Source organism: Myotis yumanensis, unplaced genomic scaffold (assembly GCF_028538775.1).
Source record: "Myotis yumanensis isolate MYYU_CA2020_CCGP unplaced genomic scaffold, mMyoYum1.0.hap1 SCAF_7, whole genome shotgun sequence".
In the NCBI taxonomy this organism is placed as follows: domain Eukaryota; kingdom Metazoa; phylum Chordata; class Mammalia; order Chiroptera; family Vespertilionidae; genus Myotis; species Myotis yumanensis.
Window position 1 is genome coordinate 47,619,692 of NW_027223758.1, and position 72,089 is coordinate 47,691,780.

Below are 72,089 nucleotides of genomic sequence, written 5' to 3' on the forward strand. Positions count from 1 at the left end.
CATCGAAAAGAAGGAAGTGCATGAAGCCATGCCAGGAGAATCAGAAATTCTCCACATTCTGAGATCTTAACTTCACAAATGATTTTCTGAAATCTGTGGCACAATACTCCTAATGTTTGTGTAATTGCATCATATTGGTAAGGGGTTTTCTCTCCAGGAATGTAATGTTCAGACTTACATAACTTTAAACATGTCCTAGTTTTGAACTCACAATGCTAATGGAACATGGCCTCAGTAAGGCAATGGTTTTTCTGCCTGTCAAGAAGCCTTTATTAATCCTGTCAGGAAAGGCAGTAATTAATGGAGCACCCAAGGGATGCAATCTGTATTTTGGGGTAATCTGTATTTGCTTTGCCTTTGAAAGGCTCACCAAATGAAACATGCTCATCGATAATGTTAAATGTATTCTTCCTCCTCACAGCATTTCCTCTCAAATGTACCCTCTGAGAAGTCTATCCATGTTGCCCCACTACATAAAATATTTTAATAACTTCTTGACCATAACTGAAAAGGTTTGAAGGACACTTCATCTGGCCCCTTTATTCCCCAGGGTCTGCTCAGTCTCTGTCTAGTTTCTGCTTTGCACTCCAACAACATTTAACTTTAGGTTGTTCTTTTTTATTATTATTATTTTGTTTTTCACATTCTTTTTGTTTCTCTTTTCGGTCATGAGCAGCCTTCTACCATATTTCAGGCCTCCAAAGTCTTCATTTGACCTAACTCCTATTTATTCCAGCTATAAGCTATAATTTGCCTCTCCGCGGAAGCTTTTCCTTATTCTACCCAGTAGTTGTGGGAAGGATATACCTTCCCTCATGTATCTGGGTACAGGACTCTTCCCTTGTGTTCACCATGATGTTTAGTAATTATCAAAATCACCAAACGGGCTGTGTCACTGAATTAGCTTTAGAATGACTTGATCAAGTTACAAAATGTTATGACTCGGTATTCTCTTCTTCAAATAGATATGGTAAAAAATATCACTGAACATGGTTATTTTAAGGATGAAATAAGCTAATATATGTGAGGTATCACAAAGTCTGGCTTACATTAATGAATCAATAAAGGCTTTGTCATGAATATGTGGTAAAGGAATGAATTCCGAGTGAGTGTATTCACCATTCTTTATAATTGGGCTAAATTCCTGCCTACTCCCATTGTGGTGATTAAGAAACCTATTCAGTTCCTGCCCCAGAGAATCAGTTCTGCTTTTCATTGAGCACAGTCTGAGTCCCAGAACAGTATTTCCAAATTAGCTCCACATGCTTTACTGGTGACACACAATGCACAGAAAATTCCTCTTCCCAACATTCATTAGCTATTTTTAACCAGAAATGATCACCATGGGACCATGGCTTGAATTCTTCAATTATTTGGCGTTTCTGTGTTTCGGGTACTGTTGATGTATTTTATAAACATCATCTCATTCAGTCCTCACAACAATCATATGGTATGTATTTATGGACAAAATATTAAAATGAATTGAGGCTTAGAGAGATATAATGATTTTTCTCAATTAGAGGCAGAGTGGCAATTTGAAGCCAGTTTGCATGCTGAAGCCCACTAAACACACATTTCACTCTCCTCTGTGTGCTTCCTTTTCTACTTTCCCACTCAGGGAGGTTTGAAAAGACTGTGGGGAATATGGGCTGGGCACTTTGAAAAAAACTCACTAGATGATTGAAATAGTGCTTGGAAACATCCTCCCAACCCACTGAGACCATAGTGAGCAATGTTAGAGGGGGTTATTTATTTTTAATTAGAAAAATAAGATTTTGTTAATCATGTTGGAATTTGTGTGAATAGAGCATTCAGTTTGTTTCTCTCCTATACAGATAATTGTCAATATATTATTTAAGAAAGGCTCAAAATGAGCAAACCTGAAGCGTTTTCTCTTCCTACTGCTAGGGCTTACGTATATAAATGACAGGACTGGTCAACCAGTCTCTTCAAGCCAAATACACAATGCTTAGTGACGTCTATGTCACCGTGACTTCTTTACTACACACCTTTTTGTTTGCCATAAATTGTAGACAAACTTACAATTTCTGTGAAGCATGCATTTCTATATGTAAAACTATCTTTGTTGATAATGCTCAATCAGCATGTGTTATGTATCAACCTCTCAGGTATAAAAGGCCTAGATAGATAGATAGATAGATAGATAGATAGATAGATAGATAGATACTTCTATCTGTCTACCTATCTACCTACCCACCTTTCTATCATCTGCCTATTTATCCATCTATCTTAGATGCATTTCTATATATCTGGAAAATTTATATATATAGAAATATTTATATATATATTCAAAATGCTTTTAAAATTTATTCCACTTTAGAAATCTATAAATAATGACAAAGAAATTATTACCCCTCCATCAGATATACTTTATAGATGGGCATAAGGACAAAATCATCATGACTGTATTCCTGAAGTAATATAGCTATGGGTGAAGTGATAAGTAGCTGATGACAAGCAAAATTTACAAGAAATAGGATTAGATATTCATTTACAGGACTCTCATTTCCTTTTCTCATTCATTATGGGATATTCAGGGAAGCTTGTTCCATTTACAAAGAATGTATTGGCATGGAATATACAGACCCAATCACATTAAAAGTAATGGAATGGGATTCCTTATACCATTATTTTCAATGGGATCATTCAATTTTACTTGGTAAATAGTTATACCATTTTTATAGTTTCTGCTACATATTTAAAAAAATAATTTACTGTACACAGAGCAGAAATATATGCTGTGTATGGTAAGATACATGCTTTTTCATCCCTATTTTACAAGTTTAGATCTACAGCTTTTATTTATGTCTTCCTTGCCGCTTTAAATGGGAGGGTAGCAACTCTGTTTACCTCAGATAAAGTTTTTAAAATTACTATTTGAAGATATTTCTTACTGTATGATTGAGCTACGACATTTTATTCTCCTTATACTCTGCAGTGATTTCTTATGATAGGCTCTGTTCTCCTTCTAGCTGACCTTTGAAGGCAAGCTGTCAAACAGCGATAGTCTTGCCTGTGCTTTGAAGCTCTCCTTGAGTATGCAGAAGAGTCAAGCCTTAGAGTTGCACATTGACTGCCATCTAGTGATTAAATAATATATATATTCCATGTACTTGAAATGGCTATTATTATGTTTCATTTTTACCACAGTGACACTGAATGATAACAAATGTGAACTTAGATGTCATGTCCGCTAATACAAGAAAAAGCATGGGACCCTGGAGGATAATATCCCATCTACACTATAGGCTTGAATCAAGCTTATCATGGCTCTTATTATTTATCCTTATCCTTTTTTAATTTTCCTACTTATCTCATCTTCTAGCTTGAATAACTGTCATTTTTCTTAACCATTTAATTTCTAAGGATTTAGCATGAAAATATCATATTCTATATTGCTGTTCTATATAGTATCCTGGAAATTATGAGAAAATTTCAATAATCAAGCAACAACCCAAACCAAAAGATTTTATTAAGTTTATATATTGAAAATAACCTCAGCAAATATTTCAATATCTGTTTTATTAAAAATATATATTACAGTGACAGAATTATTCCATGTTGACCCTCATCACTACTTAAAAATCTTCAGCTACTAGTCCAATATGATTTTATTTGATTCATATGCTATTTTTGTAATTTTTTACTGCCACCTGAAAAATTATGATTGAAATGTACAGTTTGCAGCAGACAACCTTAATAAACATATAAAAAATAAGCATGTGTAAAATATGTTTAACTCATCTATAAAAGGATATTGACTATAGGTGCAAAATCAAATCATATTGTTTAGAAAGATAAATGTAGAACTTTAATATTTCATTGTCTTTCAGAATTTTATAAACATGTCTACTCCTGTTTATAAGTTCTCAAGTGTCTTAATTTTCTTCATCCCTTTCCATATACTTGAAGATACATCTAATAAAATAATATGTGATACATCTAATAAAAAATGTCTACTCATACATTTTATCTAATTGTTCATGCCCAGCCTTTATCATCTAATAACTGTACTCAGTTTGAAAGTGCTTACAAGGGCAAGTATTGCAAGTTATATTAAACTGATTCTCCTTAAATATATTTGATAATTTACTTTAAAAATGACTAGGTGAGTGCGAATATTTGGAAGTTATGTTTTTATTCATCTAAGTTGTGTGTGTGTGTGTGTGTGTGTGTGTGTGTATATATATATATATATATATATATATATATATATATATATAAAGTATGCATGTAACATATGCCTATATATAAAGGAAAATAATGACTTTAAGAGGCTTACCCAAATATTCTGGATAATTCAAGATCACAAAGACATCCAATTACTTTAAGCTCGAACGTCATGCATTACCAAGGTAATCAGAGCATATTCCTTGACTTTAGTTCTGAACACTCAGCCTTAGTCAAAGCCATATCCAAACAATTGGGATGTTTTGCCAATAATCCATTTGTTTTAAAGAGTGTAAACTTTATGTTACAAGTGCAAAATTCAATATGCTCCTGTATCTGTTTTGCTATTTTGAAAACAAGTTTTTTCTTCAGAAAAGCACCATGCTATGTAGGCCATATAATCTATGAAAGCACCAGTAACTCATGTCTGTCAGTCACTAATGAACATTAGATTGAAGTTTAAACACGTATTTTAAAAAACATACAAGGGACTACTAGACATAGTACTGTGATTTTACAAATATTAAATACAATACATATTTATGACATAAATATAAATGAATATATATTATGCATAATATCAAATATGTATATTTCATATGTATGCTGTATATAATATTTATAAAATATATATTGATAATATTCATTATATATATATATATATATATATATATATTTACCAAATGTGCATTACTTAATCCTATGGGATTAACATAAGATTTGATCAGTCTTAAGGGTCAGATTTTGATAAATTAAATGCTACAACTCCAAATTTTGAATTTAGTTATTTGATTGTGCTCAGAGCAAATAATCTGAAAACTAGTATTTGTCACTACCTTTACCCAATTCTTTTCTTTTCCCCCCAATTATTTTCTATTTCAGAGGATCACTTTTATTTAAACTTCATAATAGCTGATTGGCATTTATTTTGGGGGCATAAAAAAAAAGAGCCATGAGGATTACTTTAGTTGGTACTGTAATGGAAAACATGAAAACTCATCACAATCAAACATTCCCATGTAGTAGGAAAAATCGGACACCCCAAAGATGTCCACGTTTTAACCTCCAGGGGAATATGTTAGGTTACAGGGGAAAAGAGAACTAAGGTAGTTGATGGAGTTAAGATTATAAACAGCTGACCTTAAAATGAAACATTGTCTGGATGATCTGGTGAACCTATTGTAGTCACAAGGTTCCTTATAAGTGAAAAAGGGGGCAGAAGAGGAAGAGATGACAGTGTGAAAAGGACTGACTTTGGAGAGATGGACGTAGGTAGCCAGCAGCCAAGGAAAGCAGGCAGCCTCCAGAACTGGAAAAGGCAAGGAAATGGTTTCTCCTCTGAACACTTGAGAAGAAATATAGCCCACCAGCACCTTGATTTTAACCCAGTGAGGTCTGTCCTGAACTTCTGACCTCCAGAACTATAAGATAATGTGTTTATATTGTTTAAGCCAATACATTAGTAGTCACTTATTTATACATGTGACTCAGTCAAATCTGCACCTATTTGGTGCGGAAATTATTATGGTAGTAGCCATGATGTTTATAAGATACCTTTTCAAAATTTTAGTATATAATATATCTCAATGATTTGAAAGATTGAAATTATACACCAAATCGTGAAAGCAGAAGCTGTTTTATAAAAAAAAAGAAATTAGAGAAAGTAACTTTGACACCACAATAGATTTAAAAAAAAAGTAAATAGGAAATAATTGCTTATGATGGTAATATATGCAGTATAATTAATTTGTAATAGTGTTCTTATAAAGATTCTCTTCTTCAAAAGTACCTAGAATCACCAATATTTCAATTGTTAGTTTTATTTTGTATAAAAAATAGTTTTTCTTATGCTATTTTTTCATATATGTAATTTTGTAAGTACTTTAAAAAAACATATGTCTACCGTGTAGTTTTCTCAATATAGAATGTAAATCATTTCATTTAAAAAAAAACACACACACTCTGTCATAATAGTTGTTGATAGCCTTTTTCTTGGGTAAGATACTAGAATTCTCTGTTAGTAATCAATAAATATGTCTATTAACATGCATACTTCCCCCAAATATTCACATTGTAATTAGTGTTCAGCTTGTGTAGAAAATAAGTCATTTCATTTCTGTGACTATTAAGCATGAAAACATTGATAAGATAATATTTACAGCTATAAATCATATGAATAATTTTCTTTAGAAGAATAGAGAAAAACAAAACACATTTAAAGTGTAGCTTGTATAATTTTAAAAATAGCTCTTGAATTCCATTTATGAAATTGAAAATACTGACCCCTATAATAAGTTAATCACTATGCATTAATCTTTTCTGTCCTGTTGGTTGCTGAAAGTAATCTTGAATATATAAAATCTTCACTAGTTTGCCAAATCTGACAAATGTTTTAACAGTTTTAGCATTCCTGACCTTAATGGTACAAGGGCAATCTCATTAAGATTAGCAATATGTTTGTGATTAGCAACATTCAGTGACCATTGCCATTCTTTTCTCTGAGAAGCTATAGAGATTAATCGTCTACTTGATGGCTGGTAAGTAATGATAGATATGAAGTCGTTTGGAAAGAATTTAGGGGAAAATTTTAGGGAATCTCAGGTCTACTCAATGTGTACAAGATCATTCATTATTGTTTCCTAGCTCTGCCCCATGTAATTAAGAATCCATTGATATCTCTCCTATTGAATGAGTGCATTTAAAAGCTCAACTGCGGATTTCATATTATTTAATTAATTTGCCATAAAATTAATTTGACATCTTTAAAGAACACACTACAGTCCTAACCAAACATAAACCTGGGTTAAGTAAGCAAGGAAAATAGTTAATAAAAACTAATAAAGAGTTTGGATATTATTAGAGGAATAACAATACAACCTCCAGTTGATTTAGAAACCTCGAGCTAGTTGGAAGGTGATACAGGTAAAGAAGAGCATCAGGTTTATATCTTGTGCACAGATATCACAGGTACTCATCTTTAGACTCCTGGTCCACAACATGGAGATAATTCAAACATGATGAAATAAACTAAAGTTTATTAAAATGAATACTGTACTTTTGCCAATAAGTATCCTTCTTTAAGGATAATAGTGTTGTGTTTCTTCAACTAGATTTTTAATCACTGCTCCTCCAGGCAGTTTCCTATTTTAACCAATGGATATCATGGCAAAATTGAAGAAATAAAGCCATTTATCCATACTACAACTTATATAGGAGTTTCAACCCTTGACTCCAAAACGAATGTTCTCAATTTTTTTCCTCAAAGTATAATTTTTCAACCATTATTCATAAGTCATTCAGTAACTTTAGTGAAGCAAATACCTTTCTTGAAATTTTAAAATAGTATCAGGTTAATAAGCTTATTATATTATGCCAGAAATTAATAAGAATTTTAATATAAACTGGATTACAGTTAGCTTTTATGAATATATATTTATCGCTTTATTTGTCTGTTTCCAAAATAAGAACAAAATCCCTTGCATTATGCATTTTCTGTAAGTGCTTTTGTTTTAAACGTGTAATTTTGGCATTTTTGTAAGAAACCTGATTTCTGTTCTGATTAGTTAAAAATTTTGTTGCAAGCCTTTCTGCCCTGGCATTGCAGATGAAGCATATATCTTCACCGTCTCACTGATTTTAAATGATACGCTGTCACTGAGATAGTTGATGGTTGCCTCTGCTCTGTAATCTACTACACATGGCATTCAACATTATCGCATACTTTGTAAGAAAATAAAAGAGTTGTCACAGACATTTTAAAATGAAAATATGTATGCAGATTTATTTTTATTTTTGTGTGAGATAAAGAAAATAAATGTTGCCAAGAGTTACTCACAATAGGGATCTGGCCCAGCCTAATGTCTGCCTTACAAGTATGGTATTTTCATTGATCTTTGATTCTTCCCTTTTGACCTAAGCTCCCATTTCTGTCCCATCATTTTCTTGATGCATTCACTTTGTAGTCTAAACAGGAGGTTATCTAACTTGCACAAGACATGAGCTCTCACCAGTGAGAGCAGACATAGTCTCAAACAGCCTCAGTGGTCATACAATTGCTCAGCAGCCTTGGAGGTGTAGCAGTTCCTTCCTGTGTGTACTGGGCAGTGTGCATGCCCTGCCCAGGTCCACTCCACAGGCTGGTGTCCATACCCTACCTGCTGTCAGTGGTGACTGACAGTGACTCGCACGGCTATCCACTTCTCTAGACAACTGAAAGGGTTGCATTATTATTTATACTTCTCTGATACACATAAAGGAGAAATAGATAATATGAAAGATGGCTTTTGGTCGTTATTATCTTTTAAGAAATTGGCCCATTTCACCTAAATAGCAAATGTGTAAGGCATAGAGGTTTTGTTATTCTATTTCAGTCATCTTTTAATGTTCATGGGATTTGTCCTGATGGTTCCTCTTTCCGATTTTGGTAATAAAAAAAATTCTTGGTTGGTCTGGTTAGAGTTTAATCAATTTTATTGATACTTTTAATGAATCAGTTTTGATTTCAGTCATTTTTCTCTATTGCTTCTTTGTGGGGTTTTTTTTAAAGTAAAGAAATGATAACTTTATTTTAGGCTCTATAGAATCATGATTGACAATTAAAGTTGTAATACTTTAAAAGTGTGGTGTGTACAACATGATGATTTGATATGCAGCTACATCGTGAAATGATTCCCACCAGCAGGTTAATTAGCACATCCATCCCCTCACATAGTCACCTTGGTGCACGTGTGTGAGAATGTTTAAAATCGAGTCTCTTGGCAAATTTCAAGTAGAGTAACTGTGCTGTGCATTAGGTTCTCAGAACTTACCTATGGTATAACTGAAAGTTTGCATCCTTCGACCATCATCTCCCCGTTTTCCCCACTGCTCAGGCCCCTGGCAATCACCTGCTTCTATAAGTTTGATCCCTTTTCCCCCAATTCCGCATATAAGTGACACTCTCCATTATATGCCTTTCCCTGCCTGCCTTATTTCTGATATCTGCTCTAATGTTTATTGCTTCCTGTTTTCTGCTTCCTTTATGTCTAATTGTTCTTTAGTTTCATAAGATGGGAGCTTGGATTGTGGCTTTTACTTCATTCTTTTTTTTTCTTATAATGCACTTAATGCTCTTTTCTCTCTAAGCACTGCTTTATCAGCATCCCGCACATCTTGCTAAGTTGTACTTTTTATTTAATTAAGTTTCTTTTGGTAAACTGCCATTGGAGACCATGTGTTTTTAAAAGTGCATTGTTTAATTTCCAAATATATAAGGTTTCTTTTTTCCAAATACATGAGGTTTCTAATTTCCAAAGACATGAGCTATCTTTTTGTTATTGGTTTCTAGCATAATTCCACTGTGGTATAAGAATATATTTCTTACGTTTAAAAAATGTTAAGATGTGTTTTCTGAGCCAGAATATGTTCTATCCCCTTGAATGTTCCATGTATGCCTGATAATAATGTGTTTTATGCAATCGTTGGATTATTATATAAATGTCTATTTCTGTGTATATGTTTGTGTGTGTGGGGGGGGTGAGTGGGTGGTGAGTGTGTGACATTTGTTCTGCTTAATGTTCTCAGAGATTTCTAAATGCATATTTCAGTAAATTTTGCAGTGTTCTTGGCATTAGATACCTTAAATATTGATTCTGCTCCATTATCTCTCTCTTATCCTTTTACTACTCCTTCTTTGTATGTTATGACTTTTGTAATTTCCCAGAATTTGAACACTCTGCTCTTTTTTTTTTCCTTTCGAATCTCAGTTTAGAACATTGACACATCTTCAAGCTCATTGCTTCTTTGCTCGGTCATGTCCTATCTACTAATAAGCCCACTGAAAGCAGCCTTCATTTTAGTTACCAGGTCTTTGATGCCTTGTAGATCCTTCTGATTTTTTCCTGAGTTTCCATCTTTCTGCAGATATTACCTATACCAGAGGCCCGGTGCGTGAATTTGTGCACAGGGGGAGAGGGGAGCAGGGGGAGGGACCATGGGAAGTTGGCCAGCAGGCCCCGATCTAGTTGTGTAGTTGTGCTGAGGTAGCAGCAAGCAAAAACCACAGACAGAGTGCCCCAAAATGGCCTGAACACCAGCTACACTCTGAGGTGGAAATATAGCTCTACTTCGCTACCCATGCTCAGGCCGCCTCACTCTCCCTGGGGCGGAGTTGCTGACAGACAGACAGGTCATCTCTCCTACCTCAGCCACACATTTTCTTGGGGCTCCACCCCCAAGCATGATAGGTAGCTGACTTTGGCCGATGGTGGTTGGAAGCCCAGAAAGGCAGGGTGCTGAGCTAGAAGTGGCTGATGGGGGCAGAAGGCAAGAGGCCTGCGCAGTGCGGTGGCAGAGGTAAGATGGCGGTGGTGCTTACTTTACATCTTTGCAGTTAGGTTGCTGTCTTGTCCCTTCTGCCCCCTCTGAGCAGCTACTCTTTCTCAATCAGCATCAGGGTCACTCTCCTCCTACAGGCTTCCCAGACCCAGATTCTCTGGTGCCGCCTTAGCCAGGGAGAGGGACCAGCCAGGGAAGGTAACCCCAGGCGGTTGGCCGGCCCCGCTGCCAGCCATGGGAGGTTGGCTGTGGGAGCACACTGACCAGCAGGGGGCAGCTCCTGCAATGAGCATTAGCTCCCTGGTGGTCAGTGCATGTCATAGTGACTGGTCGTTCTGGTTGTTCAGTCATAACAGTCACTTAGGCTTTTATATCTATAGATTTTCTTGTATGTTTCTTACTTTTTTCTTTAGAATACTTAACATATTAAAAATAGTTATTTTAAATTCCCTGACCATTCTAGGATCTGTGTCATATGTGGGTCTAGCTCTGAGGTTTACTTTGTATCCTCATACAAATTTTTTCCTTGTCTTCTGTTATGCCTTGTAAGATGTTGCATCAACTAATAGAAACTGAGTAAATAGAGCTTTAGTGTCAGGATTTAGGAGTTGGTTTGTGTTTAATGTCTGCCCTAGGCTCCAAATTCCTCTGATGTCCTGTGTCCTGGCCTCTCTTGACTTGGGACCTTCTTCTGTGCTGCTTCTAGACAGGAGTATGTATGTTCCTGCTCTTTTCTCTGTAATCTGCTGTTATTAAACTGGAGTTTGGTGAGAGGTAGTAAGGAAAGGGAGTTAAATTATTCTATAATATTCTGATTGACTCTTACTCTTTTAGTGGGTGAATGTCTCGGTACAAGGGACTGGATGTTTTTCTGTCCTTTCTTCCCTCATACAGGGTTGTGTCACTGCCTTGCACTTTTAGCTGATTGCAGCATTCCTCATTTATTTTTTTAGTCTCATTCCCTGTTGATTATGTTGCTATTGTTGCCCTTTTACTTAGAGGAAACAGGAAGCCTGGAAGAGGCTGAAGTGGGGAGACATACCCTTCAGGCACCTCGAATGAGGTTTCAGAAATACACTTTGGTGAATTTGGGGAATTCCTTTTCCCTAGAGTATACATTTTTGCTTTGGAGAAGGGTCTGGGCATGATTCATAATTATTTTTCCCTCTTCCTCTGAAGGCCACTAAAAGAACTTTCTCATATCATCACCATAGAACCTGGCAGGAGTTCCCCTAAGACTGACCTACGGGAGTGTCTTACTTCCCTACCCATTTATTGCTTCTAGTTCAGGTAAACAGAGTTCAGTTACTGGGTCTCTATGGCTACACCTGCCTCTCTGGGTTTCAGAGTGGCAGTTCGCCTTGCAAACTCATTTCTCTGGTGGGTATAAGAAAAGTCATGATTTTTCAGTTTGTCCAGCTGTTTCTTGTTGTAATAATGGGAAGGACAACTTTCCAGAGCTTCACATGTTGCTGAAACTCAAAGTGTCAAACTTTCAAGCAGACCAGTTCTCTCTTTGGAAGACAAAAAGCAGTATGCCAGTTGTCTAAAGTCAGACTTATCTGCTCTGATCAGCATAAAACATCCAGGACAGCAAACTGTGATTGAGATATGACCCATTTATAGGAGTCATTGCCCACAACCATTGACCATGACCCCTCTGTTTCTGCTGTGTCCAGAGAGGTAAATAAAAGCAGGCTCTGAGAGAAATCTCTATCACTGCATTTTGTAGATACTGGAAGGTGCACTAATTTCTTGACATTATTTTTGATTTGCCGTCACTGGTGTTCATGTGTGTGTTTGGGGTTGAGGGGCACAATTTCATGGGCCTTCACTTGATGTTTTGTAAGATAAGGGTCCTTATTTCACAGGCCAGACCCTGTGAGGGTTTTGCAGCTGCTGAGTATATATGTATCCCATTATACCTTAAAAACAGAAGGCCTGCAAGGTTGTTCCATTAGTTTCTTATTGCTGCTGTAATGTATTAGGTGGTTTAATGTAACAACAAAAATTATCTTACCTTACCTTTCTGGAGGTTAGAAATTCAAAATGGATCTTATGGGACTCGAATGAAGGTGTTGACATCAAGGTGTATTACCTTTTGAGGCATTAGGGGGAAAATCTCTTTCTTTGCCTTTGCACTTCTAGAAGCTTCCTTCATTCCTTGACATTCCTATGGTCCTGTCTCAGTTTACCTCTGCTTTCCTGGTCACATCTGTTTCTCTAATGCTGACTCTCTTCCTTCTTCTTTCACTTATAAAACCCTTGGGCCTGCACTGATGATCAGGATAATCTCCCATGTCAAACTCTTTATTCACATTTGATGAATCCCATTTGCTACATATTGTAACATATACACAGGTCTGAGAGGTTAGGACATGAATTTGGGGAAGGAAGACATGGAATTGGGAGTCAGGATTATTCTGCCTACCACTGTAGTCATTAAATCCATCAGATTCACAGGTATGTGCCAAAACTGCACTTCTCACCTGGCTCCTTCACTTCTATTCATTATAAAACTACCTGGGATTCCAGGTCTCCTGTTATCTGCTCCACATTCATCTTTTAGTCAACAGACCTTGAAAATATGCACATTCTCCTTCCCTCAGGGATATTTACCTTGGTGAGTAGCTTCAGAATATCTATGTAAAGAATGTATACTGATACATTTGTGATGGATTTGCAACATCTTACTTCAAAGTGATCTGGCCTTTTCTTTATTCTGGGTCAGTGAACTGACTTCAATCTGGAACGTGGGTAAGAGGTCGTAATTTTTCCTGGTAGTGACTGACTCATTAACCTTCTGTCTGCCAACCTTCATTTTTGTTTTCTTATATAAATCAAGTGACACTGTTATTAGCTATTTATGTATCTCAACACTAGTGACTTCAAGATCTATTAGCTCCAACCATAAATCGTTGCAGGTCAAGAGATCCTGCTTCCCACTAATCCCTGCTGGTCATTTTGAAATTATGTACACCTTGTCCCTCATATTAAATGCTGCCACTTCCCCGTTATTTTGGGACAATGGTGGATGGCATCGTTATTTGAGAGCTTACTTTTGTGACAGAATATCTCGCCTACAGATCACAGTCATTCCTGATCTCAAGAATCCCAGTGCATCTTCAACAGTGTGTTGTTTTCTGCCTTAATAAAGACAGAATCCTTTGAATGAATATGTCAGATGGTGGGTTCTCAGGCCACCTGTAATAAATCAGCCCTGACATTCCTACTTCCTGGAATCGTATGTTGTATTCAACACTGATAAAAGGAAGTTCTGCTTTCTCTGTTGAGTTTAAAAAGGATCTTCATTGAGCCCATGTTTTAAGTAGCCATCCAGCAAATTTTGGTGCCAGCTGCAGGTATCTTTGCCAAAACACTAGGGAGTGGCTTATTTTTTCAAGAGTGTATTCCTTTGCAGTCCCTATTTGGATTCTAAACTTCCTCTCCCACTTGTGTTTCTCCAGACCCTGCCTATTATGCTAGCTAGGTCTGGAAATTTCTTGGTTGACTAGGTCATTTCTTCCCAGAGCAGGATTAATATTTCTCTGCTCTGGCTAAAGTGAGGTACAAATGTGGGCTTATAGCAGCAAGGGAAGAAAGTGATGAATTTTGATGAACAAAGATCACTTACAGGGTACCTACTTCAAGTGAGATTATTATGTGGTCCATAGGAAAGGAGTGACTATTCTCCACTGACAAGAGTAAAGGGACTATTTCAGGGAAATTCAGGGATTCAATATTTTCAGGCATCAAAGTATTCTGTAGGCTGTAGACTTGGGCGAACACTATATAAGCTTCCAAGTAGACTGTGTATAGAAGCAAGAGAAAACCAGAAGCTTAGTCTTCTATAAAATAGATTTTGTATAACTATACATATTTAAGAATTAATATAAGTAGTATTAAATAAATAGCATTTTGAGAAACAGTACTCTAAAGAAAAAAATATTCCAGTGATTAAGAAGATGTATACTTTTGATTGTTAGTAATGACCAAATAATTTAGAGTAATTTAGAATCATTTCTTCAGTCTTAACAATGAACTTGAACACTCCAGCAACTACTTACTAAAAATAGAAATTATTTTTTACATAAATCACAACATGAAAGATATCCTGTGTCTAAGGAAAATGAGAGACATTAGTGAGATGAAAAACATAATGAGGTATTAAGGCAAAACTAAAGAAGTTCAGATAAAATAAATTTAAAATGAGAAAATTGTAACAGTAAATTTGTCCAACATATTGGGTAGCATAAAGAACAAAATTGACAATGGGAGAATTCAGAAGAGTGAAATAAAGAAAAAGTTGAAAATCTCTCACAGAATAAAGAGAAAGGGGTAAGAGAACAAAAAGTGAAAAAAGAAATTGAGAGAGGTAGAGAAAACTGATAGGTAGCAAGCATAATTCTAAATGTTCCACAATGAAGACAAGATGAATTGGACCTGATATTTAAAGGTTGTAACTGACATCATGGAAGAACACCTCTTTGGAATGGAAATAAGAGGACTATATTGACTGGAAGAATCACCCTTCTCTTTAAAAAATGTTATTTAGAAATATTTCAATTTAAAATACTTTGTGTGGTTAGTTCAGCCACCACAGAGAGAAACACAGAATGCACAAGATCCTCCGCCCATTAAGCCAGAAAAATACACCAGTTCTCTTGTGAGCTATGTGTTACTTTTCTGTTATTCTGACTGTTGTTATGCAAATTAACTACATATGTTAAGATTTCTCACTTTACCAAATATTTAAAATTAAAACTTTATTGCTTTTTTCACAAATTTTACATTTTAATCTCTCCATTCATTATAAATTGGAAGTCGTATTATTCAGGTCTCTGTATTTTGAATTATATTCTAAATTAGTGACATAGAAAATTATTCTAAAGCAGTAGAATAAATAGCTACCGTTTCTGCATTATTTTTTTTATTTATAGATTATGTGGTTACAATTTAAAATTACTTGTTTGCATTATGGTAAGTCATTTCTAAAATTTTCTGATGTATGTATTTATCAATCTACACACCTTCATAGTTTCCTCTACTTTTTGAAGTATAAACCAAATAAAACAAAAATCTATTCTTAAAGTATACAATGTGATAAATTTGGGCATACATATTTACTTGTGAAAGCTGGTTTTGAAATCTTTAGCATGTGTGTGAGTGTGAGCACTAAATGGTTATTGTTGTGAAAAGCAGAAGCGGGGCCAAACACCAAATACATCAGCACTTGTCCACTGCAGGGAGGAAGAGCACAGGGTGTGCCAATTAGGTTCCTTGCTGTTCTTGAACATCTTTTCTGTTTGCTCACAGCCAACCTTTTCTTTATCCTGTTCCCCCTGTCAGAATCCTATGACTACACTATCCAATTATTAAAAGGTTCTCTATTTGTCAGTGTCTACATCAAATCCCAGCTAGTCCTTGGAGTTCTTTTTAATGTACTTATCAAAAAGTTCTAACAGCCTTCTTGAAACTTCCGTAGTGTGTTAGCTCATGTTGTTTGTTTGTTTGTTTGTTTATTTATTTATTTATTTATTTATGTTTAAATCTTCACCCAATGAGTGAAAATGTTTTTTTCAGGGCTTGTTATTATTCTTGAAGAGTGACCAAATACTATTTTCCAAGGCAACAGTGAACCCATGGCATCCTTTTCAACAGAACACATTTAGTAATTCGTTAAAAAGAGCAATGAATTATATTTACGTGTAATATTATTTATGTAAATAAATGCATGGACCAATGTATCAGTCAACTTGGGTTTCCATAACAAAATACCAATGGCTGGTTGGTTTAAGCAGCAAACATCTATTTTCTCAAAGTTCTGGAGGCTAGAAGTTCATGACAAAGTTGCCAGCAAATTTGGTTTCTTGCAGTTGCTCTCTTTCTGGTTTGTAGACGGCTACCTTCTTGCTGTGACCTCATAAGGCCTCTTCTCTGTGCCCAGAGGGAAGAGAACTCTGATGTCTCTTCCTCTTCTTAAAAGGAGCCCAGTTCTATAGGATTAGGGATTCACACCAATGACCTCACTTGACTTTTGTTAGGTCCATAGAGGCCCTATTTCCAAATATAGTCATATTGGGCATTGGAGGGTCAACATTTGAGTTTTGGGTAGAGATACAATTCAGTCTATAATAAGCAGGGAAAGATTTACCTCACCATGGACTTTATTTTTGCTTCATGGACACATATTTTTAACAAGCCAACCCTTTCCAGATTATCATCAAATCAGAACAGTCTACCCTTTGCTTATTTCATGGTCTATCACTTAATGTAGCACATATTGGTTAATATACTTTGCCGTAGATTCTGCTGAACCACATGTCACCTCTCTTTAATATTGTAACTGAGATCACCAGTGATTACATGTCCTATGGAATCTGGAAAAGCAGAGATAGTAGGTAATACTTGTATTCAGGAAATAATAAAGGAAATTAGTAAATCTTAATTCCCATAGTTTGACGTATAAGAACCCAAGAATGACACTATGATAGCCTGAAGGAAGCTGATGTTTCTCTTTTATTTCCACTAAGTATACTTGCTACTTATTTAATTTGATTAGGTTTTTCTGAGGTTCTTTGCATATTCACACACACACACACACACACACACACACACACACACCACAAAAAACAAACAAACAAAAACACCTAGTTTTTGTTTTTTTAATTTTAACAAAAATTTTGGGAAATGGGAAATTTCTGCCTCAAATAATTACCTGGAATAAATGTTATAAATACAGATACATCCTAAGGAGTCAGTGATTATTTGCAAATGAAAAACATCAATCAATAACTGGATTTCTGTAATCAGTTTAAAAACAGATACAGACTGGTCTAATGATTTTCATACTATTTTGAGTCAATTCTAAATAGTGTATAGGATTGAAAAACTAGAATTTTTGCCTGAATCATGAGAACAGCTTTTATAAAGCAAACCCCAGGTCAGAAAACAACTGTCTATTTCTTTGATTCTGGATATAATAAAACACTGAACAAAAGGATGAATAAAGCATGCATTCAAATGAGCAATAAACATAATATTATAAAAGTATACCTATTATGAAGGTAATTGATATAACTTTAAAAAACACATTCATTTTTAAAAAGCAGTGGCAAGTAAAAGTTAAAAATCAAGAGTTGGATAATAAAGAATATATAGCCAAAGTGGATGTATTTATATTTAAATATGCATAAGAGCTGAGATAAAAGTAGTCATCAAATGCACAAGTCCAGTAAGATATCATAAAGTATTATGTGAGAATAATGATCTGTAAAAATCATGCTCTTAAGAATATTTTTATGCGTTTCACTTATAATAATACATCTAGGACACAATAATCAGTTCTATTATTAAACATAATGACTATTCATCCATGAAGTTTATAATAGGAACTAAAAGCCTTGTGTCTGACAATATTCCAAAACTTGAAGGCAAAGTCAACTAGTTGTTATAATTAAATGTTTTATTAAAAAAAAAACAAAAAAAAAAAAACTGTGCTCAATAATATCGATACACTAGCAAAAATGCCAGTAAATAAATGATTAGGGCTGGTGTAGTAGTAATAGCTTAATGTATGCAGGGTGTATGTGGAAAGGGGTTGCATTTTGGTTTTACAAAACCTATATATATATAAAAGGCTAATATGCTAAATGTCTGTCCAGGTAATGACATCACATAGCAACACCTGGCTTCCTCTTCCTAGCGACTAGCCTCCTTGCAGTTTCTTCAGCCCAGGAACAAGACTTGCTTTATAGCCAGGTGCAAATATTTACACTTTAACCAATGTCTGTGAAGTGTTTTCCCATGCCTCATCTCATTTGATCCTCACAAAAGTCCTGAAGTAGGTAGATAGGAGATTCGGTGGAATCCTATTTTCTTTTCATTAGCCGGAAAATGGAGATTTAGAAACCTTAGAAACTTGACTTGACTGAAAAGAAGTAAGAAATGGTGGACCTTGAAAATGACTTCAGGTTTTTTGTCACTGCGCAGAATATAGTTAAACACTGCTGCAGTTAATATTTTACCCTTTGTTCTCCCTGCATGATCTACAATAATGTGCTTCATGTTGATATTTACTGCTGTGTTGCTGACAATTATCTGAAAGAGAAGTTGGAGTGCTTCACTGGGCTGGAAAAAGTTTAGCTACATCAGAAAGCAGGTCTAATTAAGCAAGTTCATACTATCTACACTAATAAAAGAGAAACATGGTAATTAGCGTACAACCGCTACCCTTTTCATTGGCTAATCAGTGAGTATATGCAAATTAACTGTCAGCCAAGATGGCGGCCGGCTGCCAGGCACTGAAGCGAACATGAGGCTTGCTTGCTTCTGACTCCAATGTTCCCTGCCTCACTTGCCGGCCTCTTAGCTGCAAGTCTAAGCAACTATGTACTATGTTGCAAATAAGAAGATAAACAAAACCCCAGAAACCAGCCGGACTGAAACCCAGCCGGACCGCAACATTGTATCAATGTTTTCAGCAGCGAGGCCTCAGAGCTAAAGCTGGCCCAGAATAAAAAAAAAAAAAGAAAAGAAACCAAGGAGCGGTTGGGAGCTTCAGTCACTCGCCACCCTGAAAACAGCCCTCAGCCCCTCACCCAGACTGTCCAGGCACCCCAGTGGGGACCCCCACCCTGATCCAGGACACCCTTCAGGGCAAACCATCCGGCCCCCACCCATGCACCAGGCCTCTATTCTATATAGTAAAAGGGTAATATGCCTCCCGGCACTGGGATCAGCGGAGCAGCAAGGCTCCCGGCACCGGGATCAGCGTGACCCCCTGATCACCTTGCGGCTCTGTGTGTGACAGGGCCGGGCGGGGCCACAACCTCCCTATCTGCCCTGCTCTGTTCATGACAGGGGAAGGCACCCCAACCCCCTGATCAGCCCTGCTCTGTGCCTGATAGGGGGGAGCTCCCCAATCCCCTGATCGGCCCTGCTCTGTATGTGACAGGTTAGAGCCATAACCTCTCCATCAGCCCTGCCCCGAGTGTGACAGTGGTGGTGCCCCATCCCCCTGATCGGCCCTACTCTGTGGGTGATAGAGGATGGCGCCCCAACCCCCCTCCATGGGCCACCCGGAAAACAGCCCTCAGCCCCTCACCCAGACTGGCCAGGCACCCCAGTGGGGGGGTTGTGACAGGGTAGAGCCATTACCTCCCCATTGGCCCTGCCCTGAGTGTGACAGGGTGCAGCGCCCCAACCCCCTGATCCGCCCTGCTCTGTGTGTGACAGGGGGCGGTGCCCCAACTCCCCTATCGGCCCTACTCTGTGAGTGACAGGGGGGAGCTCCTCAACCCCCTGATGGGCCCTGCTCTGTGTGTGACAGGGTATGGAGCCCCAACCCCCCTGATGGGCCCTGCTCTGTGAGTGACAGGGGGCAGCACCCCAACCCCCTGATCAGCCCTGCTCTGTGCGTGACAGGGGGTGGCGCCGCAACCTCCCCATCTACCCTGCCTTGAGTGTGACGGGCCGGTGCCCCAACCCCCCAATCAGCCCTACCCTGAGCGTGACTGAGGGTGGCATTGCAACCTCCTGATCCGCCCTGCTCTGTGCATGATGGGGCGGCGCCCCAACTCCCCAATCAGCCCTGCTCTGAGCCTGACCAGGGGCTGCACTTAGGGATTGGGCCTGCCCTCTGCCACCCGGGAGCAGGCCTAAGCCAGCAGGTCGTTGTCTCCTGAGCAGTCCCAGACTTCGAGAGGGCACAGGCCGGGCTGGGGGACCCTCCTCTCCCCACCCCCCGAGTGCACTAATTTTTGTGCACTGGGCCTCTAGTATGTATATAAAAGCTAAGTTGATTCGCACATGCTCTTTACATATAAAGCTCTCACTGGAGACAGTCGCAGGCATGTGTTTTGATCTGTCATTGTCGATCATGAATTTGGTTAATACTTCTATTATAGAGAAAGGGCAAATAGTGATATTAAAATATTTCTTCTAATTAATTTCCTTTCAGTGTGCATGAATTCGTGCACCAGGCCACTAGTATATTATAAATGTCCATTTCTGAATCTTTCTTATTGGTCATATGAAGAAAACACTCAGTTTCTCCTGTGATGCCAGAGATCATCATAAACTTCCATCTGCATCACCCACCAATTCTTAAGAAAGTGACTCCTGGTACAACCATCCAGAGTTTCTCTTAAGTATCCTTTAGAGATATGGTCCTGTAATCATTTTAATGTAGTGTATATGGCATACAACTAGAGAAACAAGCATCTTGTCTCTTTCCCTTTGATCTCCCAGACTTCTTATCTCACATCCTTTGAAAAAGAACCAAAAATTAGACGCTCACATGACCACTACATTTTACACAACTAGAATGCAATTTAGTCTTATTATTCATTAAAAATTAATGTGGGACTAATATTTATACAACTGCACACAATCCCAGATAAATGACATTCTTTATTAAAATTTTGTGTATCAATCAAAATCCTTTTGGTGAAGTTTTCAGCTTTCATTGCTTCTTCATGTTATAGTCAATAATGCACTGATGCTAGTGTAAATATTTTATGATGCTATAGAAAGAACTCTATTTTGTTAGATTGCTTTGACATTGAGTGTTGAATTTTACTGAAAGCTTTCTCCACATTTATTGAAGTGGCCATGCCATTTTTTCTTTATCCAATAATGCAGAATGTTGAATTAGTAAGTATGTTCATGTTTAATCTCTTTGAATTTCCTCAGTTGAAATATTTGTCCAATATATTTATTTCATAAAAAGTAAGGGTAGACTGTGTGGATTTTATTTAAAGAACTTTATGTAGGTTTATAAGTGAAATGAGTACATACACATGCACACACACACTACATATATATAAACACACACACACACACTATACACACACACACATATTTCTTAAATGCATATCATATATATGTGTATATATGCATGGGAATGAGATCTCTGCTTTTTCTACAGGGGCAAGAGCTCTGTTTCAATAAGGCATGTTTTCTAATAATTTAATTATTGATCATCAGTACTATTTTAAACCCTTTTACCTGAAACTCTCACAAGCCAATACCCTGATTTGATGTATTTAGTAAAATGAAACATTGTGCCTCTATAATCAATAAATAAATTTCTCTGGAGTAAAAGAATCAGGTAAATTGCTAAGCTTAAAGGCTATAAAAGACCACAGGTTTTTATGCTCTTATAAGGACAGAACAGAAAGTCTCAGGCAAAAGCAATAATAGTTAAAAAGCAATATTCAGAAAATAAATTTTAGAGAATAATTATGATTGCATGTAAGAAAATACAAATATCTTACTTCCTAACCTTTAATATATTTTAAAGCAAAAAATACAGACTGCTGTTTTGATAGCATTGTATAAACACAAATAGTCATTTTGGATTTTTTTCTACCCAATGTAAAATTAAAATTCTATGATGTAGTAACGTGCCAGATAATATATGTTTATTCGGGTGTTTTTTTACATTTTGTCAAACAATTTTCCAAGGTGATACCAGTTTACAGTCTCATCAGCTGTATAATCATGCCAAGCCTTGGCATTTTTTAATGTCGTTAGGAAAAAAAGAAAAGAATAGTCATTGTGATGGGTGTGAAATATAGCACTATCTACCACACTGTGGTTCTGATTATAATTTCCCTGATCACTAATGACGTTGAGCACATTTTCATATGTTCATAGTAAAGGCAATGAGTCTCGACCTCCCAAACAAATCTGTGCTTATCCTGAAACTAGGAAATACTTCTTATTTATGTTTTATGACCAGTGCCTGCTAAAGTGCTGGCTCAGAATCCATACTTAATAAGAGTTATATGACTCAATACTCATAGAGGATGAAAAATAATTGGTGTCAGAGTAAGCAATATGTATGGACACTAGGTAAGTGGGATGTCTAGATATCTGTTAAGAGGTGCTTCTGAAATGTGAGAGAGTGTTTGTCTTATATCAAAGATGCCTTATTCAGCCACATCTTGTTAAGATAATTGCCTTTCACCGGTATTGGTAGCCCTACGTTTTTAACTACAATGTCTTCATGCATCATTTCTTGGCAAGAAAATTGCTTTTCTGAAGATTTCCTGTTAATAATACCAATATCTTCTCTTATTTTTTATTATAGGTGAATATGCTAAATTTGGAAGTTTCTATCCATAATACAAAATACTGTTATTCATCCCTTAGTCTGCTTCTTGATTTTGTTTAACAAAATTTTCCATCAACTTCATGAAAAATGTCACTTAATATTACAGTCACCTCTGTAGTGTGAATATCAAAGCTACCACTTTGATTCTCAGATAAAACTTAGGACTTCGGCTAGTCCTCAAAGTCTCTATTCTATCCCTGTACATGGTTACCTAGAATATTTATGAATAATTTTTATCTATCTGTTATCTATCCATACATTAGTCATCTATCTCATCCTTGTTTAATAAAGTTAATACATGTTAATTACTATTTTTAAATCTTTTTGTACCAACATTTTTAGAATTTGGACATTATTTAGAATTTGCATATTATCCTTTCTGTTTCTTTGTGGCATCTACATTTTTTATTATTTTTTAAAGCTGAGATGTCATTAAAGTAACATGAGACTATCAGGAATGAGTGGAAAGGTAGCTGAGGGCATATTTTCTGATTATATCTGGAACAATACACTTAAAATAGAACTATTAATTTATATCTAATAATGTATAAAACAATGTTAGCTATATTATATATTCCATCTTTGTTTTTCTGAAAATGGCCTTCAATATTCCCTAATAACATTCCTGAATAGTTAGTTAGAGGACACATTACCAAATGTACTGCACTTTGCCATGCACCATAGACACAGATCTGAAAAATACCACTACATTCCTCTTTACGGTAAATTTGTGTTGACTTTGTAATATGAACAAAAGAACATCAAAAAATCATGTGTGACAATATCTCCTCTTCGTAATAGAATGACTTAATATTAAGATGTCAGTACTTCCCAATTTAACAATAGATTTACTATAATCCTAATTTTTTAAAAACCCCAGCATGTTTGTCAATATTAAAAAATGGATTCTCAAGTTTAAATGAAGAGGCAAAAGACCCAGAGTAGCCAATGTAACATAGAAGAAGAATGAGATGGGAGGACTGATGCTACCCAACTTCAGGAATCACTATAAAGATACAGTAATCAAGGCAGAGATGTTTGGGACCGAAAATAGACAAACAGATCAGTGGAACAGAACAGAGAGCATAGAAAAGCCTAAGTCATTTATTAAAAATTAGGAAATTGTATATATACTGTAATTCAATATTCTTTTCATTAAGAAAAGTGCTGATGCACATTCAAATATCCAGAGTTGGGCAGGCTTAAAAGTTTTCTAATCTAGTGACTAGCCAGTGGTTCTCAGCCTTCTGGCCCTTTAAATACAGTTCCTCATATTGTGACCCAACCATAAAATTATTTTCTTTGCTATTTCACGACTGTAATGTTGCTACTGTTATGAATCGTAATGTAAATATCTGATATGCAGGATGGTCTTAGGCGACCCCTGTGAAAGGGTCGTTCGACCGCCAAAAAGGTCGCGACCCACAGGTTGAGAACCGCTGGATCACTAAACTCATGTTGTGGTCCTTTTAGAAATCCTTTTTGTTTATTTTAGCTTCATTTTAAGATCCTTGCTATATCTAGTCTTTCATACTCAGACCTCATATCCAAACGTGATGATAACTGAGGGAAAGAAGACTTTTATTTCTATAGCCTTATTAAGAGAAGCAAAGAAAAATTTTCCACAAACCCTCATCTAAACCCTCCCTTGATCTAAATAGAGTCATGTCTATTCCTGAGATAATAGTGCAAATAACCAAAAATTAAGCATGACATTCTGATCCAATCAAGTGTAGAGAATATATTAGTATGATGATAAGCTTATGACAAATAGGCCCACAATTGGAAAGGGGATGGATGGATGCATATGTGTATAAACTAGAGGCCCGCTGCATGGATTCATGCACTTGGGGCGAGGGGGGTCCCCAGTCTGGATTGCAAGAGGGTGCAGGCCAGGCCAAGGGACCCCACCCCCCACCGGTGCATGATTGGGGCCGAGGAGGGATGCGGAAGGCTCCAGGATGTGTCCAGCCCATCTTGCTCAGTCCCGATCGGCCAGACCCCAGAAGCAAGCTAACCTACCAGTCAAAGCATCTGCCCCCTGGTGGTCAGTGTACGTCATAGTGAGCGGTTGAGCGGCCTTAGCATACTATTAGCATATTACGCTTTGATTGGTTGAATGGCCAACTGGACGACCAGACACTTAGCATATTAGGCTTTTATTATATAGGATATCTATATGTACATACACATACTTATATATTTGTAAATATAATTGCATATATATACATATGTAGATATATATATATATATATATATATATATATATATATATACTACTCTCATACATTTTTCTAGTTTTTTCTTTATTTGCAATGAGGGAGATATAGTAAGATATTTGAAATATGTTTTCAAAATTGTTAGGAGGTAGAATGATACTTAATTATCTTCTGCTGCTTCTACCATAAAACCAGAAGAAAACAATAACATTTAAATAAAACATGGGAAACATTTTTCAATAGTAAGGTTGACATATTCATATAGATTTTTAAAAAACGTTAGCCTACTTGTATCCTTAATTACTTGAATACATGATAGAGAACCAGAAACCACTATTGTCCGAGTTAAATAAATGAAACTTTTGACCTATATTTGTCATCATCAGAACCACTCCTAATGTTAACAAGTGTTAAAAGCTTCCTGAATGTTGGACTGCCATATACTACCAAAGAAAATAAATATTTCATCTTAGGTCTCCTCTGGACATATTTAAATATGATCAACAAAAAGAGACTCATGTTAAAACCTGTAACCTTTCAAATTTCAAAAGATTTTTATCTCAAGTAGCAACCACGCAAAAAAAAAAGTAATGTAATGTGAGTTGTAAAGGCATCCTCTTCTACCCACTAGAGAATAAAGAATCAAGAACTAGAACTTCATAGATAGGTTGTCCATATAATATAACAAACTGCTATATCTTTTATTTTTCAGTTTTATTTTTTTAAATATATTTTATTGATTTTTTACAGAGAGGAAGGGAGAGAGATAGAGAGTTAGAAACATCGATGAGAGAGAAACATCGATCAGCTGCCTCCTGCACATCTCCTACCGGGGATGTGCCCGCAACCCAGGTACATGCCCTTGACCGGAATCGAACCTGGGACCTTTCAGTCCGAAGGCCGACGCTCTATCCACTGAGCCAAACCAGTTTCGGCTATTTTTCAGTTTTAGATTACATCAAAACCAAACTGGAATGGAGTGAAGGACTGTATATTGATGATAATGTTCTCTTTAATAAAAGAATAGCAATAAATTTGAACCAGTAATCAGAAGCTAGGGAAGAGTATAAAAAACATGTTACATTTGCATATTCATGACCATTTTAGAAATTCAAACAATCTAAGTTAGAAGATAGCCTTTAATATCAACAGCAAGAAAACAATTAGCTCTGGCTGGGTGGCTCAGTTGGTTCATCCCATGAACCAAAAGGCATGGGCTCAATTCCCCCTTAGGGCAGAGACCTAGGTCTCAGGTTCCATCCCCAGTTGGGGTGCAAATGGGAGGCAACCAATTGATGTTTGTCTCTCACATCGATGTTTCTCTCACTCTCTCTCTCTCCCCTTCCTTCCTCTTAAATAAATAATAATAATTATAAAAACATATCCTTGGGTGAGGATTTTTAAAGAAAGAAGAAAAAAATAAGTAAACTGACATATATCTTTTTCTGAAGTTTACCCTGGTTTTCCTGAGACTACAGCTTAATTTTGCTCTTGAACTTAGAGCTGTTTCTATGTAAATGCATTTGCGCTGGCTCTAATTTATGAGTCACTGAGGAGAGCTATGCACTGTAACATACAACATCAAGGTGATATATTTTGCCCATTTAATCCATGCAGGAATTTTGATACATAACCTGTGAACTTCAGATCCAAGAGCAGGACAGGCAGTGAGGTCAAACAGGAGCCCTGTGGACTCATTTTCTAGTTTCTGTTTCATCCTGGACACCACTATTTCTCCCTAGGAAGAATTTATGCATAATTGAATTCTTTTTCATTTTCATTATCATAATAGTTACTTCATTTCTTCCTTACTTCTAATAATAACTAAAATGTTCAGCAGATTTTTATGTTTCTCACTCCTTGCTAATATTCCAGTGTTCGCTTTAGAATGGCTATACACTCTCTGTAAGTCTCATTCTTTTTTTCTTTTTAATGGTATTGATTATTTTTAGTAATTAGAAATACAATCTTGATTCAAAGAGCTTTTCATGGATCCAAAATTTCTAACTACATTAGGATCAGCACTTTAGGCTTTAGCAAATACCAAAAAAAAAATCTCACTATGATTACATATACGATGAATATATGTACTTATAAATATGAATTCAATTTGCAGAGTTATCTTTTATCACTATTTTGCCAATTTAAAAGTAATGGAACTTTTCTATTAACCTTGGTATTATGGTTTTTTATTTGATTTTTAGGAGGCAATGTTCAGAGCCTGGTTTTAGTACAATGAAAGGTCATATATTTCTCTGGGCTCTGCTAAGATTTGTTTGGGTTCTAAAAACAATGTGATGTCTTGTGGGTAACCCTTGAGAAGAATAAATATCCCTTTGAGTGTCAACTCCTTAAAGTAATCTTAAAGTAATCAAAATATGTTTGTCTTTTTCTTTTTCTTTTTTCTCCCCCCGCCCCTCCCCCCGCATGAACATGATAGCTTCCTAAGTTTGGAGGAAGGCTTGCTTTGGCAGACACTAAATGAACATTTTATTGCTGGTTTTGGTTTGTATTCTTTTTTTCCTTTGCTCGTTGCTTACTCTCTTCTGCCTTCCTGTGAGCTACTGAACATTTTTAGAATGCCATGTTGAAGTGCGTGGAGAGGTTTCTTGTTTTGGTTGGTTGTGGGTGTCAGACTCCTTAAATGCTCTTCATTGACAAGGTCTGTGGAGGGGGAGAGGGGGACCTTGATACCACTGGGCAGGCGATAAATTTCCAGCTGTCATTTGGACTTGTCTGACACCACACCAGTGAGGTATGCCTCATTAGGCCTGGGAGATGGCGGAAGTCTAGGTTCCCCACCCAGCCTTTGCTGGCAGGGGTAGAGGTGTGGCACATATTGTCATGGTTTGGCTAAAGTAAGGTGGTTGTTGTCTACAGGTTTCCTGCCTTATTAGACTTCCTCTTTCCTGGTCCATTGCCTAGAGAGAGCAGGTTTTTGTTATTTTTAAATTTTAATTATTTTTGTCTGTGCTCACTGGCATTTCTGGGTTGCTGGCTTCTTTAGCTCTAACTCGGGGATGTATGAAGCACACAGAGAGCCCAGAGGACTGCCCTGCTGTTTTTTGGTTGCCAATTTTCCAATTCAGGGTGGCTTTATTTTTTTCCAATTTATAGAGTGTTTTATGTTTCTATGTTATAGAGTGTATATATATATAATATAATGATACAATACAATACAACACAATACAATATAATATAATTTAATATAATCTATAATAATAAAAGCATAATATGCTAATTAGACTGGACATCCGAATGACCTTCCGGACATCAATCCTGACATCTGGACGAAGCCGCGGCGGTGGGGACTGAGGCAGAGGCGGTTAGGGGTGATCAGGCAGGCAGGCGAGCAGTTAGGGGCAATCAGGCAGGCAGGCAAAGTGGTTAGGGGCGAGCTGGCAGACAGAGGGGTTAAGGGCAATCAGGCAGGCAGGCAGGCAGAGTGGTTAGGGGCTATCAGGCAGGAGAGCGGTTAGGAGCCAGCTATCCCGGATTGCGAGAGGGATGTCCGATGCTGATTTAGGCCCAGTTCCACAGGGATCCTGCAAGATCGGGCCTAAACCAGTAGTCGGATATCCCCCGAGGGGTGCCAGATTGCGAGAGGGTGCAGCCGGGCTGAGGCACCCCCCCATACAAAATTTCGTGCACCAGACCTCTAGTATAATATAATATAATGTAACGTAATAATATAATATAATACATATAATTAACATAATTAATATAATATAATATAATGTAATATATAATATGCAGGTCATTTAGCTGTACTTAGCAGGAAGAATAGGAAGAAATATATCTAATGTCTACTTTCTTGCATTGCACTAGAAACAGCAATTTAATTTTGCTATTTCAAAGGCTTAATCCTTCTGATTGGTATTAATTGAATCTCTTGTAACTATGGATTCTAGTTTATATCCAACTGGAATAAGTTTGTAATGGTTTTAAAAAATATTTTCCCTTCTTTTGTCCCATTCTGGAATTCTAAATACACATATGTTAAATTGATATTGCTTACAAATCCTGAGGTGCTAGTTCTTTTTTAAAAAATTTATCTCTTATTAATAGAACAGTGAACATTTTTCTCTTTTGTGCATTTTTGTATTTTTTATTTCTCACATGGATATTTATATCTAGAAATGGTAATGGGCTGAAATGACCATGTTCTATATACAAAATTTTGAGAAATAAATAGTTAGAAAAATGGGGAGAAAAAAGGGTGCCTTCTATCCAATAATATGGTAAACTATATTGGCCTATTTCTGTGAGATTAAATAGTAAATAAACAACAAAACATAATAGATAGCTCAGAAAAAATTGTCTTTACTTTTAAAATACATAAATTTAATAGTAGGTAATTGGATAAAAATCAGTGTTCAGTTAATTGTGTTAAATCACTTTATTGCGTCTTTAGAAAAAGTATGTAAACATTAGCTTTTGCTTCAGAGCTAAATACTTTTGATGTAAATAATTTAAATCACGAATGTGAAAAACTAGTAAACAATTATGGAAAGACCTATAAGATCTTGAGGATAATTGGTAATTTTTCCAAAAAAATAAAATGTTCTTATGTGAAAAACATACCAAAATAAATTGTATATTTAAAGGACATACTGAGATTAAATGCCTACAAGTATTGTAGGAAAACAATAAGAATATCTTTATTATGTAAGTAACTTCTAAAAGTCAAGAAAGATCTACACATGTAGTGTATAGTAATTCAATAAGTAGTAAGTAATTTTTTTCCTCTAAAGCAAGTATAAAAACAGCTGGTTGAACTAAAAAGTATTAAACTCCTTCAAATATTTAAAAATATTTTTTAACTTTCTTTCTATTGGTTACACAAAATGTACAGTTATACAATCTCTTTGGAAACTAGTTCAGCAGTTTTATATTGCTTGACCTAGTTACTCAACTTTATTCAAGGTATATTGTAGGATAGTTATTGAGAAAATTAGCTCTGAATAGAGACTCCCACCATCTTGCTATGTGACATTGTGTAAGTTATTTTTCTGGTTTTGTCGCCTAAAAGTACAGATAATAATTTTAGGATATTACAATGCTGTACTACCAAAAATATAATATTTAACTATTAAATTACATTTTCAAACACTATGTGATATGATTTAGCAAAAATTTACAGTATAAAACTCTATATTCTTTAAATTTTAAATTTATGATAAATATGTACAAATGAGTACAGAACCACACACAAACACAGACACATGCAAACTCTCCCAATACATTCTATATGGTATGGTTAGAGGTCATTTTTATTTTCTCTTTTGTGTCAACTATATTTCCAAGAACTCCAAATATTTTCATTTTCTAAAATATTTCACATGAGCATGTGTTACTTATTGAGTCAGGAGCAATCACTAAGAGCAATCAATTAACTTTCCAAAAATGTCTCCTTGTTCTCATCTGTGTTTGCTGTTTAGCAATTATGTAGTATGCCAAAACTAAAATTGCCCAGTGTTGTTTTTTTTATCATGGGGAGTCCATATTTACTTCTGCCATCTGGAAATGTGGTTTACCTACACCATAGAGAGCAGCAGATCATGATACAATGAACTACCATATGTGACAGAATTCAATTTTGTTTCAAAATGTTGTATAGTAAAAATCTGATTGTGTGCAGTATTATGCCATCTGCATTGTCACAAAGAGGTATTTCCTTAGGTTTTTCAACAATGAGACTGTTCATTCTTTACTTTTTCTTTCCCCAGGGATACCAACGCTGTCATTCATATGTCCTCTGGCTAATCAAACCAACATGCACTAAAATTAGTCTAAGATAATTACTCCTCCCACCTCTTACACAAAGAAACAATGTCATTACATGCCATAGAAATTGCATTCCTTAAAGCAATGCAATCCATTTCAGATTTGACTTTCTAGTAATTGCCCAATCACCAGAGGAAATAGAAACATTTAGGGGTGTGTGCATATTTTCAGATATCTGATTAGAATGTTTATTGGGAAAAATTATCAGACTCTGTCAACGTTTTTAAGTTATATTGAATTCAGAAAACCTTAATGTCTACTTTCTCTTTTGCTCCAACTATTAAAATATATTTCTTTATTTTAAGGTGGGTGGTAAATTAAGATAAAAAGCTCTCTTTTCTGACAATATAGATTGAATGATCCCTGCCCTTCCACGGCAGAATTAAGTTCCTGTCTGCACCACTTCTGTCTCTCCTGATGTGCGTGTCAGCTTCCCATCATCTCCACCAGGCTAGTGGAAGGCATGCTCAAAGAATACCTTAAGCAGACAAAAATGAAAACCTCTTTGACCCTACATCACAGGTGTAAATAAGGGGAACTTGCCACAGTGCTGACAACAACAAAAAACTTTAATAGAGTAGGTGCTGGAACTGCAGGAAGAGAATAGTTATTTCTCCTACTTTAGTTTAGGTGCACTGTGTTGGCCCTCTGGTAAAAAAAGAAAATTTGGGAAGCCTATCTTCTAAACACCTGCATTTTCACATTACATATATCTTGCATTGATTATTAACAGTTTTTTTTTTGGGGGGGGAGTGAAAGCAATCTCAAAGCTAGACCAAATTCTGGCCCTGAGATGTCAATAACTACAGTCATTGCTATTCATAACCAATCTTCACTTGCATTTGGGGTATTTTGTGGTTTGTTTATTTGCTCTGTTTCCATCTCTTGATTAGGTCACATTTATCAGGTTACATAATGTGATTGTTTCAAAGGTGTTTCATGGAGTAATTAAATCTGTTGAGTAAGTATTAATTCTTCAGGTAGGACAATAAAATCATCATAACTACATACACATTTTGGCTTTATGGGTCTTCTCAGATCCATGTCTTTTCTAGAGGATATTTAGCTTGACTTTTTATTACTTTTAACAAACAGTGCTCTCTTTATATTTACTAACTCGTTTGTAATTCTTTTTAAGCCCCAAAGAGCAGGCTAGGAAAGAGTCTAATAATTAACATAAAGGCAGAACCCTATTCCAGATTTTAAAAAAAATTGGTACTCAATTGTGTCACTTTTTGTGTGTGTAATATAGTTAGTTGCTTATGTTATCTGTTACCTTTGCATGATATTTTAAGTCAATGTGAAAAACACAACTTCATTAATTTTTCTCTCTGTGTAAAGAATAAATTCTAAGCTCTAGCACATTGTAGTGTTTCATACTTTGAATTACAGTTTCAGAGCCATATTCCTTCCTTGGCATTCCCATGAGAGACTTAATGAATTACTGGTAACTCTGAAATCCACACGATACATCATTTCCAATGTATTGTGACTGATTTCCAGTGAGGCTGGCCTTTTAGATAGAGCAAATGAGAATTTTCTTTGGGACAACTATGTTGACCTATGCATGAGGCCCAGAAATAGAGACAGACATATGTGGCCAATTGATTTTTTACCACAGTGTCAAAAAATTCAATGGGAGAAGTGTACTTTTCTTCAACAAATGGTTCTGGAGTATTTTGGCAATGTTTTTTGGGGGAATAAACTAAACCTTCACAGATACTTTGCAACATAAACTATTGCCCTAAATATACAACTGAAATCTATAATAGCAAGTATAGGCTACATCCCTTATGAATTTGGGTTATGCAACAATTATTTAGGGAATAAAAATTATGATATGGAAACATTTTGATAAATTAAACTGCCTACAAATTAAAAACTTATGTTCTTTGAAATAAAAATGTTAATTTAAAAAATGCTAGTCACAGCCTAGAAGACAGTATGAACAAAACACAAAGGTGATATGAACTTTTAAAACTCAACAATTAGACAAAAATTGGGCAACTTCACTAAAGATGATATATCGGAGAAAAATAACCATGAGAAAAATTGCTCCATATAATTAGTCATTTGGGGAAATCAATTTAAAGCAACACTGAGATACCACTATGTAACCTCGTAAAATGTCCAAATATTTTAAAACACACAAAAAGGAATGCAAAATTAAAAGTTATGGTAAGTGTGTATAAAAAAAAACTCATACTTTACTCATCAGATTGCAAAATGTAATTGTAAATTCAATTAAAATTGACCACATTTTATAAAGTTAAACATATACTTACCATAAAAATAGCTATTCCATTCCTAAGTATTTATATAAAAATAACTCAAACATGTTTGTCAGAAAACCCTTTATCTGAAAAGTTCATAGTAACTTTACTCATTAGAGCCAAAACATTGAAAAAAAAAAAATGCCCATCAACTGATGAATAGATAACTAGATTGAGTACATTCATACTAGACATACTGGCATGTGTGACAATGTGTGTGTGTGTGTGTGTGTGTGTGTGTGTACCGTCCCTTCATATATTGATTATAGTCACTCTGTAAACTCATATTCTCAATGGAGGGATATTTGGCATTTTTCTATTTAAAAATGATTTGCACATTGATTATAATCTGAGAATGACTAGGTCCTATTTGAGAGGTCAGAGAAATAATAACCTACCATTATATAACTTTTACTATACAACTCATATTATTCTAAATACCTAATATAATATATAATATTAAATATTAAATAAAATATTTATATATGCAGCTACATTTACATTGGTAATCATATTGCAATAAATAAACTGTCATGTCAGCACATGAGGTACCTTAAACATACACAATGTTACATATTGATGATATCTAAATAAAATTAAATTTTTAAAATGCTAATATAATACTGAAAATAGCCTGTAGTGTGCACCTCTGGGGTGCTCCAGGATTTCCTCATTTGTTTAGTCATGAGGATCATGAACACTCTGTCCTGCAGCCTTCCCTTGGCCTAGACCAGGGGTCCTCAACCTTTTTGAACAGGGGGCCAGTTCACTGTCCCTCAGACCGTTGGAGGGCCGGACTATAGTTTTAAAAAAAAACTATGAACAAATTCCTATGCACGCTGCACATATCTTATTTTGAAGTAAAAAAACAAAACGGGAACAAATACAATATTTGTATTTGCATGTGGCCCGCGGGCCGTAGTTTGAGGACCCCTGTTCTAGACTTTTTACTTATTTCCTTTTTTCCATGAAAATAGAAACATTAAGCTGAAGAGGTATCATGCTAAATATATTATGGATGAAGAATGAAGCATTATGATAGAAATTTTTCTCCCCAGTGAAAAGTTGGCCTTAAATATGACCCTACCCAACTCAGAAAGACACTTTTTCTTCTAAAGGGAATGGAGTATAAAATATTCCTGCCATCACCACTACATAATTTAACACCAAGTCAGTTGGCCAAGAACATGGAGTCCACTGCTTATTGGACCAAGAACACCTGTGAGGTGAGGTGCAGCTCTATGCAAATGGTGAACCATTTCAGCAACTTAAATGTTCAATGACAAACATTTTACAGAGCAAATAAGAGGCAAATTTTAGGTATCTATAATAATAAAAAGGTAAAATACTAATTAGACTGGATGTCTTCTGGACATCATTCCGCATGTCTTTCCTGACGAAGCCAGGGCTGGAGGGAAGCCAGCTGGGTCCCGGGTGCCTGCCGGCGACTGGAGGAGTGAAGCTCGGGTCCCGGGTGCCGGAGGGAAGCCGGTGCCAGCAGCCGGGGGAAGGAAGGCCTACTCTTGTATGTATTTTGGTGCATTGGGCCTCTAGAATAGTTAATAAAGATTTGGCACTTAAAGTGAATATGAACCAACTCAAGGGAAAATAGTGAGGGTCACCCTGTGGTATATAGACACAGAACAAAAACAGTTCAGGATGTGTAAGAGTGAATTAGTATCTAATGTTCTGGTAACGCATATGAAGTCATACTAGACAAAAACAAAGACCATTAAAAAACACACAAACACACACACACACAAAAACCAACAACACAAAGACTATTAGCCACATATTGCTAAGTATTTCTGCCAATTGCTCAGCATTGAATGGATGTGACTATTATGTATTTGCCAAAATTCAGCAACAGAATCTACTTCATCTAGTTTAAGCAGAAAAGGTCGCCCTATAGGCTATTTGTTGGCTGACAGTTTTTGGAAGGGCCAGGAAATCAAACTTCGTGATACACAGCCAGGATTTATTTGTGTCCAAACTTAGCACAGTCTTTTAACAGAAATAATTTGATCCACTGCATACCCCTAGATACTCATAAAGCCAGGGGCCAGAAACCAGACAGCCAACATCTCTGCCAAGGACGCTAGAAAGAGCCATGCCCTCCAATGAGCATGGCCAAGAAAGCCAAGAGAAATCTTTCTTCACTCCAACTTTTAAATTTTTGGAAGTGGATGCTGATGTTAAGTCTTTTCTTGTGGCAATACATATCGCTCTTTGATTCTACTTAGGGAATCCATGATTAAAATGTTGAGAAATATCAAAATGAGGTTTTGGGCAGGCACATTTAACAGATGGTGATTATAATACAATTTCTCATTTGTTGCATTTGATTATGCCTAACCTTGTGTTAGAGATAAATATATATTGTTTTCATTCTAGATGGCAAATCTTTCTTTCTTAATTTAAATGTAATCTTCATGAAATTCAAATTTTTTGGCATATATCATGCAGATAAATAGACTTGGTATACATGACCTTAATTGTGCCTTCAAATTTAACCATACTGACTGGGAAAAACAAAATAAACAATGCCTATCAGAGAAGGTACAGTTAACTAGGCCATTTCTCTCTAGGTGAGCTAAGTTTCATGGTAGCAGAATTTCATCTTATGGAATTTCGAAAGGAGGACTTCTATTTGAAAGTGGAAACAAGCAAGTCTTAAGAAGTAGATTTAATTTATATGACATGGAAATTAAATTTTGGCATCAATAGTACTTAAATGAAGAATTATGAATGACAATATTAATGTGCTTCATTGTTCTCTATTGTTTGAGCTTCCCTGTTATTTTTTTTTAAGACTCACAGAATTAGAGTCTAACTATTCTTTGAGGTTTCTGGCTATTTCTTTTTAAGGACCCACATAATTAGAATCTCAGATATCCAGGGTATGTGAGAAGCAAGTAAAGAAAATTAGTAGCAGAGTTTTTATTGCTTGATATTGTTTTGTCATCTCATCCACCAAAAAATAAAATAAATAAAAATATATATAATTTTTTCTTTCCTTTCTACTCACCTTGCAAATCCCCAAGTCCTGTTGAATCCAATGCTTTCTGCACTGTGCACCTGGATACGAGTAGCTGAAAGTGAATACTATCTCACATCCTTTCTTGTTCTGGTAGGAAACATTACGGAGTCCATCCAATGCCATTGCTTCAAATATCATCTGCATACTGATGACTCCAGGGAGGAAAGAGTTAGCAACAGGTCTCCTGGGTGTGCAAGAGGCCATGCTGATCTCAATGAAATCTACTTGTAAACATCCCAGTGGGATTTACAGCAGCAAGATATCTGAGGCAGTTCTTACCTAAGAATGCTTATTTTAAAAAGCAGGATATAGCTTTTGTTCACTTTGCTTATAAAAATAAACATATAATACATAGATTTATAGTATGCAACAAAGCTAATGGGAGAATGAAAGTTAGTTGCATAGACCACCTATGGGACTGATGAAGTATAATAACCAAGAAACCTCAGACTAAACGAGCTTCCTCTGAGCTGGACTGTCCCATACACATAGGTAGTATCTGTCTTTATCCCCAAAATCAAAACTCATGCCAAGATGGGAAACATGTTTGGTTTGGTTTGTTTTTGTTATTTGCTTTGTGTTTTGTTTTGTTTTGTTTTGTCTTGGAAGTTGCATCTGCTGGGTTTGTGATGATCTGAGAGACTAATAATATGGTGAGGCTGCAATTGTCACTACCTTTTTACTTATGTCTCTCACTAATCTTTGGGGAAGTTTGACGCTGAGTTAGACCTATTCTCCATGTGCACCTGCTTTGACAATCTAGCCATCTGTGATAACACAGCTACCAATTAACCCTATCCCAGACCTCGTCCCTAGATTCTAGCCTTCATATCCAATTTATCACCTCTATGCGATGTTTTAGAAGCCTCTGAAACTCACACTCCTAACATCTAACATGTTTCCACACATTTCAGCATGTCCCTTCTCTAAACTTTTCTGTGTCTAGAGCTGTCAACACTCAGGCCAGCTGTCCAAGGCAAAACCCTGGAGACATTCTTGACACTTCTCTCTCCAGACCCAAATTATTTGCAAGGGGTTGACTGTACTATAGAAATAAACAGGGTATCTATTGTGTTTGCTCCATTTCCTCCAATACAATCCTGGTCCAAGCCATCATTATTTTTTAACACATTATAGTAATTGCCTCTTAAGGGGCCTCCTATTTTAAATGACAGCCATAAAATCTATTTTAAGAAAATCAGAGTATAACAGATTTTTATTCATTAATTCAGTCAAACTTGAAAGAAACTGAAGAGTACACTACTTTTCTGCTTATTTACAAAAGGAAAAGTATTTTAAAATTAGTTAAAATCTCCATATTGCATGAAAATAATGTTTACAAGTTTAGTATTACAAAGTTTCAGTAATACAAAACTAAAGACTAAGACATATGTTGGGGGTATTATGTTAGGCTCAAAGTTTTATCACTTCTAAGATATATTTTAAATAGAGAGCTTTTCCATTTTTTTTTATTTTTGAGGTGCCTTTGGTGATGTTCAGTAAGATGAAAGAATTTAAATAGGTCCTTAGAGTTTTACTGTGCTGTCTGGGCTTATTATAGCATAAAGAATAGACATGTTTTTTAAGTCTGAATGACAAATGTAGTCACTAAACTACTTGATATATTTTATTATACATTTTAAAACACCCACTAAGATTTTAAGAAATCCTCTGATAACTAGTGAAATTCAAATTGGCTGAATAATTTATTTAGCCACTACATTAAAATGAATATTTAACAATAAAATAGTGAGTTCTTGGAGTTTGGTAGTGATGCGATTTTTAAACAAACACACAAAAGTGAATTTTTCTATTTTCTACAAGCTTTTGCATTAATTTCTAATAAAATTTATGAGACTTTAAAGAAGCAATTATCAGCTTTTCCTATTTTCAAATATTTATATGAATAAATTCTTATGTTGTGATACTTCTTAACTGAAAGGAAACCAAGAAATAAATTAATTATGATATAAGTCAAGTCATTCATCAGGCCTTATTTCAAATAATACATTTGCTGCAATGCTCTTGTGGTTTTTCAAATATATGATTTACAGCAGACAAATACTATCCTCTTACACTTATAAACTTATAAAGCATTTAAGAAAATGTCATTCATATACAGAATGCAAGTTTTGAATTTTTAAAAAGTAATTCTGCTAAATAGTTTTGATAACTAGTGCCTATCAGGGGTGGGCAAACTTTTTGACTTGAGGGCCACAATGGGTTCTTAAACTGGACCGGAGGGCCGGAACAAAAGCATGGATGGAGTGCTTGTGTGAACTAATATAAGTTCAAAGTAAACATCATTACATAAAAGGGTATGGTCTTTTTTTTTTTTTTTAGTTTTATTCATTTCAAACGGGCCGGATCCGGCCCGCGGGCCGTAGTTTGCCCACGGCTGGCCTAGATGGAAGATAGCTTTCATATTTTATAAGCATATGATAAGCTGAGGGTAGTGATTAAAACATTAACATTTTCAGAATTACAAAAGAAATATGAGGTGAGTAAATATTAGAATGAAAAATAAAAAAACTCTCTGTATCATGACAGGTGGTAAAGGCCACCTGTTAGCAAACATCGACAAAATTATATATGTAGATACTATGCTAATGTTGTGTAGATACATATATAAAACACATTGTTTTTGGCGTAAAAACCTTAACTTGTTAGTAAGTGTGTTTAAGTGAGTTTCAGAACTATATGACTGATTTATACAGACCAATAAGAAATTAAAGCATACATCTAATTATTATTTGTGTTTTTGTTGTTTTTCTATCACCATTTATCCCCTCTTCTCAGGGAAGAGAACCATGTAACATGATGAGTTAATTGAATATGAAGATTGAGGACAGAAAGCTTGGGTTTAACCTGACTTTGGCTTTCCTCCATATTCCTTTGGATCTTAGATTCATTATCTGAATAACGGAGATGACTGGAATACTTAAGAAAGCATTCAGTCCATTAAGTTCATTTGTCCTTGGTCACTTTCTGGTAACAGAACACAAACTTGAATGAATTAGAAGTCAAACAAAGAATAGTAATTTTTATGTTATGAGATACTAAAAAAAAAAATAATCGATTATACAGTGCTTTTCAAATTGAGACACACAATTAAGATTATTGACAAAAATCAATAAGGAAAAAACATCTATTTCTAAAATGAGCTATGTCATCACTACTAACTGTATGATTAATAAGAAATGCTGTACTTTACCTAACTATCTAATTTTTAAGGAAATACAATATAACTTGGGTATGGCTTTTGGCTTAAAATCTGAATGGCAGGTATCACTTTTATTTCCCTGTCCATGTTAATTGTCTGTATTTGTCAATAGGAAATTTAGTTTGATCAATTTATGAGTTGACAGTAGAACTTTACCTGGTTTTAGAATAACTGGAAAATGCCTGCTTCATACTTTAGAAAATTACATATTTCAGGAGGCCCTGGCTGGTATAGGTGAGGAATACATTTGAAGCTTTGAATACAGTGAACTCAAAACTTTTGAAGGGAAACACTTACATCACTCTTCTGTGTGATGTGCTTCCAGTATTTACAGCCAACTCCAGTTATTGATGTTGCAAATTGGTTCTTTAAGTGTCTCTTCACTCTTTCAAATTGATGAAGCACTCAAGCCCCAGGTTCTTGAAAATTATTTGAAGGAAAACTCAGCTCTCATCCATTTTGTCTGCAGGATGAATTAAGGCAATGTTTCCCTGGTGTCATGATTGAAAATCCCATTTGTAGGCTTGTGCTATTATGTCTTTGTGCAAAGACTTCATAGGGGAGAGTTAGGAATTTGCTTTACTTTTCTAGAATAACTTCTAAAAAGTAATTTCAAAAAATTATAATGTACACTATCTCTTTGCTTACTCCAAAAGCAGTGAGCAGATTATATGGATCATTATCTCTTTAATTCCATCTACAAACAATGATAGAGCTCATTTCTCCATTTTTAACACTTCCCAAAGCTAGGGGCTCAGTTGTATCTGATTTTCTACATTGTTGTATTGACCAGCTGACAACAGACAGCCTGTCATGAAGATTGATATCTAATGGCCAAAGCAAACACATGGTAATCATTAAATGTATTTAAACTTACAAGTATTTTTTAATGTTGCTGAATTTTCATAGAGGTATTTAATTTGTTCAAAAATTTAAATGGCATAAAGGAAACAAGATAACAGAGGAAACATTATTCATTTAGTTTTTAAACAGGGAAGGACTCAGTTACAAAATTCATATTAGTAATGACATTTTGTCCTCGAATTATTGAGAGGACACTCTTAGCCATCTTTTTTGTCTAAATTGATATTACATCTCTCATTCTTGGCTCAATTCTTGCTGCTTGCCTTTTCTCTAATTATCCACTTTCCTTTCCTTACATTTTGATTTCTCTTCAGTTCCATTTCTCTTTAATTTCCTCTATAGTCACCTAACATTTTATATTATCCTTCACATTCATTCAATAGCCCTTTAATTGCCACTCATTATATAAGCCTATCAGGAAGTTGAGGAAACTAGTAATTTTATGACCTACGGAAGCTTTTGGACTTACTGAGTTACATCTGAGATAAATTTTCTCTTGTTATGTGAATGAAGATAACTTGTATCTCTTGCTGAAAGTACATTTCTATAAAAGAGATTAATTTTACCTCAGTGCAAGCTAACATTTTAACATGAATTATTTTTCCATCTGATTTGAAACTGGGATATGTAAAAATGTAGTCTATGACTAGAGGATATACATTTTTGTGTAGATGTATATGAGAAATATTTTATTTGCACATTTTTGTGGGTATATAAACAAAGTATTCACAAAAACATGGGCTTTCTTTACACATCATACGACTTAGTATGCTTATTATTAGTTTGTCACCTCTGTATTGTGATCTGTCGAGAAAGATGAGAAATATTTATGAATAACTGATGAAACAGTGAAGTTTAAATTTAAACATTGCTATTTAAGGAAGTTCCAAAAATGGGTGTTGTTTTCAATATTTTCTTTACTGTCAATATATGTAAAGGAAGACATTTCAATTAATGTGGTCTTTTACGTACAATAGACACAAATCCTTTAGCAGGTGGATTATGAGCATTGTTCAATTCAGTTGACTTTGGCTCCAACCAACTGGCAGGGATTGGTTTTAATACAATGCAGGTGACTCACCAATCCCAAATACAAGAAACAGTAAACAGTTAAGTCTGGCCAGCGTGGCTCTGGGGTTGAGTGTCAACCTATGAACCAGGGGATCATGGTTCAATTCCTGACCTGAGCATGCCCAGGTTTCAGGCTCTATCCCAGGAGAGGCCTGCAGGAGGAAGCTGATCGATGATTCACTCTCATCATTGATGTTTCTAGCTCTCTCTTCCTTTCCCTTCCACTCTGAAATCAATAAGAAAAACCCCAAACATATTATTTAAAAAAGAAACAGTTAATATTGGATTTTTTATATTCTTGAATTGAATATAAACTACATGTAAAAAGATATCCTTGCAAATAATCTCTGACATTATTACTTGAAGGCTATCCATGACTATAAGTGAAATAAAAAGTCCACTGAGAAAACAGGTCATATATTCTGTACCTGTCAACACCCTTCCTTGCTGAAGTGTGCAAAAGCTGAGAAACTAACAACGCAACTTTGGAAAGCTTCAGGAATTATTTGAGGCTCTACTCAAATCATCTCCCTAAGAGCTCTATCCTGTCACTTATTTTGACCCTTTCTTATGTAGAATCTCTATTTTCTGACTTTTAAAAATGTGCATTTTGGCCCATTTCTCACTAACCTCATGTGGGCTTAATAATCTAACATAAGGTCACATATTTTTGTCTTGTAGAAACTTATATTGGCCTGCCCCTGGTAAATCACCATCAGATCCTGGCAGAGCATTAATGGCCACAAGTATGCTGGCTAGGTCTAAGGTATTCTGGCCTGGTATCACATTTCACAAAGCGTAGTCACTTATGGAGTAAGTGATAGTAAATGCATACATGAAAATAAAGTGTATTTCATGGTTGACACTATTCAAAATATATAATTTTTCTAATTGCTAAGTTTAAAATTTGATTTCTAGTCAGAACACAGTATATATTTTTATATATATACTACATTTCTTTTCTTACAATTTTAACATTCACTTTCTTCAGTCGCACAGTTTTCATGAAACACATGTAACATTGAAAATAGAACACAAATAAAGATTTTTGAAGCACTGTAAATGTTATATATGTGCATATGAAATTACATAGATAAAGGCCTCTAAGGGGCCTATATGAACCACTTTTGTCACCTATATTCATTAAAACTCTAAAATCTAGACATTTCATTAAAACTCACAAATATGACATAAATTTTAAAGCTACCATTCTGCTTAATTGTATTTTTTAGCTATTTTTTCCAAAACAGTAGAGTCAGTTATGTGTCAGTCCTTTGCTCATGTACATAATCTTTTCATATTGAGTGCATTTATCACAAAATATAAAAATACCAAATTAAAAATATATATTCTTCACAATGTATTCTCAATAATGAAAAGTTCTAAACAGTTTAGAAATATTAAATGTACTTTTATAAGTATAATTTCTACTAGTTTGTACTTAATATCTGTCAAGGACGTTTGAAAATAAAGAAGAGATATTCTTTCTAATACTGTTTCATAGTCTGTAAAAGTAGGTAAGATGCCCTAGCCGGTTTGGCTCAGTGGATAGAGCGTTGACCTGATGATTGAAGGGTCCCAGGATTCATTCCTTTCAGGGGCACATGCCAGGTTGTGGGCTTGATCCCTGGTTGGGGCGTGCAGAAAGCAGCCAATCTATGATTCTCTCTCATCGTTGATGTTTCTTCTCTCTTTCCTTCTACTTTCCTCTCTGAAATCAATAAAAATATATATATTTTTCAAATGTGAGTAAGTCATCCCTTGAACTTACTGAAAAGTGAGAAGATAGGAAGAACTCAATATATGAGAGAAACATATATTTGGAAATGTATATTGATATCTACACAAATATATATTTTTATATGTAAATATATATACATTTAGACATACATATGTATATATAGTTGTATATGTCTATATATCCATATATTCATATCTCTGTATCAGTTCCTCTATATGTAGATCTAATTTTGCATTTATGTTTCTGGATCTGTTTTTTTGACCTGTGGCAAATTTTCAGGCCTCTGAAAATGGCAAAATCTTCAAATAATAAGAGCATCTTCTTAATAGCATGATAATGGAGACTATGTGAATAATTTCTAAATAGCGAAATAGAGTGGATGGAATCCAGTAATTGGAATTACTCCATTGAAATAGTTATTTTAAGACTTCATTTTTGAGCTTAGATGTTTTGTCTTATTGAATGATTTTAATAAACGTAAAAATTATATTTCCATTTTTTCATTATTTTAGCATTGTAATTTCCAAGTACAAACTTGGCATTATATTTAATCTTATTACTAAAATTTTTAAAGATATATTTAATAAGAAAACACAGCTGAGTCACAGTACTATTTCTACTAATAAATCTGTTTCAAGAATGAGAAATAAAATATTAGTAAAATATGCTCTCCCTAAAATCTTTAGGGAAAACAAATAATTTCTGAATGGCAGTTTTCAAAAAAAGTATTTTCCCCCCAAAAAATCAAATATTAATAAATCATATTTTGTCATGTTTTGTTTAGTGGAATGTGTTTTTGGGACATAAGCTCTTATTTAAGGGGATGATATTTTTTTTTCAGAGAAGCTAATTGTACCTATCCTTGTTCAACTTGGATATATTGCTGTATATCGGTGATTTTCAACCTTTTTCATCTCATGGCACACATAAACTCATTGCTAAAATTCTGCGGCACAACAAAAAATATATTTTTGCTGATCTGACAAAAAGTACATACAATTCTGATTCATTCACATCAACACCTATTGTGTTAGCTGTTGTCATTTTTTTTAATTTGGCAAAATAAGAGAAAACAGGCCAGTGCCCCTGACTAAATAGTCAGGTATTGCATGTTTTAAAAATTATTGCTGCATACTGGTCGAAAATTCCTGCTATATATTGTAGTGTCAACTTCAGATTTTTCCAACTCTAATCTCTGAAATCAATGCTCACTTCTACTGAGGTGAGACCAGTAACAACAGTCAGGAAATCAGTGTCTGTCACAGCAAGAATCATTGTTTATCAAATATGAGTTCAAATAACACCAAAAAAAGATTTAAAATTTGTCTTGGAGATTGTTATGGGATTAAAAACTCCTAGGCAGGGAAGATTGTATTTACACAAGTATGCCTCCCTCTACAACCTATATTTATTGTATAGTTCCTTTCCTCCTGCAGTGATTCACAAATTGATTTACGAATTCTGTGGACTGCAATCATTCTCGTTTTTGAAATGCACTTCATCCATTATGCATACGTATATTGCATTTTATGAATTTCAGAATATGGCACAGTAATCCCAAAATATCACTTTGAGTCTGAAACACTATTTTATGGCTCCATGAAAACAACATGACAAATTGTTTACTCTGGTTTCTGTGACAAATCTGTCTTTTCTGTAAGTGGAGCTCTAATTGAAATGTACACTTCAACTCAAGTCAGCAAAAGATAAAAAATATCAACAGGGCCCGTGAATGGGTGATGCATTAATTAGCGTGAAATGTATTGTGTTACCACAGTATATGTGGGTGAAATAAAAAGTGCATCCTCTGGCCTTGATGGTCATACAAGTTAATTTGCACAGACAGAACGTATCCGCATCTAGATTTCAGCATCTTCTTTAAGTAGCAAACCAGCAGATGTGCACAGGTTTAAGCTCAATTCATAAGTGCAATGAGAATGGAATCAGGGCAGGACTGACTGAGATTCCTTGAGGAAGTATATTTAAACCAGGTCTTAATTGGTAGAAAGATTAAACTACTCCTAACACTTATCAGAACTCTAAATTATTGTCACAAAGTCTACCAACATCTGAGCTCAACAAGAAAAAACTGGAAAAGCAAAAGAATGCAAACAAGAAATATAAAATCCTAGTCCCCGTTTTTAATCTTCCTGAATATGCATATGATTATCTTACGGACAAGATTAATGTGATGATGCATAGATGAAGAAGGTATGTGAAATGCCTTATGATTATCTAAAGGGAGTCATTACTTCTATCTGAAGTGATACTGAAATATCAAGAATGAGGTGGCATTTAAAATAGCTCATGGAAAATTAGTAAATATGCTATAAATAGAAATGAAAGTGAGGAAAATCATCACCAGAAAAAGAAACAATAACTAGGACTATGATATTAAAGTAGAGGAAGACATGGATTTTGTGCAGTAAATATTCCATTCTGAGCGTAACCTGTTTAAGAAGGTGTACAAGAAAAAGTATCCTAGCCCTAACTGGTCTGGCTCAGTGGATAGAGTGTTGGCCTTTGGACTGAAGGGTCCCAGGTCCAATTCTGCTTAAGGGCATATACCTTGGTTGCAGGCACATCCCCAGTAGGAGGTGTGCAGGAGGCAGCTGATCGATGTTTCTCTCTCATTAATGTTTCTAACTCTCTATTCCTCTCCCTTCCTCTTGGAAAAATCAATAAAATATATTTTTTAAAAAAGAAAAAGTATCCTATATAATAAAACCCTAATATGCAAATTGACTGAACAGCAGAACAACCAGTTGCTATGAGGCTCAATGCAGGAGCTGCCCCCTGGTGGTCAATGTGCTCCCACAGAGGGAGCGCTGGTCAGCCAGAAGCTGGGCTCATGGCTGGCAAGCACAGAGGTGGTGATGGGAGCCTCTCCTGCCTCCACTGCAGGTGGGCGTTAAGGAGTGAGGGGTCCCAGACTGCAAGAGCCTCGGACTATGAGAGGGATATCTGACTGCCAGCTTAGGCCTGATCCCCCTGATGGGCCAGTAGGTGGACATCCCCCAAGGGGTCCTGGACTGCAAGAGGATGCAGGCCAGGCTGAGGGACCCCCCGCCCCCAGTGCACGAATGCCATGCACCGGGCCTCTAGTATAATATAATCATGCCTGAGTACACACTGGGCTGAAGAGGTGTGGCTATTGTGCCTGAATGTAATTGGTCTGGAAAACACTTATCATAGCTGCCTGACTAGAAAATTGTGTATACTCTCTGAGTCTGTGATCTAAGGATTATTCTTATTCTTAGAGATAATGCACACAACACACCTAATATAGAAGATAGTCAATAAGCAGTATCTATAATCTGTTGAAATTGGTTATGGTATAGCATCACATTCATTCATTCAGTAGCCTGGCTAGTGTGTGGGAGCAAAGAATCCTGCTAGGAATGTAAACACACTTCTCTGAACAATAATATAGCCTTTAGAAATCTGAAATGGGTCTAAGGGGAAAAGAAATCTATTGTTTCCCTGAAGATTTGGTTTATTTGATTTTTAAAAAACAAAGATTAGCATTCTCCTCTTTCATATTCACTTTTCAAGTAAATTATGGAAATTAAATGAAGCAAAGTATAATAACTGTTTTCTCCACTCCAGTTGATATCAGTGTCCAGGGTGGGTAACACTTCATGAATAACACATTGGATCATTAGCATATCAAAGCGGGTTTCCTTTCACTGCTTTTCACCAAATGGCTGAGGTCTTTGATTTGCACTAAAGGACAGTTGGGCATGCTGTGACTTCACAAAGGATTAGTTAATATAGAGAACCTAACCTCCTATCAGGCGGGATGTTTAGTGTTAATTCGAATGTTTAGAAAACAAGTCCACTAGTGACTGCTATGCAGGAAATGCTGCACCTCCCCTCTGCCCCTTTCCTCCTTAAAATACTGAGTTTTATGATGACCCACTTTGGAAAGGGGATTTTTTGTCACAATTTCATGGTTAGATATACTTTTTTCCTCAAAATTACATAGAAAATCAAGAAAGAAACACACATTCCAGGTAGAAAATTCTGCCAGAAAACTCAGTCTAATTCACTAATACCCAGGAAAGTTTCACATGCTGCATTCCAACAACCCCCAGGCTTGTGTAGATCGTAGGACACCATACCTCCCCTTCATTATCTCATTGTCTCTTAGAAAGAAAAGTAGAAAAGGTAAGAATACAGAAAACAGCACTTACTCAATGAGAGTATAGTTAGGAATTATACAAAATTGCACAAAGCAAGTGTGTGGGGTCAGAGGGAGGCAGTAGAGGAGAAGGAGTGGGGAGGGATGAGAAGAAAGGCAAGGAGGGAGGGGAACACGTCATTCAGTAATAAGAGGGTTTCATATAACTATGCTGACAAGCAGAATATATGATGCTATTCAAACTTAATGAGACTAATTCAATATAGGTGATGGCACAGCCAATAAGAAGTGGTCATACATTTTTTTATGACCATTAGCAAGGAGATGAGAAAGTGATATAAACTATATCCATTCCTTCCAAACCTGCACAGTCTATATGTGAGATAAGTTATAAACTAGCAGATTAAAATCTTTTATTTTATTTTTTTTAAAGGAGGGAAAGCATATTTATTTTTATTATTACTTTTTAATATTTTTATTGATTTCAGAGAGGAAAGGAGAGGGAGAGAGAGATAGAAACATCAATGATGAGAGAGAATCACCGATCGGCCACCTCCTGCATGCCCCCCACTGAGGATCAAGCCCACAACCCAGACATGTGCCCTTGACTGGAATCAAACCTGGGACCCCTCAGTCCGCAGGCCGATGCTCTATCCACTGAGCCAAACCAGCAAGGGCTAAAATCTTTTATTTTCAACTTATGTGAGAGAATGAGTAGAGATGAACTGTCTCAAACTAAAAAATTCATCACAGAATAATAAAAATTAGCATCTTACATTAACAATAATGAAAGTGACCACTATGGTGGTCTGTCCCTAAGAGCTCAGATACATTCTGACAGTTTTTACCATCTACACTAATAAAAGAGAAACATGCAAATTGGTGGCACTCCTGTATGCCCACCAGACAATCAGAGCAACTGTGCAAATTAACCCAGCAAAGATGGTGGTTAATTTGCATACGTAGGCATGGAGCGAAGACTGAAGGCTCCGACCTGAGTGAAGACTGAAGACTGAAGACTAAAGAGGCTTGGCTTCTCCACTGCAGCCGGACCAAAGGCCTGGGTTCCGGGTGCCGGAGGAAAACCGGTGCCAGCAGCCAGGGGAAGGAAGGCCTATTGCACGAATCTTTGTGTAATGGGCTTCTAGTCAGTATATAAGTGTCTCTGAGTTTCAGTGGGATTTAATTAATGAGGGGAGCAAATCTAGTAGGTAAATTCTCAGCTTCCAATTCCACAGGTAGGCAATTCTAGGAGGCACTCAAGTTTCTCAGAAGTCTCGTGGAGTAACTCCCTTTGCGTATGACATTTTCTATTGGTTGTTTATCATCCTTCTTTCATTCTCCTTAATCCCTCATTCTTGTTTCTTCCTAAATAAAATTCTTTCAGCAAAATCTTCTTTAATATTTTTTTCTTGGAGGGGGACCCAAATTAAGATGCAATTTTTATCCAATTTTACATGTAGAAAGCAAAAGTTTCAGATAGATTAAGTAATTTACCAAAGTTTGCCCAGTGGCCAACCCAATATACTCTTTTTTTTCCTTTTTGTTGAATTTATTGGGGTAATGCCACTTGTTAACAAAATTTTACAGGTATTAGGTGCACAATTCTGCAACATCATCTGTGCACTGTACTGTGTGTCCACCACCCCAAGTAAAGTCTTCATCCATCACCATTTATCCCTCCTATGCTGTCCTCCACCACTTCTCCAACAATCACCACACTGTTGTCTGTGAGCAAAAAATAAAAAAAAAGAGACTACAAGAACTCATGGATACAGATAATATACTCTTGACTAACAGCATATATAATCACAACTCTGGAAGACCAATAAGAAGCGTAGGAAAACAGAGCCAGCGTATTCAAAAGGAGAGCCCTCTATTTCCATTTGCTTCCAGTGAGAAATGACTAGTGCAAACATTTTTGGATCTGATTGAAGGTGTAGGCCACTATAGACAGGAATATATGCCATCTAGAAAACACACTGGGGCATTGTTTATAAATGCCCATTTCCAATAGGGCCTCAGCAGAAAAAGTAGCAGAGCCAATATTTAAATCCCAGATATTTTTTACAATAACCCATGGTCTCAATCAATAAGCATCCTCATTCTCTCTAATGAGATGACTATGATGTAATCTGTTCCATAAACTCTGTAAACTTTAATCTATACAACTCTATAATTTTCCCTCAATGTACTGCTGTTATCAAAGAGCTACAGTTAAACACGGTATTTTGGATTACAATGAAAGAATTGTTTGAATGGGAGTTTAATGGGGGGATGAGGACACATTTGTAATACCTTAACTAATAAAGAATTTTTAAAAAAAGAAAGACAATTGTTTGGGAAACTATTTATTAAATATTCAAGAACCTCAAAATGATTTTCACAAATGTACTTCTGCCTTGATATTGATGAACATGGCTTATTTGTGTGTGTGTGTGTGTGTGTGTGTGTGTGTGTATTAGATGTTTTCTAGTAAGTTTTCTATAGTACTTGCCATTATGTAAGTAAATATTAACAAAGTAACTTTTATTGTAGTGTTTATTCAATACCAATTCAGTGCATGGTGTCTGTTTAAGAGGGCCTTTAATCACTTTATGAAATACTATTCAAGAGAAAGCTGCTGAAACCAACAGTTCCTGTTCATTTAATTACAGTTCTGTTAATTTAATCACCTCAGTAGGGGCTATGTTACTTGGTAGGTGATCTTTTCTTCACACCATGAGATGCACATTCACTGTGCTTGTCTCTATTCACTTAATTAAGAAATTACAATTAGAAAAAGAGCTATGCATGGGACATTTATTTGAACACACCGAAAGTCACGGGAAGCAAGCATGTGTGATGAGACCCTATTGTCTATGTAAACCTTTCTGGATTATGAAATCAGTAGCTGGTATTTTAGTTACTGTTCAAGGGCTTTCTTACTGCCTTTTGCATTATGTGCACATAAGCAAAAACCAATGCCTGAAATATTAAAAAAAAAAAAAGCTTTGCATAAATGCTCTGTCGCTTTAAGAATTTAAAAGGCATGTGAAATATGTATTAAAAAACAACAACTTTCAACATTCTTTTGCTCTTAGAGGAAGTGGTTGAGACTATTTAATGAATGAGTGACATCTCCTTAATTCCACTGTGCCCTGATTTTTTCTCTATTTGAGGGAAAAAAACAAATATAGTGTGTTCTTTTAAACGAGAACAGTTATGTTTATTCTCATATCAGCCCTTCTGAAATACATCCCGGAAGGCAAATTTGCAATAATATCTAGATGTTAGTCAAACTCTATCCTAAAATGTTCATGTTTCAGAAATGCATCAAATCAGATCAGGGAAAAATACATATTCTGATTTTTATGACAACTTTAGAATAAAAGTAATTTGTAATTGGGGACAGGAAAAATTTATTCACACACTTAAAGAGCAGATCAATTTGAATGCAGAGGTAAAATGCAAGTTATTTGACACAACAGTAGAGCCTCTCATAGACCAACTCCTCCATAAAGCCATCATGGATCTGATAGACCCCTCACCACCAGGGCTTCTAGCTGCCATCGTGTGTGTGTGTGTGTGTGTGTGTGTGTGTGTGTGTGTGTGTGTGTTTTCTGGAATGCCTTTTCTTCTATTCTTAGTCTAAAAAATTACTATATGTTTTCAAGGTTCAAATCAGGAACCATGTCCTGAAGAAAGCTCCTCTGACCCCCGGAAGCTGGGCTCAGTTTCCATTCTCTGCTTCTAATCTTAGCACAACTCCTACCACGAGTCTGAAAGTTTTAATGAAAAATTTTAAGTATATTATTTTTCTATAGCATGTGTTCCTGGAAGGCAAGGGTAGAGACTTTGTCAGCATTTTATACACTAAGTCAAATAAACTATGCTGAGCCTCAGGTATATGAAAGGTAGGCCTCATTTGTAATTCAATAGAAAGCATTTTCTATGAGGAAATTAATCTAACTTTGCATTGATTTCAGGAAATTGCCCAACCCACAATCATACTTACAGCATGTACTTGAAAATTTTCAATATTGGGAAACTTTAGAGTACAGAGGGTATATATATATATATATATATATATATATATATATATATATATATATATATTATTTTGGAACCGTTGTAGATTTACAGAAAAATTGTGAAGCTAGTACCTAGACTTCCCTGTGTACCCTATACTCAGCTTTCTCATTTGTTAATATCACTCACTAGTATGGGACGATCATTACAATTTATGAAGCAACAACGGTACAATATTATCCAATATAGTCCCTGGTTTACTCAAACCTCCTTTGTTTACATCCCAATGTCCTTTTACTATTCCAGGATCCTATGTAGAATACTACACCACACTTAATTTTCATGTATCCTTAGGCTCCTCTTGGCTAGGACAGTTTCTCAGATTTGACAGTTTTGAGGTACTGGTGAGATATTTTGTATGATGCCCCTTCATTTGGATTTGCTTTACATTTCTCTTATGATTAGAAAGGGATTATGAGTTTTTTGAGGGACGATTATAGAGGCAAATGTAATTTTTGTCACATCATATCATGGATGGAGTTCATCATCATGAAACATCACTGTTGATGCAATGTTCATTACCGGCCCAAAGCTATTTGTCAGGCTCTGCACTGTAAGTTATTCTTTCCTTCGCTTTCCATGAAGTAAATTGTTATATCCAGGCCATAATAAAGGAGAAGATGCAGTGGTTCTCAACCTTCCTAATGCCGCGACCCTTTAATACAGTTCCTCATGTTGTGGTGACCCCCAATTTCATTGTTACAAATTGAACATAATTAAAGCATAGTGATTAATCACAAAAACAATATGTAATTATATATGTGTTTTCCGATAGTCTTAGGCGACCCCTGTGAAAGGGTCATTCGACCCCCAAAGGGGTCGCGACCCACAGGTTGAGAACCACTGGGTAGAGAGTTATTTTCCGACCCTTTCGAGATAGATTATCCATAAACCAGGAGGATCTCTCCAATTATTTAGATAATTTTAAAATATTGTGTGTTTTTTAAAATCAGGATTTTGTCTATTGCATCTATATAGTTTGTACAAATTTTGTAGATTTTTACATAAATATTTCATTTTTCTTGGTGCTCTTGGAAATAGCATTGTTTTTTGACATCTGTATTCATTTTTTCTTTTCATATTACTCCTTATTATAAATAATTAAACAATATCTGTGTCATTACCACACTCATTTGTCAGTTGCAACTCTTGCTTGGACTTGGGCAGGAAAGTTCAGCAAATATCAATGAAAGTATTATTGGGAATCAAATGACTTATGAGTCTATCATAAGCTTAACAAATGTTTTATAATCATTTGTAAAGGCAATGGTACACTCCCCTTACATTAGTAAAATTTATAATACAATTTTGTATATAGACATACACATACATACTCTTCTCATCAGAGAGCCAGTTGTTAATTATTTATTTGCACACTTCTAATTCTATGCCTGTACTTTGCATGCACTTAAGTTAATAGTGTCGTGATTTACATGAGATCTAACCATGAATAGTGAAACAATTAGCACACCTTTTATTGCTAAATAAATAAGTTATTATCCTATATAATAAAAGCCTAATATGCAAATTGTCCCCTCGGGCGGTCATTCCACCAGGAGACCAGGAATTTGACTGCTCGCTATGATGTGTGCTGACACCGGGGGGCAGCACAGAACATGGCGGGCATCAGCAATGCAGCGCTGGCAGTGGGTGGCAGTGGAGGCACTGCCAGGCCCTGATGGACCCTGATGAGAGCGGGACTGTGGTGGGATGGTGGAGCAGGTGAGCAGGCAGCACCAGGCCAAGATGGGTGCAAGCGGGGGCCTGATCGCCCCAGAGATGGTGACCAGCAGTGGCGGCAGGGGGCGGGGCTACTGCCCGGCTCCCAGCACTGAGGGAGCCTGGTGGGGGTCCTGGCCCTGATCGGTTGCCCCACAGACCGGATGGTGGAGCAGGTGAGGGGGTGGCACCAGGCCAATGTGGGGTGCCATGCAGGTCTGTGGGGTTGCCAGGCTGGGGGCACGAGCTGGGGCCTGATCTCTGCAGGCCACCCTGAAGAACCCCATCCATGCATGAATTCGTGCACCAGGCCTCTAGTAATTTTTATAAACGTAAACTCTCTTAAGAAAGGCTTAAAGTAAATTCATTGGAGGTGGAATCCTATCAGACTTATTTCTCAGAAAACTTTATTTGGATATGATCTCTGTCTGTCTCTAATCCTTGTCTCTCTCATACATGATACATTGTTGGCCTAATACATTCAGGGTGACTCTCTCTAACTGTAGATGAGCAAAATACACTATTAATATTCTTGATAATATGGAAAAATTATTTCCTCGAAGTTCAATATTCAGTCTTTTATACATGCTAAAATATAGTGATTAGACCTCTAAAGTTAACTGATAACTTCTTGGAAGATTGGTAATGAAAAGTGAGACATAATTAATGTTAGATGTCTTTTAATTATTAAATATTTTTGGACCTAATTGATTTCCCTAAGGTAAAATTTCTGTTAAACATCAAAACATTTTAAAATTCCATTTACAATTTTTTATAATTTTTAATTTATTATTTACTTCCCCTAACATAACCTCAGGCTAACCAGGTACACATAACCTCCTGGGTGACAACTTGTCCACAAATCGCATAGGGAATTGGTCATAGCCTGTCTGTGCTGCTGTAACAAAATACCTAAGACTGGGTGGCATTCCATTCACCGAAGAATCCTATAAAATATGAATCGTTAGCTTTACTTCATGAATGGAGGAAAAGTTGCACAGCCTGACAAAGGCTCACGATTTGCACTTTGGTCTGCTTTTTTACAAAGCCTCTATCCCTTCCACTAGACCACCACGTGTTCCTTGATTTGTATGGATGGTGCACAACAGTTTCAATGTGCAAAGTTCATATGGAGAGAAAATTAATTGCAAAAATGGAAGCCTTCCCTTCCTTTTTCTTTACTTATTTTTCATTTATTTACTTATTTTTATTATATTTATTGGAGTGACATTGTTCAATACAATTATATAGGTTTCAGGTATACAATTCTATAATACATCATCTGTGTATTATATTATGTGTTCAGCACCCCAAGTCAAGTTTCCTTCCATCACTATTTATTCTTCTTTACTCTCTTCTACCTTCCCCATTTCCTCTTCCCCCTGGCAATCACCGTACTCTTCTTGTTTGTGTCTGTGAGTCTTTAATTTCTCTTTTTTATTTTTCTTTCTTTCTTTCTTTCTTTCTTTCTTTCTTTCTTTCTTTCTTTCTTTCTTTCTTTCTTTCTTTCTTTTCTCTCTCTCTCTCTCTCTCTCTCTCTCTCTCTCTCTCTCTCCTTCCTCCCTCCCTCCCTCCCTCCCTCCCTCCCTCCCTCCCTTCCTTCCTTCCTTCCTTCCTTCCTTCCTTCCTTCTCTCTCTCTCCCCCTCACCCTCTCCCTCTCTCCCTCTTTCCCTCTTTCCCTCCCTCTTTCTCTTTCTTTTTTTGTTTAACCCCTTCACTCATGCATTTAAATAGCATTTTACACCACATATTTTTGGCTTCTTGGATTTTCCTGCTTTCATATAATCACAGATCACATTATAAATAAAACTGATAGTGTAAAAAACATATTATTTTACCTTCATGTATTCAAAATATGGAGTTTGAATTGGTGTCAAGTCTTTTCCCTCATCTGGGCACCTATGGTTTTTTGAAATTCATAGGAAAGCAAACATCAGTCTTTATCATCCCAGTCCAGTTCTGACATATGCTGAACAGACAAGGATGCTCAAGGATGTTGTTTAGTGCATTTCAGGAGTTACTCTTTCAGTGTAGAAATCATTTAGGCTCTGTGCCAACATCACCTACTGTACCCTTTAATTCTGTAAATGGTGTGTCATCAGTTTTTTCTTCGTCTGTAGAGTCATTGTTTTATCTGGCACTGTTCTTCCCTGTTCTTTGCATCATTACATGACGCTGAAAATGGTACAGGTCATGGGTGACAGCATTTTTGCTACCGACACTAATGACTAAGAACAGATACTACATGTGCTCATATTTGTCACTAGAAAACCTTCATATTATCTAATGCAGCAGCTCATGCCCTACTTTACTCCACTGAACCAACCAAAAAGTCTTTTAAGTGTCTTAATAACCAGTTGGACTGACAAATGCTTACATTACATGCTAGGCTTCAGGTATTATGGTTATATCACAGTAATTTTCCTAGTATAACATGTGACACTGAAAAAAATAGACTATCTCCTTTTAGAATTGTATAAATGGATTATATTGGGAGCAGGTGAATAAAAGCATTTAATTATGTAGCATTAGGGGTATAGACAATTGTTTGAATGCTTACATCTTGGTTGGAATATTAAATGATAGAGGCACTATGGGTCCCCTGAATATAAATAAAAGAGCTGACTTCAGGTAATGACTCACTTTCAAGCATGGCTCTTTGACAGTTTTTACTGGTAATTGAAAAAAATTGCAAAGCAATTTTATGATTGTGCTTAGAGAAAAGAGCCCAGTCCATAACATGAAATCAGCCAGCAAAGCATTTTTACTATGATTACTCCAGACTCCCAAACAATAAGACAATGCTTTTTTAAATGTTTCCTGTTACTTGTTTATTTCTAAAATTCATTAGAAAACATCACAATCCACAGAAAGAAAGATGCGGGTAATACTTCCATAACTAATCAACTTAAACAACTTAAGACAAAAGAACAATCAAGGCTACATACCAGTGTTTAACCTAAATACTTTTTAAACATGTTTAGTGTCAGGTTTATATTATTTTAGAGGGAAGGAGAAAGAGAGAGAGAGGAGATAATCATCTGATGAAGGACAAAACAATTGATTACTGTCATCCCCCCACCCCCAGCATAGTGGAAACAGATGATAGACGTTACTGTTGTAAATAAATAAAATATTTGGGAATAAGAACAACATTGAGGAATATATATATATATACATATATATATATATATATAATTTTGCATGCAACTGACCATTCATTCTCTTTTATGCTTTAGACTTAAAGAGAGATGATTCTGGCATTTTCAGGACTTGGCATAGGATTTTTAAAAATCTGTGCTCTAAAAATATACTTACCCTAATCCTGTTTCAATTTAATTTTTCCATGATATTATAGAATATTATTAAATAAATTTATTCAAACCCATTCATTATAAGTTCACTAATATAAGTCATTGTTCTCCACTTTTCTTGTTATACTTTCTTTCCCCCAAAATCCTCTTCTCCCAATTGTCCAGTCTTCTCTTTCATCAAATGACCTTTATACCCTCAGATACTATTTACCTTAAATCATCAGATTCCTTATATTTCAGCCACTGCTTCTTAATCTACTTTCCTCTTTTTTCCCCATTGATTCCCAATCCTTTCTTATACCTCTACACAATAATGACTTTTTACATAAGACATTATTTAAAGAACAACAAGAAGACATTTTGAATAGGTTCAACCATCTTGTTTTTCCTGAAGTAGGGCTTAGCTTTTACTAAATAAAGAACCAGCCCTAAATCCAGTGGTTTAGGAGAACATCATCTGATTGGCAAAGAGCTCACTTACCTGGACTCAGCTGACAGCTTTAACCCTCTTAGATTTCTGTTACATCAGCATCTTTCTCCCAGATGCTGATTTCTGTGCTGACTTTCTCTGTGTAACAAACCAAGTCAAAATTCTGTAACTTTAAACACACTAATTATCTCCCAGAAAACTTTGTATTGGCTGGGTCAGGTGACCCAGAATGAGCTCAGTTTGGAGGCTCTGCTTCTAACTACAGATCCATCTGGACTTGCCTCTTCTCTGAGTTAGGGCTCAAGTCTACTCCAAATATGTGTAATCTAGGGCTCTTATGATAAAGACAAGGATATTTAAGAGAAATTGGAAACACACGGGGTTCTTAAAGTCTAGCTTCTTAACTGGGTCATTTTCACTGTTAGTTACTGGTGACCGTCAACACTTTGGACAACTCACATGAAGAGACCAGCAGACAGGAAGGGTTACGATGATCACTATACATAGGGCTGCAGTTACACATTGGAGGCAGAGTATGGTTGGGATTGTTTGGTTCACTTGGACATTCATGATTCTTAGTTGTTCAACTTTTATTGTGAATAATAAGTAATCCTGGCCTGGGAATACCCTAGCATGAGGTTCAAAGTCACACCCCCAGTTAAGCCATGGAGACCAGGAAAGGTGTTTGTTAAGGGTGTAACGATTGTAGAATGGGTAGCAGAGAACAGAGATAAGGAATGAGTCTGAGAACATATAAGAAGACATAAGCAAGACATGGGCAGTAGTAAGTAAACTATGCTGTTCAAATTTTCTTTGAGTTACTGATCTTGTATGTTTAAGCTCATATTTCAATTTTTTTTTTCTGTGTATTTTTCCACTTTGGATGATTGCTTTGTTTTGGGAACCAGGTCCCATCAATCTGCAGAGAATAAAGTTTTAGAGAGGGTTGCATAGAATATACCTTATTCTCAGGAATGTATCTTTCACTGATTTTATGCCATCCAAATTATGTTCATTCTCACTTGCTATCACTTGCTAATTCCAGGCTTCAGCAAAAGCAGATTCAATCAAAATCTAGACCATAGTAAAATATGACCCTCTTGTATATTGACAAGATTCTATATAATGTCTTTCAGTTCCAATGCACAACAAAGCACACATTTGTACATATCTATGAGAAAAAAAGTTAAAGTGTTATTATATAAAAGACTGTATTAATATATTTTATACATTCTAAAGAGCTACTATGTTACTTAAATACTTAATATAACTTTGGTTAAAATTTTAAAAATTGTGAAGTTAGCCAAGTTAATAGCATAAAGAATTTGTCTTAGTGTGGAAATTAATTCTTAAATAAAAATTTTAACAATTTTCCTGGCAACAGTACCTGGTGCCAGAAGATGCATTTAGCCACCTACTACAAGAGGAAACTTTGCATTCTTCTCTGGCATATATGGTTCACTTTTAAATATAGGGCCATGTATGCTCAATGCCTTGGATTAATCTGATAGTTGAATCTTATGATACAGAAAATGGAAATAGAAAATGATATCATTTTCCATATATTTTTCCATGTATCTTTAAGAAATTCTTTTTCAGGTTGCTTGCGGCGGGGGGGGGGGGGGGGGGGGAATCCTTTTGAAAATGAAATTAAATTTTTCTATAAATACAAAGAAAGAAAAAAAATCTATGAATAAGACCACTTTTTAGGCTCCTGTGTAAAAAGTACCTAAGTGCTTCATCTACCTGTTTAAAACAGGATGTGATATTCTCTTTAAAAATATATATTTTATTGATTTTTTACAGAGAGGAAGGGAGAGGGATAGAGAGTTAGAAACATCGATGAGAGAGAAACATCGATCAGCTGCCTCCTGCACACTCCCCACTGGGGATGTGCCCACAACCAAGGTACATGCCCTTGTCCGGAATCGAACCTAGGACCCTTGAGTCCGCAGGCCGATGCTCTATCCACTGAGCCAAACCGGTTAGGGCAGGATGTGATATTCTTAAGCTTGTCTAGTCAAAACTCTGATAGAAAAATAAGCCTTTGATTTGAATAATTAATGGTATCTCTGAGCCCATTCTGGAATCCAAAAGAAAACAACATATGTTTGTTATTTAAGACTGTCTTTCATTTTCTTCTTTTCAGAGGTACTGGATTGGTTACAATATATTTTTTCCTTCTAGTCTATGGACTTAGTCAATTTCCATTTTTACAGATATGTCTTTACCATATATTCAGTTTAGTTTAATAAATTAAATTTTTCTAGGTAGTATATTTGCTTAGAAGTCTACTTAAATTCATCCCCCACCCCCACCCCCTTTTTTTTGTCCTGGGGATTTCATCTGTTTTTTTTTTTTAATTCCGTTTTTAAATTTCAGTTTATGTTCAATTTTATACTGTATTAGTTTCAGGTATAAGCATAGTAGTTAGACAATCATATACTTTACAAAGTGTTCCCCTTGATATTTCCAGTACCTACCTGGCACCACACATAGTTATTACAGTATTATTGACTATATCCCTTATGCTGTACTTTACATCCCTGTGACTATTTTGTTATTACCAATTTGTACGTCTTTTAGTCCCTTTAGCATTTTCACCTTTCCCATGCTTTCTTGATATTTGAAAAATGCTTGATATTTTTGTAGACTTTATTGTGTTATACTTTGTTTTAAAACCCTCAATTTTGAAACTCTCTTAGTTTTTCTGGTCTTTTTCGGCTAACTTCATTTTGGGATTAGTTCCTTTTTAGCTAAAATTCAAATGTGAATTGTGCTTTAAGACATGCTCCAGGTGACCTGAAGAATAGTCTACCTATTCCTTCTTGCTCAGAGAACAAATAACCTGGAGGTTTGCTCCATGAGCTCCAGACTCCGCTGGCACTGCTTAGGGCACAGGAACACAGAAGGGCCAGCGCAGTCTTCTATATTTGTATTCCCCTTCCCACGTTTCTACTTGGGAAGTTAATTGTGTGGTTTTGCTCTGTGTAAATAGTGCCAGTCCCATAAACTAATTGCATCATAGCAGTCATCCTTTCTAAGGTTCCAGCTTGCCTCAGTTTTTCTTTTTTCTTTTAATTGAATTTTATTACTTGGGGTGACATCTGTTAATAAAATTATATAGGTTTCAGGTGTACAATTCTACAATACATCATCCCTATATTGTATTCTGTATTCTTCACTGCCCCAAATCAAGTCTTCTTCCATCTCCATTTATCTCCCCAATACCATTCCTACCTCCTCCCACGCACTTTCTCTCTGGTAATCATCATGCTCTTGTGTATATGGGGGTTTTTGTATTTGTTTGTATTTAGTTAGTTAGTTAGTTAGTTAGACTCATAGATAGAGAACAGACTGATGGCTACCAGAGAGGAGAGTGGTTGTGGGACTGGGTGAAAAAGGTAAAGGGATTGCCTCAGTTTTAAAAAAATCAGTTTAGAAATTTGTTTGCCTGCCCACTCTTTAAAACATTTAAGATCTTTGAGTATTCTTCATGCATATGTTGATTTAATAATAAAGTTAATGAATATGAAAAAGGATTTAACAAGGTTTATACAAATTACACACATATACACACACATTCACTTAAAAACTGCAACTTTCAAACTACAAAACCTAACTTTGGTTATGCCTTTGAGGAGAGTGTGATTTCATTTCATTGTAAAAATAAAACAATAATATATTGTAAAATATTTAATTTGCTTAAAAATCATCATCCCATATATGCAACATATATTTACATATGTAAAATGTGTAATATATGTGTATGTGTCTTTCCTGTAATGACTGGAACAGCCAGTTCCTTCCTAACTTCTAGAGTTGAAGCCTAATTCCTGGTAACAGAGAATAACATGTCAAAATTTATTATTTTTTCATACATTGACATTTTACATTTTAACTACAAACTTCTGCGAGGTTCTGGCTGTGATTGAAGTATCTTGCCACTTAATGCATGTATGATTTCACATGTTCATGCATCATCCTTGAGGTTATAATATTTACTTTAAAAAATGTATGCCTGCAGCCAGACAGAGGAATAAAAAACAGGCCAAAATATTATAAATAGTCTATTAGTATAGTATTACAGTCTATTTTACAAAATATATTGAAATAATGTTTCTCCAGAAGTTTGTATGCTTATTTTAAATTTGATTCATTAACTAAACAATAGATATTTTATACCATGAGGCTTGATTTAAATCTACAAACACAAAAGCAAAAAAAAAAAAATGTTTAAAGAGCTACCACGAACATGTATATTTTTAAATTTTTTTATGGTAGAAAATGTTGCTGGATGGAGATATATATATATATATATATATATATAGTTGTTACTCCATTCTAATCAATGTACTTTCAGCAGTTTATGTGTAATGCATATTTCTAATTGAAAATGTAAGGAAGTAACAGAAACTCTGAACTTTATTTTTAAACTCTTTTTAACTTTGAAGCATATTCCCATTATTCCAATGAGGATAGATTCATATTAACATTCTAGCCCATTTTAGTCCTTGTAATGAGCCTAAAATAGCTGCCAGCCTGCAGTGCTGGAATTAATGATAATTAAATGTAACACAAAATGTATTTCCATATTTTGTATTGCTCAAATGATTTCATCTCAGATGTAGTATGATTCTTTTTAGAGATGACTACTTCTGTGTAATCTCTTTTTCAATTTTAATTTGAATTTCATATTGTTCCTGACTGTTTAATGAATATTTTGGGAGTGGGCCATAGTGTTGTTAATTATACTGGAGACTGAGTATAATTAATTCTTTTGGACCCAAAGTCAGCTAGTTAATCGATTTCTGATGAAACTGTAGATTAAACACAGATACTTCACCTCTTCCTTCCTTCATTTTAATTCTTCTCTTTTTCAATTCAATCAGATTACTTTGGGAAGTCATTGCGGTCAAATCAATTGGTGAAGCTGTTTTTGATACTATCCAGATGTTAATAGATGGGTGATCTTTTCTGTCAGGGTAGCTTGATAATTAAGGACTTTGAGTTTCAGTTATTGAGAAGTAAAAGTCACCACTGTTATTTATAATTCATGTTTAATTAATGTATAATTGTCTATTAACTATAGGTTCATGTAATTACACATACAAAAAGTTGGCATGCCATTCCTAATAATCCTAAAAAAGAAAAGAGGCAAAGGTTTACTGTATTCCCAAATATATTTCCTACTGTATAGTATTTCTGATAATTGAGTTAATAACTCCTGAGGATAAAACTGACTTCGTAAACAGTTTAATACTCTCATTGTTTGAAAACACAGTAGCATGTATGGCTGCTTGCCATTTTCAGTGCTATATATATTAACATATTATATTATGATACTATAAAATGCCTTTAAAGATTAAGAAAAAAAAGAATGTGAGATATAGTAAGTTAACGCTATTTCCATTAGTCAAGGAATAAAAATTTAAGGATCTTTACATTTTTCATATTATTAGAGATAACTTTTACATGTTTATTTTGGGAAGTACATATTGTTACATCTTAACAGGGATATCCTCAAATAATATTGACTACAGGCACTGTTTAATTATTATTTTACACTAAATCAAATCATTTTACTTAAGCTTGATTCAATAACAGGTAAGATCCCTCCTAATGTATTTGCCATGCATTGGAAAATAGATTTTTCTGAATACTTCTGCTAGCTTTGCAATTTTTGGATTGTGCCGAGAATTCTGGGAAAACCCCAATCGTCTTCTAATTTAATACTGATTGTACAGATGCAGTTCTCTGTAAACTGACCCTGACCTTGCACTGTGCTGCTAGACATCATATTGGCAAGAGGAGACTGCAGTTGCATTTTAAGAATCCATTCGTTATATATAGATACACCATTGGGCAGTGTTTCTCCTGAATCAAATTACTGCAATTTGAATTTTTGCAGCTGCTTGTGAATGAGAAAAAGCATCCCATCCTCAGCACATGACACCAGGTAAGAAAGTATTTTTATTTTCATAAGAAAGTGAAGTGTATTCAAGACATCAAAGAATTTGAAGAGGAATAAAAAAGTGTGATGGAAATTTCATTATTTAAGTATGTACTTAAAAAGCAAAGAGCCTCATTATACTGAAAAACTTTTAAATAGGGTTTGATTTGCATAAACACAATAGCATGGTTTAATATGCAAATCTTATCACTATCTATTTCTCAACTAAAATGTAAAATACACTGTGTCTTCTTATGTGCATATTACGATATGATTAAAATAGTTGTAATTATATTGCTTATTTTTAGGTGATTATACTTTGACTTTCTGAGATAGTTTATGTTAACATATCAATTCATTTTATGTGACTTAAAGCATTCAGAAACTTCCAAACAGCATTACATTTTACGCATTAATTTGCATTTTTTGTCAACATATAGCACTGACTTTGCCATGGATCTGTTCGCATATAAATCATATTTCTCAGACACTTTCTAAAATCTCTACTTTTCTTGCCAAAATATTAGGAGGAAGAAAACTAGTCTTTCTAGTAATTCTAAAAGCCAGGAGAAACCAGATGAACTACTGAAACATGAGTTTGAGCAGCTCTGATAAATATAATGGAGTGAAAACAAAGTGACCATTGAGGCTACAAGTGAGTCCACCTGTGGACAACAGTTATGATCAGAGAAAAGTTGTAAAATGTAAGGTAGTTGACTCCAAGATCATGCAAAGCTCCTTCTTCACCAAAGGCTTCAGTTTTTCTTGACTTCTGGTGTCACCTTTTTCCCATCAAGCTACCTGTCAGTTGTGGAATCCCAATGGCTCTGCCTTTGAACTACAAGTGTGGGGTTTGTTTGTTTGTTTGCAGATTTTGGAAAAAGGAGGTTACTATTCCCAGGGCAGAGGGAAAAGGGGGCAGCTGGAAACAAGACAAGACACCTGCAGCTTCTGCTTGGTCACATTTGCTCACATCCCATTGACCCGGAAGGTTCCAGGTATGTGGGCAAGAATCTATTTAATCTTCTCACACAGAAGAGGGAGTGGATCATGAGGAAGAATAGCAGCCCCACACTGTGTTCTAATTGCTGTCTCTGTTTGATGGAGGGGGAGAAGGCATGCTTGCTCAGCAGGCAGCATCATTCCTAACTAACTCATGCATCACCACACGTCAGCAAAATGGTAGAGCTCAGATCAGAACCCAGGCATTTTGGCTCAGAAGCCATTTATTTTAAACACTACATCATACTTCTTTTAATGATAGGCAGAGTTTCTAGTCTGTCTTATACTCTTTCCAGTGGTTCTCAACCTTCTGGCCCTTTAAATACAGTTCCTCATGTTGTGACCCAACCATAAAATTATTTTCGTTGCTACTTCATAACTATAATGTTGCTACTGTTATGAATCATAATGTAAATATCTGATATGCAGGATGGTCTTAGGCGACCCCTGTGAAAGGGTCGTTCAACCGCCAAAGGAGTTGCGACCCACAGGTTGAGAACCACTGCTTTAGTCTCTATAGATAATTTCCTATAAATCTATTCATAGTGTCTGATACTACCCAGCAGATCAACATCAAAAACACGTATATTCCACTTTTCATAACCCTCCATGGACTCGCAGTTCCCGAGGAACACATCATATTCTGGATGACCTTATGCCCTATAGGTCCTCTCCATACTGCCCCTTCCTGCAATCTTTGAAATATTTATTTTTAAGTGTCTCCCTCAGGGCATTTCCTCAGTGAAAACTTCCTGGACCTCTACAAACTGACAGAGTCCCTTCTTCTGTGATCCCACAATATCTTGTAAAATATCTCTATATAACTTACATTATATGTTTTGGTTAGTTGGTAAAATGGTTAGTTTAGGACAGTGATGGCGAACCTTTTGAGCTCGGCGTGTCAGCATTTTGAAAAACCCTAACTTAACTCTGGTGCCGTGTCACATATAGAAATTTTTTGATATTTGCAACCATAGTAAAACAAAGACATATTTTTGATATTTATTTTATATATTTAAATGCCATTTAACAAAGAAAAATCAACCAAAAAAATGAGTTCGCATGTCACCTCTGACACACGTGTCATAAGTTCACCATCACTGGTTTAGGATTTCATAAATTTTTTAAGGTAGTAAGTCTGGTTTATTCATCTTTATCCTCAATGACCTAATGTATTCCTGGTGAAATAGTTGAAATTAATTATATAGTTGTTGAATAAATGGACTCACTTTAGAAGAATATAAAAAAAATTTTAGTTTATTATTTCATAAATACATGCATTATCGGTCTAATGATCATATAATTATGTGAAAAAGAATAACTTTGTAAAACTTACAATTTCACTGTATTGACTTGACAATGACAATAACCTGGAGTTCCATCAAAGTTGCATCTTTGTATAAGGTAGCTGTTTTCTAGCTTAGTTTGGGTTGTTAAGCTAACTTCCAATAACTCCTGGCGTACGTGACCACGTTACGCATAAAGCAAAATGCTTCCATTCATTCGGACTGCTTAGACAGCCACCTGTTTGTGGTAGTTCTTTGTGAGCATAATAAGGACAAAGCAATTTTAATTGAGGACATTACTAAGATTTATTGATCTGCATGTGCTAACCTTGGAATTTAAAAGTCAAGAAGCCACAACACAGACACAAAAATGTCAGTTTTATGAATTTGCTGCCACATGTAGGCTCATTTTAAAAAGAGCCCCGCTTCCCTAAAATGTAGACGTCTATTCACCATGAATTGTCTTCCTCCTGCCATTATAAAGATATCAGTGCCGCATTTCACATTTTATGAGACTGGAAAATACAATAGGATACTGCTCTGAGTGGAGTCAGACTTTTTTTGGACACAGCAAGGAAGAATCCTATCCTTTTATGGTGGATGTTTTACAAAAACCTCCCATTAATCGATTGTAGCCAACATTTAACAAGCAACATATTGGAGTAGACAGGCACTTGCAGTAGACTGGCGCTTGCATATGTTTAGGCAAGTTGATATGTGTGGTTGGCTCAATATTGCTAAATGGCTAAACTAACTTGACTCACATTGTTTGTTTTTAGAACAAATGGATTTGAACTTTTATTTTGTGAAAATTATTAAGAAATAAATATGAGTTTAAAGATATTAAAATATTTTATGAGTAAGCAGTAAATCTATATAAATGATGTATACATCATCAATAATGCTATTTAGGAAGAAGTCAGAGGTATATAGGACATACAATTATTTTCTTGTTTGTTTTATTTCAAGATTTCTCCTCTTCATTTTTTTTTCTCCCTTAAGTGGAAATCTTCACCACTCCTGGACCAGATATTGAGTTCCCTTAAACTTTCATTCTCTGTCTTCTACCACCAAATCCTGATATTTGAATGTTGCTCCATACTTATGGCAACATGCACTCACAGAATTAACATATTATTTCAATAAATATTTGTCGTTCTGATGGAAAACCAAAGATGTACAGCATTGCTGTGGAAGTGCCTAAGTCTGTTAAGAGAAACATTGTTCAAACATCTATTAATGCTATATAATAAAAAGCTAATATGCAAATAGACCAAATGGCAGAACAACCAAACAACTGATCTCTATGACATGCGCTGGCCACCAGGGGATACACACGGAACATGGCAGGCATCAGCAGTAGGTGGCAGAGCACGGAACATGGTGGGCATCGGCCGCGGTGGGATGGTGGAGCAGGTGAACAGGGATGCCAGACCAAGGAGGTCGCTGGTTGCTGTCATCAGGGTGAGGCTCTGGTGGTTACTGAAAATTCTTTGCTCCCGCGCGCCATGGTCCCACCTAGCGCTCGCACCTGCTGCAAACACTGGCCCCGCTTGCACCCGCTGCCAGCACCCCGCGCCAGTCCTGCTTGCATCCGCTGCTGGCACTGGCCGCAATCGCTCCATAGAATGCATGGGAGTGGTGGCAGCGGGAGCAGCCTGCCAGCAGATGGGACTGGGGGCCACGGTGGGAGGAGCCAGGCAAGGGCACAGAAGATGGGTTGAGACCTCCGCCTGTGCCCACTGCAGCCTCACGACCCACAGTTCCTTTCAAGGTGCACAGATTCGTGCACTGGGCCCCTAGTAGATACATAAGTTCATTCAAGAAATGTTTACTTGATATCAATATGTGCCAGGAACTTTAAAAGAAGAAACAGTTTTTATCCTTCAGTTGTTGACTTCGGTGTGAAAAAAAAATAAACATTTACATAATATGAGCTATTAGAGCTTTACATATTTCTATTATGACCCAAATATAAGCAAATTAAGAGATTTTAGGATGTCTTAACCTAATTCACCCCTGGAAGGCAGAAATTAGATAGAATGTAATTCAAGGATCTCTTCAGTCAGCAAACATTTCTTTATTGTCTGCTCTGTGTCCAACTCCTGGGTATGTATGGGGAATAGACAGTGGAAAAAAGCATCCTCCGAATGTCTACATCTGTTAGACAGACATGCTCATTTACTGAACTTTTTATGTAGTACTGGAGGCCTGATGCACGAAATCGTGCAAGAGTAGGCCTTCCTTCCCTTGGCTGCTGGCACCCTGGACCCTGGCTTCCCTTGCAGAGGGAGGCCCCACCCACCTGCTGCAGGCCGCTGGTTGGTGGCCTTGGCCTCCCTCTGCAGGGCGATCATGGGGTGATGGCCAGGCCCAGACCAATCGCATCGCACCTGCCTTGGTTGGCCTGGTGCCAGTGGGTGTCATAGCGTGGTCCCGGATGGTCATCCAGATGGTTGTCATTATTCTGCTGTTCCACCGTTCGGTCGATTTGCATATTATGCTTTTATTATATAGGATAGTGGGTTTTTACTAGCATTTGGCACTCAGTTCTAAAGAAATGGAGAGTGCGGGCATTTAGCCAAACCTGCACAAGGTGTCTTGGAGGAGATGATATCTGAATCAAAGCTTAAGGCAATATACAATCAGCTATGACACAAAATGTGAGAGAAATGGATTTCTTCATCGTTAGTGGGATCGGGGTTCTTACGATAGCGTCAGAAAAATGATTTTCTAAGACTTGCATGGGAGAATGAGTGGTTTTTATTTGGGTAAAATTATATCGCTCGGGGTCCATGCCCCTTAAACCCGTCCTGAAAAAGGTGCAGCCACGGTTCCAGAAGAGACCAAAGCAAGGCCAGTGTCCAGAGTTTCCTTTCCATAGTGGGGTCGAGTCCAACACAGCATCAAGGTAGATTTAGTCCATCAGTCCATTGTGTGGGAATGCAGAGCCTGGGAGTCCTATAAGCCAGGAGTCAGGCACGAGCAGCAAGAGAAAGAGGCAAGAGAGCGAACTCTTTGTTCGAGAATTAAATATCTCAGATTCCCCGCCCTCGCAGTGGCCTCAACTATTCTGGCCATTGACTTGTTCCCAGGTGTGACTGAGAAGTAAGCATCTTCCCATGTCACCTGGACCTTACTGGGCATGCATCTAAACTGCAGCTTTTCTGGCAAAGCTGTATAAATGGCATGCCTATATTAGTCAGCCTTCCCTTTACTCCTTTCCAGTTAAATAATAACCGGGTTATTAATATTATCAAAAGGATATATAAATATTTTTTAAAATAAAGCAAGCTATGAACTTTCAGATGTTGCAAATTTTACCATTCATTGGAAATACCTTCAGAGATTTTATTGATAGGATGATTTTTGAACTAGGGCTTGAAAGTTCAAATGATTCCAGTAATCTGTGCTATCACTTACATTTTAGGAAGAATCATATTTCATGTTAATCTTCAAAAGAATGACACCTAAAGACTTGACTAAGTGCAGAAAGAAGTCATTACTTTCAGAAAAAAAAATCCATCATGCATAATGACCATTATATACATTGATTTAAGTTATATAATTCTAGAAAAAAATAAGAACAATAAAATACAGTGTGAAATACTGTAGTTCAGAGACTGTTTTCATTGTGATAGTATCAGTACAGAGCACCTTGTCTCTCCCATGCTAAGTACTCAGACTATTAAGTGAATGGATGAAATAGTTATTAAGCAACTACCTATAGAAAAATAAGCTAAGGGATACCTGCATAAATTACCTCATATGACATACATCATAAATTTGAAGAAAGAAAACATGGCTTATGTTTAATTATATGCAAGGATAAAAGGAGAAAAAAAAGATTAAATAATTTGAAGGAAAAAAAGCCTGCATTACTGTAAGAAAGTGACTCAATGAGATGATTAGTTCTTTTGAAACAATATCTTGCCAAGTCTATGACTAGTGTACTGAGACACCTAATGAGAAATCTAAGTACTGAGTTGGTACATTAAAGGCAAAAGTTAAGGTGAATTCCTATAGTTTTCTACAAAGTAGTATTGTTAGAACTTGTAAAAATTAGGTTACCTTTGTTTCTGGTATCTGTCTAAAGACACTCACGTATAAGCGCCCATTTTTCTTCATTTTCACACATAAATATACTTCTCTGCTTACTCTAAGCATAAGCAACTTTCTTCCACTCTCAAATTTCATGATGTCTCATTTTTAATATTCAACCCTGCCAAGATCTGCTTGTCAGAAGCACTCCGTATTCTCAAATTCTTCTACTAACGCTGTCATTTCCTACATAACCACTATTTCCGTAAAGGCTTTATGACTATGCCTACTGATTTATTCCTGTGATACAACACATAAGTAACAATTTTAGCAATTGCTTCTTGTTAAAACCTTAGGGGAGATGAGATTAACAGCAGGAGGGAGGTTTCTGTAGTTTGGGATTTGAGTTTGTTTTGTTTGGTTTATTAAGTAGACCAACCATCAAATCACATATGCGGAAGGAGTGGGACTTACTTGTGACTATTCACTTTAGGGCAACGCTTCTCCCTGATGGGATTTACCATTCCTAAAAGAAACTTTCACTTTGAAGTTAGATTTATCTTTTGGAAAGTAATCTCTACCTCCATTTTGTTTCTAAATATTTTGGCCAAAGCTAAGATAATTATTTTGAGTTATTTCCTTCCCGTATTTTTCTCCTTTCTTTTTACTTCTTCTTTAATTTCCTTTTATTTCTTTCTTTCTTAAATTTTTATTTATTGATTTTTAGAGAGAGAGAGGGAAAAAAAGAGACAAGCATCTATTTTGTTGTTCCACTTATTTATGCATTCATTGGTTGATTCTTGTATATGCCCTGACTGGGGAGCAAATCCGAAACCTTGGCAAATGGGGATGTCATTCTAACCAACTGAGCTACCCAACCAGGGAAATGCCACATGCTTTATGATTCCATTTATGTGAAATACGCAGAGCAGGCAAGTACATAGAAATGCAAACTAGATTAATGGTTTCCAAGGACTGGGGGTAGGGGAGAATTTGTCGTGACTGATAATGGGAGTTTTGGAGGAATGACAAAAATGTTCTGAGATGATACTGTTGTATTAGACAGAGGTCTCCAATAAAATAGAGAAAGATTTTGTTTCAAGGACTTGACTCACACCAATTGTGGAGTCTGGCAATTCCAAAATCCAAACAGTAGGCTGGCAGCGTGGAGATCGAGGGAAGGGTTGATGTTGCAGTATTGCAGCTCAAGGAGTCTGAAGACAGTCTACTGACACTTTCTTTTAAAGAGTGTCTATAAGTCATGTAATAACATGGAAGAAGATTTGATGTTGGTTCAGTGCCTCATCTATGTTGTCATCATGAAGGCATGTTTTGCATATTCTTGGTGAATATTTAATGACATTGTGTTTTTAAACATACTTTTCCCACCTACTTTAAAAAAAAAACACTAGACATCTACACTAATAAAAGAGAAACATGGTAATTAGCGTACGACCACTACCCTTTTCATTGGCTAATCAGTGAGTATATGCTAATTAACTGTCAGCCAAGATGGCGGCCGGCAGCCAGGCAGCTGGAAGGGAACATGAGGCTTGCTTGCTTCAGTGAAGGAGGACTCCAACATTCCCCGCCTGCGCTGCCGGCCTCTGAGCTGGCAGTTTGAAACTCTGTAACAAATACAGAAGCTAAACAAAAACGCAGGGACCTCAGAGCTGGAGTTACACATTGTTTCGATTATAGAACGCAAACAAACCAGCAGCAGAAGCCTCAGAGCTAGAGCCAGAGCTAAAGCTGGCCCAGAATAAAAAAAAAAAAAAGAAAAAAAGGAGCGGTTGGGAGCTTCAGTCAATCGCCAGCCTTAAGGCAGCCCTCAGCCCCTCACCCAGACTGGCCAGGCACCCCAGTGGGGAACCCCACCCTGAAGGGTGTGTGACCAGCTGCAAACAGCCATCATCCCCTCATCCAGGCTGTCCAGGCACCCAGTGGGGACCCCCACCCTGATCCAGGACACCCTTCAGGGCAAACCAGCCTGCCCCCAGGCCTCTATCCTATATAGTAAAAGGGTAATATGCCTCCCAGCACCGGGATCAGCGGAGCCGTGAGGCCTCCTGGCACCGGATCAGCGTGACAGGGGGCAGCTCCCAAACCCCCTGATCGCCCTGCGGCTCTGTGTGTGACAGGGTGTGGTGCCCCAACCCCCCCCCCACCCCCCCACAGGCCCTGCTCTGTGTGTGACAGTGTAGAGCCATAACCTCCCCATCGGCCCTGCCCTGAGTGTGAGAGTGGCAGCGCCCCAACCCCCTGATCGACCCTGCTCCGTGGGTGATAGAGGGCAGCACCCCCCCCCCCCCGACGGGCCCTGCTCTGTGTGTGATGGGGTAGAGCCATAACCTCCCCATTGGCCCTGCCCTGAGTGTGACAGTGGCGGCACCCCAACCCCCTGATCGGCCCTGCTCTGTGGGTGATAGAGGGCGGCGCCCCAACCCCCTGATCCGCCCTGCTCTGTGTGTGACAGGGGGCGGTGCCCTAACTCCCCTATCGGCCCTACTCAGTGAGTGACAGGGGGGAGCTCCTCAACCCCCTGATGGGCCCTGCTCTGTGCATGACAGGGGGCAGCGCCCAACCCCCTGATTGGCCCTGCTCTGTGCGTGACAGGGGGTGGCACCACAACCTCCCCATCGACCCTGCCTTTAGTGTGACGGGGCGGTGCCCCAACCCCCCAATCGGCCCCACCCTGAGCATGACTGAGGGTGGCATCGCAACCTCCCAATCCGCCCTGCTGTGTGCATGACGGGGTGGCGCCCCAACTCCCCAATCGGCCCTGCTCTGAGCCCGACCAGGGGCTGCACCTAGGGATTGGGCCTGCCCTCTGCCACCCGGGAGCAGGCCTAAGCCAGCAGGTCGTTATCTCCTGAGGGGTCCCAGATTGCGAGAGGGCACAGGCCGGGCTGAGGGACCCCCCCCTTCCCCCCCGAGTGCACAAATTTTTGTGCACCGGACCTCTAGTTTGTATAATAATTATACTTGACCTTGTTGATAAAATTTCCTAAAATAAAATTTAACTAAGGAAATTGTATACATTATCACAACACCAGTATTAAGTTTTCTTAACTTTTTTCTCCATTCCTTCAAATTTTTAGTGTTCACATTTTAGTGTAGCAAAAATTGTGTGTTCAAATATGGCTCTACAATGATAAATGACCTGTGCACAATCTAAAAAAACCTCTTAAATTAGTCATATTAAAAGTATTAAATACGTAATTGAACTAAGTGATATGGCTTATAGTGAATGTTAATTTGTCACTTGGATAGGTATCCATTT